General features: G+C 46.5%; 1 long non-coding RNA gene across 1 annotated transcript; it reads left to right on the top strand.

Annotated features, from left to right (window-relative positions):
- The first annotated feature begins 26,632 nt into the window (after positions 1–26,632).
- LOC116575479 lies at positions 26,633–29,257 on the top strand. The gene is made up of 3 exons (XR_004279799.1): positions 26,633–26,703; positions 27,409–27,478; positions 28,495–29,257. It is a non-coding gene; the product is annotated as an uncharacterized LOC116575479 (long non-coding RNA).
- Positions 29,258–72,089: the final 42,832 nt, after the last annotated feature.

Genomic DNA, 72,089 nt, shown 5'->3' on the forward strand with positions numbered 1-72,089 from the left:
TTTTATTTATTTATTTGACACAGAGAGATATCACAAGTAGGCAGAGAGAGGGGCAGAGAGAGAGGAAGGGAAGCAGGCTCCCTGCCTAGCAGAGAGCCCGATGTGGGGCTCGATCCCAGGACCTTGGGATCATGCCCTGAGCCGAAGGCAGAGGCCTTAACCCACTGAGCCACCCAGGTGCCCCCTGAATTCCTTTTTAGAAAACACTTCCCTATCTGGGAGACTATACATTAAGATGCCATCCCTCCCCCTGAGGAGGGTGGGCTCATATTTGAAACTATTCCCATGGAGTCATCACTCAGGGCTGCACCTTAAAGAACAAGACAGCTCAAAGGCAGCCAAGGAGACCATCCACAATGGCTGGTCTCGTTCAGTTGCAAAGCGTTTGCCTGCAACCCCTGAGCTGTCTGGGCTGCCTGAAACACAAAATGCACCTTCCATCTGGCCTTGAAAAATAAGAAGTGTATTGGGCTCAAATCACGGGAGAATCCAGGCATAGATCTTGATTCTTTGGGTTTGGCTTATGGAAGGCTTGAGTCACATTAATTAAGAATATGGGATTTTAATCTTTTACGCTAGAAACCACTATGTTTCATTCCTAGATCATCACTCATTCCTCGTGGTCCCTCCCACTGCTCCCTGTCTGCCCGACACACACCATCCCCAGCGCCCTGTCTCCCAGGACTCGGGTCATGGGAGGGGGGCCCAGTCAGCCTGCCTTTGTCAAACCTAGATAAAGTGGGGGGACCTCCACTTTACGGAGAGTGGTGCATCTCCTCTCCCACTCTGCAGCAACCATCTCCAACCTTGTCTGGCTCCTCTTCCCCATTGTGAGCTACACACTCTTGAGACCGTGTCTCTATTGTGATGTCTGGAATGGACAGGAGCTCTTCTTGTATTTGCTTCATGACTGTAAGTGAAGGATGAAAAGGCATCTGGGAAATATTCTCTGCAAAAGATCTTCTCAGGTGCGACTAGCTACAGTCTTTTCTGGGAAAGACCATGGCAGGATTGTCTCTGGGACTCTAGCCCTTGATTCAGAGCTTGGATTTAAATGGGAACTCAATATAGGATTTTGAATTATGGACTCAATGGGCAATCAATCAATCAATTAAAGAGGGATAAGTATGGGAATGAATCTTGTTGCCCAAACCTTCTCCACAGCTTCCACCCTCATTTTTGCAGAGGGCTGCCATGTACAGTCGTTCAGTCTGCCCACTGCATAAGGTTGCCAGTTCTAAAGGGGCACCATTTACATTATAGACATGTAATAACTTTTCTCAGAGTATGAGCAGGGGTAGAGCTTGTAGGTCTCACCACTTAGTCCTGGAGCAATGGAGAAGAGACTCTTTGTCCATATAGTTGTGTGCATGTTTGGATCACATCCTATTTTAACCATGTTCTGGGCTTCGCCTGAGGTCCCTGGTCTCACCAAGACCCAGATCTCGCCCTTGCTGGCAGGGCGGTCTCATCAGGGAGGCAGTGAGAGAAGCAGGAAGTGAGTGCTGCTGGTTTTGGAGTGGATATGATCTGATGGGCTTTCCTTAGCCTTGTCTGCTGCCTCCTGTGGCATTGGGGCCCCATCCAGCCCTCCCAGAGCTAGGCTGAGGCCAGAGAGGGTTTCTTCTACTGATAAGGACCCTGAGCAAACACTGCCCAGCCCCCGCCCCTTTCCACATGAGTTGTGTTTGGGCTATCCGCTCTGGCCAGAAAGGGTATCTGCTCACATTCCCACTTTGCCCCAGGCCTGCATGAACTTCCCAAATATGCTATGCTGATATGCTAACTTCCCAAAATGTACTTAAGAAACAGGTGCCTGGAAAAAACATTTCCCAAATGTTTACCCCCATCCAGTGCAGATCTATGTCAGTCTCAAGGAGCTGATCTGACTGTCTACAGTCCCTTTCTGGAATCCTGCATAGTGTTAAGAAAGATTACAGGGAGCACCTGTTTGGGCCAGCGACACGGCCAAGCTTCCCAGCTTTATCCCCCACAGCAGTTGCTGGGTGAGAGTGTGACTCCATTCTACACAAGACCACGTGGCTAGAAAGTGGTTCAGCGGGAACCAGGGGACAGCGGTGATGGCTGAGGTCGGTGAGATGCTGCCCGCCACAGTCATCCCCACAAGGCCAACGGTCACAGTTTAACCACAAAAAAACTCCCCGTTAACCCCCATGGGTTCCAGGAACAGCTGCGGCAGAATCCTGTGGTCTCTGACATCCAGCAAACCCACCCTGTTTGGAATTACCCCAACTGCTTGTTGCAGCTTGCAGCGAGGGACAGCCAAATCCCGGTATAGACGTGCCAGAAAGACTCCCACAGCCCAGACCCTGCAAGGCCAGAGAGCTTGCCGATCGGAGAGTGGCTCAGCATTTCCTCTGCTTATGAACCAATTTGCTTCTGGCACCTTAGCCCCAGTGAAACAGAAGTGCTGACACGTGGGCTCTCCACTGAAGGTTTATGAATAAGCAGCCTGCACTCCTTAGGATTTTATACGTATTTGTTGATTTCATTCACAAAAAAAGGTCTACGAAGTCAGCCTATGATGTAGGTGTTCTCGTCTTCATCATCACCCTCTTATACGTACGGGAGCTGAGACATGCGCTGGCTGATGAATTTGTTCCTCGTCATACCCCTGGTTAGCCATGGAGCTGGGAGGTGAACCCAGGCAGTCTGGCTCTGAATTCTATACTTTTCCTCCCCAAAAGACGTGCTTCTAATAGCAAGGAGGGGTCTTTGTTCACATTTCTGAGGGCAAGGAGGACTGGTGGCATTTTTTGAGGAGGCAAATGAGCGATGTGCTGGAAATGGAAGCTCTGATTGTTTGCTCAGGCAATCCTGAGGTGGTCAAGGTGGGGACTATGGGAAGGGGTGGTCTGGACACTGAACCCAGACGGGCATCCCTGGACCAGACAGGGGCGGCCGGAACGGAAGCAAGTGTTAGCTTCAAGAGACCTCATGGAACTTGCTGTCACCTCTTCAGGCTTGAGATTTTAATTCCAACCACAGACCCTGGAATGAGGTAAGGGAGACAGCCTTCTGTAGAAGATGAAGACACCAGGGGGAGGGAAGAAATGTTATTTCTGGAGTCCTCAGCAAGCCTGTGGCAGAACCGATTTCAAAAAGGCTGGATGGCATGCAATTGTGGACACAAAGGCGAGGTAGGCATCTGCAGCTCGAAGCCGGGATCCCAGGAGCACCCCTGCTCCCCCGCCTTTGAAGTGTTAGAACAGTGTATGTCTTGCCCCACCTGGGGCTCTTCCTGATAGACCCCGAAGGGGACACGCTCGTGTGAGTCTGAGAGGCACACCCTTGCACGGCGTCCCTTTGTCCTCGGGACAAATGTGAGTCCCAGTTGTTGTCTTCGTTTGCACCATGGTTCAGGAGGTCAGGTGATTCGTCCAAGGTGATGCAGTCGGTAGAAGGAGAAGCCCGCTAGTGGCCCCTAAGGGAACAGCGTGGACGCCAGCCCCAGCCGCCTCCCTCAGCCGAGCACCTCACAAGAACCGAAGCAAGACAGTGAAATCGACCCTAAGCATCTGTGTGTCATCTTTAAAAAGAAAGTAAGGGATCAGAGCGAAACAGCAGGACGTTCCGGGAAGTGGAGGGAGCTCTCACATGGCCTCTCCACGCTTCTGAGAGATGGCTCAGAGCTTGTCTGCCCTGCTTCCAGGCTCTTCCACTGAATCGCCGCCCTCAGGTGTATGCCGATGACAGTGGTATCAGGATCAAAGTCCATCATTGGCCGCTGCTGGCTAGACTGAAATCTGAAATGTGTGGAAAATGCCTTTTCTCTGGGGAGAAGGTGACATCTCCTCCGAGAGTCTCAGGGCCCTGGCGGACATCATCGTGGAGAAGAGAAGAAATCCCACACGCCAGGTTATCCGTCTTCAGCAGTTTTTTTCAAAGAGTTTCGCCACCTCCCCGATGACCTCTGGGTGGAGGGGGCAATGAACGACCCCCTCAGAGGGAAAGGCTGGAAAATCCGCTTTACCAAAGATAGCAGAAGTGCAGGGAAATGGACTGTTAAACTCGATGCACATTTGTGCCTTTGTACATCTGTGTGCCCGTCTTTGTGTGTATGCACGTGTGTATTTGCACGTGTGCATTGGTATACACACGTGTGTGTGTCCAGCGCCCCTGGGGCCTCAAGGAGAAGCTGATCAAGACAATACCTTAGAAACAGCCGCTTGTAACGACTGAGAGGAGCAGCCTTGCTCTGGGAAGCTCTAAGCACCTGATTGTGCCGTAAAATGTTATATGACCGTCGTAGAAACAGACAGGCAAGGAAGGATTTTAAGGAAGCAGGGAACTCAAACCTGGCTCTGTCCCCAGCCTGCTCTGTGAGATCAGAAAACCCACTGCCTTCTCGGACCTTATTTTCCCCACACATAAAGCTGTAAAACCCAAACTCCCCGCCAAGGTCCAAGCAGATGCTGTGCCATCTGCCCCTTTTTCGGAACCAAGCCACTCATCTTGCAGCTGCGAGAAGGGCCAGCATCTTGTCGCTCTCCAGAAATGAACGGAATCCCCTCAGCCATGGTCACACTCCCCTCTCTGGGACCAGCCGGCAGTGGGCCACTGGTCAAGGCAGGGTAACAGCTGTGGACCCTTGGCCTTGAGACAGGGTAACTCTGCAGGTGGACCCCAGCTCCAGAGCTCCCTGTGAGGCCAGCTGTGGCCTCTCCTGATCTGGGCTGTGCTCCTAAAATCCCGTTTCTCTTGCAAGCTGGGATCCCAGGAATCCTCCTGCTTGCTAATCCCCATCTCAGCACCTGTCTGTCAGAGAACTCAGACTAAGGTCCAGTGATCTGGCCCTCTGTGATGCCCCCCACCATGCCCTCCCTCCCCTTGCTTTCCACTCCAGACATGCAGGCCTTTTCCTCATTAAACTTACCAAGCCTGCCCCAGCCTTAGGACCTTTGCACATTCGTCTTCTATAGGAAAATGCTTTTACCATATAAATCTCAGCTAAATGGTCATCTTCTCAGCGAGGCCTCTGCCAACCACAAGTCTAGAGTATCTCCTGCCTTTACTCTTCATACATCGCTGTTTTATTTTCTTCAAGGCCCGTATCCTTGCTGACATCATGCTTATAAAATACCCAGTTCTGTATCCTCAGTCACCCACTCTGCTCCTCCTTTGGAAGACCAGCTCCCTGAGGGGCAGAGACTGGCATGTCTGCCCCGCATCTCCGGTGCCAACCGGGGGTCCAGAATCACGTATGTGTCCCACGGGTATGTGTTAAATGAATGCTTATCACAGCTGTCCTAGAGCAGGGGTTGTTCTAGAATTTGGCACGTCCGTGACCTTAGATGGTGTCTTAGTTTCCTAGAGCTGCCTTAACAAGTGACCAGACACTGGTGGGCTCAAAGCAACTTCTCTCACAGTCTTGGACGTGAGAAGCCTGGAATGAGGGTGCGGGCAGGCCTGCGCACTCTCTGAGCACCTGGCGGCCTTGGGTGTCCCTTGGCAAGTAGCTGTACCACTCACATCGCTATCACATTGCCTCTCTCTTCACATGGCCGCGCCCTTTCTCTGTGCCTTGTCCTCTTCTGTCTCTCAGGAGGACACGTGTCACCAGGTCTAGGCACCCTCCCCCTCCCCACTGAGATCCAGGACGGTCTCATCCGGAGATCCTTAGCTTAATTGGATCTGTAAAGGCTCTTCTTTCCAAATAAGCTCACTGGTATGAATTCCAGACATTAGGACTTGGATGTATCTGGTTTTGGGGTCACCAATCAACCCACTTCAGGTGGGAACAAAAACCTGTCTTTATTTTCATGAACTTCAAACTGGAATGTAGGATTTGTCTCAATTATGGAAGCAGGCAATGGCCACTGCATTGTGGACCATACCTGGGACTCAGTCACCAACTGATCCTGTCCTTCCAAGAGGTCAACTTTCCCAGACCCCCAGCTGCCCCTTGCTATAGAATGTGGGGAAACATGAGTCCATGTGTTAGCACTTTGCCAATTTATTATTCTGATAACTGTATTGAAGTATTATTGGCATCTCTCCAGTCCTGTACGGTTTATTTTGCGGGAGGGGGGTCCATGTCCCTTTGTCCATGTCACAAAAGAGGCTGCAAGCCCTTAAATGAATGGTTTCTGAGCTGTCTTTTATCTTTGGCCTTTACGGTGGACCATATATTTTGGTCATGTGTGTAATTTTCATCAGAAAATGAGCTCCTGAAATGCTCGTCTGAGGTTCTGAGACACAAGAATGGAGAGTGGGGCCTGGGAAAAGAAAATAGTCTGTATAGTGCTTTGCATTCTCTGTACGGCACGGTCTTGATGGAGGTGAGGGCAGCAGCTGGCATGGGAAGGGCTCAGGACTTTGGCATCCTCCCGAAGAGGACTGTTGAGTTCTACATTAGAGCCCTGACCACACAGCTGGCTGGCGAAGGTGCACAACAGGAATAGACACAAAAAGGACTGTCCGCTTGATGGGCTGACATTGGCAGATTCCAGCTCAAGAAAAACCCCAGAGCGGACAACTTAAATCTTTTCTAAAATCCTCTTCCCAGATTCCACATACAAGTTAAGGCCAAAGCAACTCTTCAGACACAGGTTTGCTCTTCTTGGAGTCAAATGACCTTGGGCCGCCCCAGGGTGGCCATGGGCTCACACTTGAATTCCCCACTGCCTGTATCTAGAATGGATCTCACCATTAAGGCATGAGTACTGACTATGCCAAGGCCACCTAGACCAAGCTGGCCACCAGGATTATCCTGTTGGGGAATGGATTAGATGACTTGAAAGACCTCTCTGCCCATCAACCCAGAGCTCACTACTCACCCTGACATAGTTTACAGACAAGGATACTTGCCTTAAAATGGAGCTGAACACAGTTTTGAATAAAAATCCATTGCTCTGAGGATGCCTGGGTGGCTCAGTCGATGAAGCATCTGCCTTTGGCTCAGGTCATGATCCCAGGGTCCTGGGATCGAGCCCCACATTGGACCCCTTACTCAGTAGGAAGCCTGCTTCTCCCTCTCCCCCTGTCTGCCACTCTTTCTGCTTATACTCACTCTCTCTCTGTCAAATAAATAAATAAAATCTTTTAAAAAATCCATTCTTTTTTGGGGTGCCCATGAGCCTGACTTACAAGGTTGTGTGTCTCCAGTGTGTACCTGCCTGCCAGAAGCCTCCCCCAGAAAAGCTTCCAGCATTGGGCTTGGAGCAAGCTGCTGTGGACCACTACAGCCTGCCAGGGTCTCAGCATCTTGTGTGAGACAGACCAAAAACACTCGTGGCTCTTCCCCCCCCTTTCAGGGTCCTGAGGGGCTGGGAGGAAACAGGGACTGGGAACTCCCATGTGAATCTAAAGAGCTATAGGGATGATTTCATCAGCGTCTGTCATGGATCTGAGCTTCTAAGCTATGTAACAAGAGAACGACATTGAGGTTTTCACAGCAGCTGCCCACCCTGCTGAGCGGGACCAGCCCGATGGGTTTGGGGGGTGGGGCTGGCCCTCCCAACACTGCCCCTCAGGGTTGTGACCATGTCCATTTCACAGGAAATGAGCCCAAGGTCCAGAGAATTAATTCAGGTGCCAAAGTCCCAGATTCTGATCAGAAATCGGCAAAGCCAGAGCATAACCTCTCGAGTTCTCCCTGATCTAACTGCTCTGAAGGGACTTGTGCAGATGGAAGCATCTATTTTGGGTTTGTCCCGGGTCTTGGGTTATTCTGGTGTAAGGAAGAAACATTAGCCTTGGTGTCAAGAGTCTGGGATCCTGGGATTGAATCCCAGTATTTCCCCCAAGGTGGAAGTGCGAGGGCTGTCGTGGCTTTGGATGATTTTATTCTCTGTCTGTTTTTGTTTGTTTGTTTGTCTGTTTTTTAGTAATCTCTAAAAGGGATAATAGTACTTGACCTTCATGCAATTAATTATCCAGGGAAATAACAAATGTGAACTTGTCCAGGTCATAAGAGATGCCAATTTCTTGTTTCTAGCTTGCTCATTCATTCATTCATTCATTCATTCACTATTCATTCCTCCTGTGAATTCTGGTCTGCAGGATGCAGTGGGTTAAATCCCTAGGGCTGCTGTTGAACAGAAACGCAGCTCCACTGCCTGCCGGCTGTGCAGAGCAGGCATGGCTATTAGCCTTTGTCAGCCTCGCCTTCCCGGTCGTCACAAGAACACGTCTGTGCCAGCTCACTTTAACCACTGGACGTGCAGGAACGCTCCAGGTCTTCTCAACAGTCTTCCGCGTGGGCATTTCAGGATTCCCTTACTACAGGTGAAGAGGCGGAGTTATGGGGCGGGGGGCAGGGGTGAAAGCCTTGGCCCAGTGGTGCCTGGCTGGTGAGCGCTGGAACTGGAAATTGATTCTGTTGAAATCACACTGCGTGCTCACGAAGCCGTTGCGCTATTTCCCCTCCTCGAGGAACCACAAGGCGGAAACCTGTGCAAGGTGTGGACAGTCGGGTGGCTGGCACGCATCCAGAGTTCCACGAACGTCAGTTTACCCTGTAGGGGGAGACTGCAGGGATCACAGAACAGGCCCGGGGGCGGGGTTCCCTGGGTCCTCCCTCTGCTCCATAGCTGCCATGTACAAAATCTTGGACAAGAGTCTCAGTTTCCTGAGCAGCAAAAGAAGGCAAGAGGAACATCCTCCATCTGAGGGCTTCTGCGAGCCGGTGCCAGGGAAAGTGTCAGAATGGGAACTGGATCGTTGTAAGCGCGTTACAAGCGTGGGCTTTTATTATAAAAACCCCTCGCCGCTTGCTACTTGTGTCCTACTTAGGAGTACACACGTTCCAGATCTTTGCCTAGCCTGTGGGATCCGGGAGGACTGCGGAGATGTTTTATTCACCGTTGCCTCCCTGCAGCCCGCAGCTACCACACAGCACACAGTCGGCTTGGGGTGTTCGTTAGAAATAGGTTGATTTGAATAAATGCATGGCCAGGGAGGCTTTGGGTCCTGTTATCTTTGTGGTGCAAGAGGTTCAGAGGACCTATGCATTAATAAAACTGTGTCTAAGCAACTCGCTCACACAACGGGCTCCAGGGCAAACGATAACTATGGAGCCACTGGGTACAAGCAGGCAAGGGGGCAAAGTGGGGAAGCCCAGGACGCAGTGCCCTTTTACACCTTTTCTAGCTCTGACACTGAAGCATTTGTCATTCGTCTGTCTCTCCATTCATTCCATCACCCACACCTGGGCCCGTCCGTTTCTATTTATTTCCTCAAGAGAGAGGCAAAGCTGTACATTTAATTCCTCCTTCCTCTCTTCCTTTCTGAAAGCAGAGAACCTCAGTCACATGGTCATGGAACACCGGGGCGTCTGCCTTGGGGAGAAGCCAGGCTGTGCCCTCAGTCCCCTCTTCCCTCTTCAGCAGCTTCCTGCACTTCAGCCTCCAATTCTCTCTCTAACTCAGTCCTACCCTCGGGCACACCCGCTGCCTAAGTCCCCGTGCACACCTGCTGCCTTCACGGAGGTGATTTCTCTGCCCGCCTCCCTTCCTGCACTCTGGCCTCTTGTAATCCATCCTCCCTCCTGCAGACAGAGCCCTTTCTGAATGTGACCAGTTCTCTTTCCTGCTGGAACTGCTTCGGGGGCTTCCACCCGCTGTGTGCCAGGCGTGGTAAGGAAGGCCCTGGGGACGTGACTGTGACTGTTTCCAGCAGACGTCTGTAAGACCTGGAGAGAGGACCCAGGGAGGCTGCCATGAATGTCCCCTTAGAAATGTTGTGAGGCTCAGAGATACTGCATTGAAAGCACCTGGCATCTAAGGTTCTGATAAGTTCCATTTCTGAGCTCACTTGCTGCAATTCTCAGGGGTCAGTCCCAGCCCGATGAAGGATGCTACAAGCCTCAGGGTCAGGCCCATCAGCTAGACACATCCAGGGACCTTTTGAGCCAACACAAGGGCAGACCAGAGCTAAGGTCTATTGATCCAGCAATATCCTAGCGAAGACAGAATGTCCATCCTGATGTCTTAACAAGCCTTAGGGAGGGCCTGGCAGAATTTTGCTTTAGTAGGAAGATACAATGGGTGGCTGAATCCACTTGTTTTCACTGGGTCCTGTGCCTGGAATTATCTGGTCCTAGGGCTGAGGCTTCCATAGCTGAAGGCATGAAGGAGCCCCCACTGGGCCCAGCAGGTCCTTTCTGTTTAAACACACACTTCCCTGTAGGCCCGGACTAGTGTCCTGGGGAAGGATAAAAGTCAAAATAACCTGCTTTCTGTTGTGTATCTGTCATGTCCCAGATGTTGGAGCAGACACTGGGTACTCGAGCATTTAATTCTCATAGTTGTGCTTTTGAGGCACTGGTTTTCAGCTGGGGGTGATTGCTGACCCCCCTTTCCCCGCCCCTGACATCTGTCAACATTGCAGAATTTTGATTGACAAGAACCACATAATTGGGGCACATGTGTGGCTCAATCAGTTAAGCATCTGCCTTTGGCTCAGGTCGTGATCCTGGGGTCCTGGGATCGAGTCTAACATCAGGCTCCCTGCTTAACAGGGATTCTGCATCTCCCTCTGCCTCTATCCCCACCCCAGCTCCTGCTCGCTCTCTCTCTCAAATAAATAAATAAAATATTTAAAAAAAAATCCAAAACCCCACATAATCATCTTAATGCATGCGGAAAAAGAAGTACTTGACAAAATCCCAAACCTGTTCATTATAAAAACATTCAGCATGCTAGAAATAGAATTTTCTCAACCTGATGGAAGATATTTACCAAAAACCTACAGCTGACATCATACTTAATGGTGAAAGACTGAAAGCTTTCCCTTTAAGATCAGAAACAAGAAAAGGGTGGCTATTGGCACCATTTCTATGCAACATAGTACTGACGGCTCTAGCCAGGATAATTAGGCAGAAGGGAAGGAAGAAAAGAAGGCAGGAAGGAGAGAAGGAGGAGGGAAGGAAAGCAAAAGGAGGAGGGAAGGAAGAGAGAAAGGAGGAGAAGGAGGAGTGCGAGAGGGAGGGAGGAAGTGAGGAAGTAAAGAGGTAGGGAGGGAGGGAGAAAGAAAAGATATTCAGATTGTGAAGGAAAATAGAAAGCCATCTCTATTGGCAGATGACATGATCTTGTAAAAAAAAAAAAGTCCTAATTAATCTACTAAAAGACTACAAGAACTAATAAATGACTTCAAATTTGCATAGTAGATTAATATAAAAATTGATTGCACAGGTGTCCCTTGTTGTTTGAAAATTCACATTACAGGACTTTGCTTTTATGGAAGACCTACGCTGGTACTGGTTTGGTAATGGAAAGAAATCTGAAGAGAATTTTCACCTTTGCAAAAAGGGAGCAAGCACTTATGGAGGCCATGTACCCCTAAAGTTGAGAGTGGTGCCCCCCCAGATCCTTCCCTGGGAACCACACCCAGACCCTCAGCATCAAGCCTCAGAGCTTCAACCTGTGCCTGTGAGCATCTATGCTTCATCTCCATTTATGTTATGTAGCCATTACCAAGATGTGTCCTAAGGGATCAGAAAAGTCCAAGAGAGGTTATTTTTTGGATCTGGGAATGCTTGAAAGGTTTTCCATATAAACTAATGATAATTGCTCCTTTGTTTTACACCATTTCAGCTTACTGAAGGTTTTCATAGGAACCGTCTGCTTTCATATAGCAGGAAAACCTGTATTTCTCTGCACTAGTGATGAGCATTCCAGAAATGAAATTAAGAAAGCACTTCCACTTGCAAAAGTACCAAAAAAGAATAAACTACCTAGGAATAAACTTGACAAAAGTAGTATAAAACTTATACTGTGGAAGCTACAAAACATGGGTGAAGGAATTAAATAAAATCTAAATAAATGGGAAGATGATCTATGTTCATGGATCAGAAGAGTTAATATTGGGAACATGGCAGTATACTTCATATTGGTCTATGTATTCAACAAAATCCCAGCTGGCTTTTCAGGAGAAATTGACAATCAGATTTATATTGAAATTCAAAGGGCCCAATATAGCCAAGACAAAATAGAAGTAAAGAGGAATGAAGTTAAATAACTCACATTTCTGAATTTCAAACGTTACTGCTGTTGAATGGTATACTGAGGTGCATTAACATTTTCAGGAGTTTCTTTGAGCAAGCATCGGTTTGAATTGGGCAGTATCAAAGCAAAAGTCACTGGATAGGAGCTAAGGGAGAGGTTCTTAACAAGGAGACAAGGAAGAAGAGGAAGCAAATTATTTGGCAATAGCTCGAGCGGTTGCCATATAGGGAAAGCCTAGCTGACTGGCTGTCCTTCAGTTGCATCATCTTGGTCTTGAGTACACTGGCTCTGGCATATGTTGTGGTTTGCATATGCCCGCTCCAATGCATTCAAGACACCTCAACCTACCGGGCTTCTTGTCTAATCAACATGACAAACTTGCAGAGATTAAGGCACTGCTGTACTGGCCCAAAGATAGATGTAGAAAACCAGGGATAGAAGAGAGAATCCACAAGTAAATCCTTACGTGTTTTGGTCAACTGACTTCCAACAAGGGTTCTAAGACCATTCGGTGAGGAAAGAATGTTCTTTTCCACAGCAGATGCTGGGGCAAGAGGATGTCCATATGCAAAGGTAGGAAGTTGTACCCCTTCTTCACATCCTACACAAGAACTTTCTCAAAATGGATGATAGACTTAAATGCAAGAGATGGAACTCTATAAGTCTTAGAAGAAAATATAGGAGTAAATCTTCACGACCTTAGTTTAGGCAAAGCTTCCTTAGATATGAAATCAAAAGCACTTTGACGTCTTCAAAATTGAAAACTTCGGTGATTGTAAAACATCATTAAGAAAATGAACACATCCAATGGAATGGGAAAATAGATCTGCAAACCCTGTATCTTAGAAAGTACATGCATTTAGAATATATAAAGAACTCTCACAAGTCAACAATAAAAAGACAACTACCTTTGGGAAATGGACAAAGGATCTGAATAGATATTTCTCCAAAGAAGATAAGCAAATGGCCAAGAAACACATGAAAAGATGTCAACATCCTTCATCACTAGAGAAGCAAAACAACACCTCAGTGTAATAATACTGCTTCACAAGCACTCAGATCATGACAATAGAGAATAAAGACAATAACAAATGTTGGCCAGAAGAAGGGGAAATTGGAATTGTTGTACAGAGCTGGTGTCAGAAGCCACTGTGGAAAGCACTGTAGTAGCTCCTCAAAAGGTGGAACAGAGCTACCATGGGACTCAGCAATCCCACTGTCAAGTATATACCCCAGAAAAATGAAATTTACATCCACATGAAAACTTGTACTTGCCCGTCTGTATGAGTATTCTTCATAATAGTCAACATGTCAAAGTAGCTTCAGTGTCCATCAACGGGTGATGGGTAAATAAAATGTGGTGCCTCCCTACTGTGGAATGATATCTGGTCATGAAAAGGAATGGGGTGCTGACCCACGCTACAGTGGTCTGCATGGTGCATACAGGGAGGAATCCTGAACACGTTCTGCTGCATGACAGAAGTCAGTCATCAAGGACCACGTATTCTATGAATCCATTTTTACAAAATGTCCAGAAAAGACATATCAATAGGGACCAACAATAGATTAGCCATTGCCTAGGGCAGGGGGAAGAGTAGGATGGGTGTGAAGTGGTAGCTAAAGCATGCCACGTTGCCTTTAGGGGTGACAACAATGTTCTAAATTTGATCATGGCGATGATTGCCCAAGTCCAAATACACTAAAATCTGTTGCATTGTATACTTTATAAGAGTGAAGTGTGTGGTGTAAAAAATATGTCTCAGTAAAGCTGTTAAAACTAAAATTCAGGGGGCACCTGGGTGGCTCAGTGCGTTAGGCCTCTGCCTTCAGCTCAGTTCATGATCTCAGGGTCCTGAGATCGAGCTCCGTATCGGGCTCTCTGCTTGGTGGGGAGCCTGCTTCCTCCTCTCTCTCTGCCTGCCTCTCTGCCTATTTGTGATCTCTATCAAATAAATAAATAAAATCTTAAAAAAAAAAAACTGAAATTCAGGCTCCAGATTCTAAAGCACATCCAGGTTGGGCATCTGGGGACAGGGACTCTGGGTAAGTGCCACTATGGCAATGACACCTCTGGGGTCCCCTCCTCGCATGAACTGCCTCCTGAATTTGTTTATGGTCAAGTTTAGGTTTCTCCTGAGGAACTGGGGCTCTAGTACTTACTCTGTGCACACAGCATGGTGTTCTGAAACCAGGGGTGGGCTTTGGAGCCAAATGAAATTGCAGTTACTCCAAACTGGCTTTGAGTTTGACTTAGCTCTGTGGAAGCTCTGAGGCACTGGCATGTCACTGGCTTCTGTGGGATATGATCACTTCCTCTGAACATGCGGGAGAAAAAAATTGCAGTTTCCAGACAATGTAAGAGGGCTCAGCAGGTGGGGTTTTGAAGGTAGAGTTCGTTGTTACTATAAATATTGGGGAGCAGGTGCCCCTTCAGATCACTATATTTATATCCTTTGGAGTAAATACCCAGGAATGCAATTGCTGAGTTGTAGGCTAGCTCTATTATTAACTTTTTGAGGAACCTCCATACTGTTTTCCAGAGTGGCTACACCAGCTTGCATTCCCACAAGCAGTGTAAAAGGGTTCTCCTTTCTCCCCATCGACATCAACAGTATCTATTTTTTCCTGACTTGTAAAACTCTGGGAAGAGCCTAGATGTCCATCAATAGATGAATGGATAAAGATGTGGTATATACACACAATGGAATATTACTCAGTCATCCAAAAATTGAAGTGTTACCATTTGCAACTATGTTGGTGCAACTATGATTCTAAGCAAAATAAGTCAAGCAGAAAAAGACAATTATCATACAATTTCACTCGTATGTGGAAATTAAGAGACAAAACAAAGGATCATAGAGGGAGGGAGAGAAAAATAAAATAAGATGAAACCAGAGAAGGAAAAAGTTAAGAGAAAAGTTAAGAGAATCTTAACTCTAGGAAACAAACTAAGGGATGCTGGAAGGGAGGCAGGTCAAAGGATGGGGTAACTGGGGGTTGGGCATGAAGGAGGGCACGTGATGGAATGAGCACTGGGCGTCATATGCAACTGATGAATCACTAAACTCTGCCTCTGAAACTAATAAGACATTATGGGTTAATTAGCTGAATTTAAATAAATTTTTAAAACAAATAAATAAATAAAGATGGAGTCCGGTGTCTGGTCCAGAGTGAGTGCCCAATACTTTTCTCTTCATCCTTCTCCAATATAGTGGAAATGCTGGCATGGATCTGCAGAGACCATGTTGAACCCTGAAACAAGCTCATCCATTCTCTTATAACAATGCTAATGATAAATGACAGTCTCTTTTTGAGATCTTTCCTGTTTTCAAGAAGCTTTGCACATCTAACTCACTCAGCACTGCCTTAGCCCCTTGCAAGGAACCTGGGACAAGGAAGCAGGAGGCAGCAGGGGCCTTTGGAGGGTTTTCCGGACAGCTGAGCCAGCCCGAGCTGGCTCAAGGCTTTGGTGCTGGCTGGACTTGGCCCAGGGAGGGCTCCATGTCCTCACTTTGATCTCCGACCTCCCGCTGGGTCCAGGCAGCTTCCCCATCTTCCTTGGCACATTGTGCTGGCTGGAATGTGCTGCTTTGATAAGTCCAGTTGATGCTCAGTGTCCTTGGGAGGTCAAGGAATCTGGGGCCCAAGTGTCATCTGTCCAGTGATGGAAACCAGATGCTACCGAGGAGACAGAGCCAAAGGGAAACAAGTTCAGTGGAAGGGTCAGGCACTCAGATCCATCCTCTTCCCCTGGGCAGCAGGCAGAGGAAATGCCGTCAGCCCTGTTTGGGCTAGATACATGTCCCTCACTTCCTTTAGATCTGCATTCCGAGGTGCACCCTCAGCCAGTGCTAAGCACCTACTGTATGCATCCCAGCTCTGCCCTAGAAGGGACCTGAGCGGGGTGGGTAGGCAGGCACAGGGAGAGGACTAGGGATCTACATCTGGTGCAAGCCCCTTATCTTGTCACAGACGGGAAACAGAGTTTGGGAGTTGGTGGCAGTCTGTGGACCCCACTGAGGAGCCCTCCTCTCAGCCACCATGGTTGCGAAAGAACATATCAGCACGTGATTGTGAAAGCTTATACCCCGTCTCGTGTACTAAGTTCTGTTACCTGCCAGATACTGACCTAGTGTTTTTTGTACATGATCTCTTTTCATCCTTAAGCCAAAATAATGGTTTTGCTATTGCTGTTGTTGTTTTAGAAAGAGGACCTTGAGCCTCTGTGGGGCTAGTGACCAGCTAGCTAGCCGCACAACAGGTCAGTGTAGCCACACAGCAGGAGCGGCTGCTCATTTTGACCCTTATTCTGCCTGTTGCCAACGGTAGCTATTAAGTGTCCCATGGCAACAGGGCCAGGTCCTCTTTGTGGAATGGAGCCAAGGCATCAGCTTAGTAGCTCAAGTCCCAGAAGCTGAGCTCAGGCCCCCAGGAGGTTAATCAGAGTAAAGTGAAATAAGTGAGGTTGGGAGGGGGCAGCGATGGGAGTTGTTGTAACTGGGGAGCTGGAGTCTGCTCTGGGAGGTCTGGGTCAGCCTTCCCTTTGTCCAGTATCCCGTGTGGCTGGAGCTGTGGGTCACTGAGGTTTGGGGGTGGATCCCAATTCCGCTCCTTATGAGGAGTGGTTACATCTGGGAAAAGTTCTTTCACTGCCTTGTGCTTTTTTGCTCATCTGTAAACTGGAGTCTAGTGCTCCAGGGTCCTCAGGGAGGCTGGGAAGTGTAGTTAGTTTATTTTCTCAAAATTCTCACTGGGAAGGTAGGGTTTACCTGGAAGAGAACAGTCGAGGCATTGAGAGGGTTTAGAGAAGATTTTGGACAGCTACAGAAGATAAAAATTTATGACTCCTTAAACTCAACACACACAAAACAGAAAATCATACCAAAAAATGGGCAGAAGATATGAACAGACACTTCTCCAATGAAGACATACAAATGGCTATCAGACACATGAAAAAATGTTCATCATCACTAGCCATCAGGGAGATTCAAATTAAAACCACATTGAGATATCACCTTACACCAGTTAGAATGGCCAAAATTAGCAAGACAGGAAACAACATATGTTGGAGAGGATGTGGAGAAAGGGGAACACTCTTACACTGTTGCAAGTTGGTGCAGCCAGTTTGGAGAACAGTGTGGAGATTCCTCAAGAAATTAAAAATAGAGCTTCCCTATGACCCTGAAATTGCACTACTGGGTATTTCCCCAAAGATACAGATGGAGTGAAAAGAAGGGCCATCTGTACCCCAATGTTTATAGCAGCAATGGCCACGGTCACCAAACTGTGGAAAGAACCAAGATGCCCTTCAACGGACGAATGGATAAGGAAGATGTGGTCCATATACACTATGGAGTATTATGCCTCCATCAGAAAGGATGAATACCCAACTTTCGTAGCAACATGGATGGGACTGGAAGAGATTATGCTGAGTGAAATAAGTCAAGTAGAGAGAGTCAATTATCATATGATTTCACTTATTTGTGGAGCATAAAAAATAGCATGGAGGACAAGGGGAGTTAGAGAGGAGAAGGGAGTTGAGGGAAATTGGAAGGGGAGATGAACCATAAGGGACTATGGACTCTGAAAAACAATCTGAGGGTTTTGAAGGGGCGGGGGGCGGGGGGTTGGAGGTTGGGGGAACCAGGTGGTGAGTATTGGAGAGGGCATGGATTGCATGGAGCACTGGGTGTGGTGCAAAAACAATGAATACTGTTATGCTGAAAATAAATTAAAAAAAATTGATGGCTCAGAAGTGACAAAGCAGGGTCAAGACCCACCATCCTCTCCTTCTAGGAGAAAGGATGTGTCCTTGACCTTGACCTTGAGTGGCTGAGGAAGCAAGGATAAGCAATTGGCTGCTGGGGGTTATAGTGACAAGTGACAACTAGGGGATGTCTTTGGAGTTGCCAGATAGGTGAGGGGAAGCTCAGTTGGCTCCAGAACCTCTGAAGCCCTCACACTTCTTCCTCTGTTTCCATCCTACCCCTAAGACTTTGGGGTACCTAGGCCCGGCAAGCCTAGCTGGGGACACACTTACCTAAACATTTTTTCCTTTGCTGTGGAGACACAGGGCTCCTCCCCTTCTCCAGGCACTGTGCTAGTCCTACAAAGATGTGCCCCAGAGGAATGCTTGATTTGATGAAAAAAAATGAGACTGAGCAAACCAGAGCAAGTATAGTGCTGTTCATGGTGGAAGTATGAATAAGGAAGGCTTCCTGGAGGAGAAGGCATGTTAGAGGAATCTAAATATGCATGTTTGCTTACCAGGCAGCCAGAGATAAGCAAGGTGTGGAAATTATTATAGTTGTTCATTCAAATATTGCTGGTTCTCTGCTGTCTGGCTGCATTCCCAGACCCTTCACTTGCTTTGGCCAGTGAGATGTGAGCTTCATGGAAAGTTCCAAGAGATAATGCATGGTCTTCTCATGCTCTCTTCTTCCTGTTGTTTGTGATCTGTACTAATGGAGAGGAAGCTTCTATAGAGGCCTGGGTTGAGGACTAAGGACAACGAACACATGTCCCCCTCCCCTCCAACTTTGATTATGCAGAGTGTGATTTAGGGGATGCTTGTTGCTGCAGCAAAAACTTACTTGCCTTGACTGATGCAAATAAGCCTCAGTTTCCACCAGCAGTGAAAACAATACAATAAAATACCTTGGGGGAGAAATAGCATCTCTTATCAGGTGAACCCTAAGAGTTCAGTATGGCTATTGTATAAAGTATGATATGGAATGTAGGAGAGGTGGGCAGGCTGAATACTGAAGGCTTTCCTGAATTTACCCAGGAGCTCCATTTTTCCCTTTCTTGCAAGCCAAGGGGAGCCATTAAGAGTTGCTTAAAAAAAAAAAAAAAAAAAGAGTGGAGGCTATAATGTGGAGAATGGGTTGGAGGTGGACCCACCTTGATGCTGGAACACCAGGGGAGGAGTCTGTTCGAATAGTACAGGTGAAAGGTGAGGTGGACCCTAGTGAAGCCATGGCATGGGGTTGGGAAAGAGAATTCATCCAGCAGAATCTTTAAGACATGATGGTGGCTGAGGGAGGAGAGGGCAATCTCCTCCCAGACCTCTGCTCATCCGTCTTCTTGGCTCACTGTCTTCTGATCAATGCTTTTGTATTTGTTGTCTGTTTTGATGCTCAAGATTGCCCTCAAAATTCAGCTGGTCAAATAATATTTCCGCTTGACATATGAAGAAACTAAGTCTCAGAGAAGTGCATGAGCTGCTTAAAGATCCAAGGGCCTGAACTCAGGTCTCCTGCTAGCCAAGCTGGTCTCCTTTCTCCAAGTCTCTCTGACCTCACTTACTCAGATGTTTCAAGGGTAGAAGTAGGTATTTTGGGGAGCAGGGTGGGGAGCACCTAGGTAAGAGGAAGCTTGTAGGAGGTGGAGCTGTTGCTTTCTAGCCATACTTACCAGGCTGATTTATCTGTGAGTGTTCAAGCATATGCTACATACATAAAAGGCAATATGCTCGAAGGAAACTCCATATACCACAGTCTAGATTTATAAGACTCAAATGAGTGATTTTTATTCCATTGTTAAAGGCTTTTTTTCCCCCTTCTTGCTCTACCAAACTATTCCTTATAGGGTTTCTTAAAAGAGCAATCTCTGTCTCCCACGATGCTTTTAAAATGCAATTTATTGCACACATTTTATTAGCATTCTGCTGCTTAGGAATGCAGCCCATGATCAAAATGACACACATCCTCTCATAGAGTTATGGCCTCTCAGGATGTCATTAGTTTAGTATTTCCAGTTGTGGTCATGGTTGTTTTAGACAGGAATAAAGTGAGACCAGTCCATTGTATGTTTTAAAATGGCTTAATTTCTCCAAGTCAAACTCAAGGTAAAATATTCTGTAACTTCACCGGCACAGAGGCCGGTAGGACTTGGAGAGATAGCAGCTGGGAGCCCTGGCTCCTCATTCTGTCCTTGACACCAAGCACCAAACACCACTGAGACCCAGGCCAGGCTTTGCCTTCTCTGAGTCTCACTCTCCTTTTCTGTGAGGCAAGAAAAATGGGAGAGGCCTTGGGTGGCACTTCTGTATTTACTCTTTCAATTATTCGTATCCTTACTTAATCTTTTTCAGCTGCTACACCATTCTCCCCCAAACAAAATATTATGCGGAAGTCCAAGACGTAAAGCAAATAAAAGCAAGCAGCTCTTGAAATCCTGTGTTCCGGGCCATTGTATTTCCATGGGAGACCTTGGGAAAGAAGGCTATGGGGGATTTTTAGGCTTAGATGACCACTCATGTGGATTCTAGCTTGGGGTATGCGTGGAAGTTTCTCCAATCTCCTTCAGTTACTGAGTAGCTCTGAGAACTCAGGTAGGTCACACAGCTGCTTCTCCTTATCTGTAACAATTCATGTTGCACTTGAAGGGTTCTGACATTGGAAAAATCCAGCACATCCTTCCAATGCACACGTGTTTCATGTGCATCACATTATATACGTGAATGCTGTTTCTTCCTGAGCACTAAATCCATGCTGGGACTAACAAAAGCATTTTCATGTATTAGTGCATTGACTTCTTACAACACTACCCACAAGGTACTTGCATTCCCCTCAGTTTTCAGATGCAGAAACTGAATCTCAGATTGAGATTGAGGAAATTGTTCAAGGTAAAAAAGCTATCTGAGGGGTCTGAAGAGGCGAGGGGTGGGAGGTGATGGGTTTGGAGAGGGCATGTATTGCATGGAGCACTGGGTGTGGTGCAAAAACAATGAATACTGTTATGCTGAAAATAAATTAAAAAAAAAAAGCTAGTAAGTGGTAGATAAAGATCTGGCAGTTTTATACATAATTGGTATAGATCTTGTCTGAACACCCAGCCCAATCTTTTAAAAATGTGGAAGCTCAATCTTGCACTTGCTCTTTGTATAGTCTGACACAGTAGGGCTGGATAATGTGGTGGATGGATTCTAGAATGGTCCCCATGACCCCTGCCTGCTGGTGTTCATTCCCTAGGGTGGCCAGGACCTATGGCTTGCCTCAAATGATAGAGTACAGCAAAGGAGACAGGATGCATGTGATTACATTACAGAAGATTGTAGCACCCTGTTCTGCTGGAGTCTCCCTCTCGCTGGCCTGATGAAGCAAGTGGTTCTGTGGGGTGCCCACGTGACCAGGAACTGAGGGCAGCTGAGGGTGGCCTTAGGCTTCAGCTGATGGCTAACAAGAAACTGTCCCACAGTTGCCAGGAACCTAGAGCGTCACTAGCCAAGTAAGCTTGGAAGCAAGTCCTTGTCCTGTTTAGTCTCCGGATGAGAACACAGTCCTGACCCTGACAGGGGTTGACAGGGGATCCAGGTAAGCTGTGTCTGAACTCCTGATCATAGATACTGTGAAAGAATAAGCATGTACTGTGTTAAGCTGATCAGTTGGGGGTAATCTGATGACACAGCAATAGATAACCAACAGTCGAACTTTCGATGTTTTTCCTTTTTGTTTTCATAATCATCACTATTATCCAAAATAGCCTTCTATCAAAAGAAAAAAATTAGAGACAGTGGATTTTCAGACAGCAGAAGGGAGATGATTTGATGTCCAGAATCCAGGTCTGGCATGATCAGTGCCTTCAGACCTAACTTGCAAGCACTGGCCTCATGTTTTCTTGTGGGCACAGCCCCTTCACCCAGCCCCACACTGCCTGCTGATGTCCTGCTGAAAATGCTGTGGCAGAGAATAATGCATACTCTCCAAAGTGTTTTCCTGTTGGGCCATATCCATCCCACTCCTGTGGGAGGTAGCACTAATTTCTTTGAGGACCGCCCCCGCTCTCTGCTCCTGTAAATTACGTGGGATCTAGGAGGAGTCAGCACAAAATACTCATCATGCTGCATGTCCTATTTCCCCAGCCCCAGAATGGGTTCAGGGATAAACACAAGACCCGAGCAGGCCAATGGGATTTATCTCTGGAACTCCCATGAGGCCTGCTGGGACAGTGACACCTGCTCTTTCCACAAGGACTGCTGTCCTCTATGAGGTTCATGCCAGCATAGGTGGGGTGTTGGCATTTTTCCCACTTTGCAGATAAGGAAATTGAAGCATACAGAGAAATGTAGTCATTTATCTCAAGTTTTCTACAAGTGACCATGGAACTGACCTTGGAGCTCAGGTCTCTTTGGTTCTAAAGCCAGCTTGGAGCTACTGATGGCAAAGCTAACAGTAACAAAGCTGTCCACTCATCACTGGGATTACTCAGCAGGAGGCATAAATAGTACCTACTGGGCACTGCTCCATGTTCATGATGGCGGAGGTGGAGGGGTGAGCCAATCCTGATCAGGCTTCCTGGGAACCTTCTGTCTAGTTAGTGGCAAAGATGCAGAATCACAACAGTGTCAAATAGGGTTCTTTGCACTTATCTTGAGGCCCACCTCCCCATTTTATAGGTCAGGAAATTGAGGCCCAGAAGGAGCTGCCTAAGACCTGCAGATGGTGGGTTCCAGAAAGTTTACATGATAACCAGGGCTGGGATAAGATCCCACGATCCTGGGATCCAGCCCGACACCAGGACCCTTGCTCAGCAGGGAGTCTGCCTCTGCCTCTCCCTCTCCCTCTGCCCCTTCCTCCTGCTTGTGCCATTTCTCTCACTCTCTCAAATAAATAAATAAAATTTAAAAAGATAAATTAAATTAAATTAAAATAAATGAATATGAAATGAAATGAAATGAAAAAATTAAATTAAATTTAAAAATTAAATTAAATTTAAAAATTAATTAAGTTAAAAAATAAAAAAATGAATGAATGAATGAATGAATGTGGCTTTCAAACTCAGATGCGGCTGTGCACTTTGCCTACTCCTTACCTATTCCTTACCTATGCCTCTCACTCCTACCTCACACCAGTCCTGACCTGACTACCAGCCATGCCTCTGACCTCAGGATTCCCCCAGAAAGCCTGTCTTGGTGCATTCCTACAGCATGTCAGATTCATCAACTGTTTATTCTTTTTTTTTTTAATTTTTTAATTTTTTATAAACATAGAATCTATTTTTATCCCCAGGGGTACAGGTCTGTGAATCGCCAGGTTTACACACTTCACAGCACTCACCAAAGCACATACCCTCCTCAATGTCCATAACCCCACTCCCCTTCTGCCAACCGTCCTCCCCCCAGCAACCCTCAGTTTGTTTTGTGAGATTAAGAGTCACCTCTTCAACCTCAGCTGCAGCAACATCTTCCTAGGAACATCACCAAAGGCAAGGGAAGCAAAGGCAAAAATGAACTATTGGGATTTTATCAAGATCAAAAGTTTTTGCACAGCAAAGGAAACAGTTAACAAAATCAAAAGACAACTGACAGAATGGGAGAAGATATTTGCAAATGACATATCAGATAAAGGGCTAGTGTCCAAAATCTATAAAGAACTTAGCAAACTCAACACCCAAAGAACAAATAATCCAATCAAGAAATGGGCAGAGGACATGAACAGACATTTCTGCAAAGAAGACATCCAGATGGCCAACAGACACATGAAAAAGTGCTCCATATCACTCAGCATCAGGGAAATACAAATCAAAACCACAATGAGATATCACCTCACACCAGTCAGAATGGCTAAAATTAACAAGTCAGGAAATGACAGATGCTGGCGAGGATGCAGAGAAAGGGGAACCCTCCTATACTGTTGGTGGGAATGCAAGCTGGTGCAGCCACTCTGGAAAACAGCATGGAGTTTCCTCAAAATGTTGAAAATAGAACTGCCCTATGACCCAGCAATTGCACTACTGGGTATTTACCCTAAAGATGCAAATGTAGTGATCCGAAGGGGCACATGCACACTAATGTTTATAGCAGCAATGTCCACAATAGCCAAACTATGGAAAGAACCTAGATGTCCATCAACAGATGAATGGATCAAGAAGATGTGGTGTATATACACAATGGAATACTATGCAGCCATCAAAAGAAATGAAATCTTGCCATTTGCAACAACGTGGATGGAACTAGAGTGTATCATGCTTAGCGAAATAAGTCAAGCGGAGAAAGACAACTATCATATGATCTCCCTGATATGAGGAAGTGGTTATGCAACATGGGGGCTTAAGGGGGTAGGAGAAGAATAAATGAAACAAGATGGGATTGGGAGGGAGACAAACCATAAGTGACTCTTAATCTGTTTATTCTTTTTTATAACATGTTCCCAACAGACATTTACAGGAATATTACCAAGTGAGCTATCTTACACCTCTTGAGGTTTTAAAATCAGTCATCCGCCAGCTCAGAGACTCTAGGACAGGGGGTTCTGCTCACCTAATTGTCCTGGGCATTGCTTCCTTCGTATCATATTTTAATCAATCTGAGACCAGGGTTTTTAAGACTCCTCCTATTTGCAGAGACATTAATCTGTCTGTGTTTTTTTTTAAATTCTGCCATAGACTCCGTGAATTAGAGTAAGAATGAGGGGCTGAATGCCCCCAAATGGGTCCCTTTTGCAGGTGTAACAACTAAGTCTCAGTGAGTCTGTGTCATTCGTGGTCAGACCTCTGATGAACAGCATCAGCTCTGAAACCCAGCCTCTCGGATCCTCCGTAACCCTAGAATCATGGCCCTTCCTGCTGTGCTTTACACTGTAAATAAATCCCTTTCTGTGGGGCCAATCAGGAATCCTCTGTGATGTAGGATTGGAGTCGGGCCAGCAAGGATGGATTTATTCTGCACACAGTCACTTCTATGAGGCAAAAGTTTAGGCTCCCCTTTATTTTGACAACCTTGGGGTTTTGTAAGAAAGGAGAGGCACAGAAATACATAAATGACTCTATTTTTTTTTTTAACTCAGTCTTACTTGCATTGTCTCCCTTCCCTTAGAGACTGTGTGGCTGTGTGTCACTGGGAGGATGGAGACTGCAGAAGAAAACCCAGCCAGGCCTCTTTCAGAGCCTCAGGCCACGCCGCTCTGCTCTTGGCCATGCCTCAGTGGCCCCATGTTACAGTTGCGGGATGAACTCTAAAAGGAAAACAAAGGGAAGCTTTGCATGTGTCCTTGGGAGATACATTTTCATCAGTCAGCAAAAATCAAATAATTTGTACAAATATTTGGGGAAGGACTCATCCCTGCCTTTAGAAGGGGGAGAAGTCAAAGACCGGAGATGTTCGGTGATGTTTACTCTAAACTATCCAAATATTAGCACTGTGCTCCAGCTGAGGAGGGCAGAGGGGTAAATAAACGCCCAATCCTACAGCCTCGTCATTGCCATGCAGAGTGCAGCGGGTGTTAGCAGTAGGAACAGACTCTCCCGATGGAATGTTCTGGTTGATGTGGTGTGGGGGAGACAATGTGACGTGTGGAGTTGGGCAGAGGGCACTTTGAATCCTACCTGAATCATTAGGAATCTGCAACCCAAATGAGGTGTTCCAGTTCCTGTGGACTTCGTTTCTTCCCCTATAAAACAGGGATGCGAAATTTAGCCAGAAGCCCTCTGGGATCGAACGTGCTGGCCTGTGTAATTGTTCCTAATACACCACAGGTCCTCAACATATAGGATTCCCCTTTCTACCTGCTTCCTCTAGCTGAAACCAGGCTCCCACCCCCCCCATCCCCCCCACCCCCCCGTGCTGTATGCTTTTGGGCCCTGGACGGTCAGGCCCCCAGACACAATACCTGAGGGAAGCGCTGGGTAATAGCAGTTTATTTTAGAAGCAGCCCCGGGAAACAGGAAGAAAGAACATGGGGAACAGAAAACCCATGGGAATGTGTGTCATGGAGGTGATCTTGATTTTGTTGGACCATCTGAGATGTGTCCAGAATGCTTTCCAGAAGTCTCCCTCTGAGAACAGAGGGCCAGTGCCCTGATCCACTGATGGAGGGTTACTCCTGGGACGTAACCTTCACCCCCCAAGTTCTTCTGGACTCTGCACAGAAAATAGGAAATACAGAAGCTCTTCTGAGTTCAGGCATTTCTACCATGGTCCACCACCACTGTGGTCAAAATCAGATGTGAGTCAAGGGGTTTTGACACCAGGACCCAAATCAGCTGCTCCATGAGACTTAGGACAGACTTTGCATGGCACATCTCTTGTCCCTTGGCTGTAGAAACTTGAGATTTGACTCTGGCTGCAGTACTTAGCGGCTGAAATGTCTCTTTTAACATTTCAAGCTTCAGTTTCATCCCCAAACTGGGAGGCATCAGTGGGCATTGAAAGGGTTAACAACTATTCAAGAAGCAGGAGAGTGCCAGGGAGGAGAGAGAACCCTTGTGGGCTGTACTGTATGTCCTTGTGGACGTGAAGGGCAGTGGCAAAGTGATAGTAGTGGTCTAGGTGGTGGTGATATCAGGAGATTGGAATTTGCTGGAGCCTGGAGATTTACCCACAATCCAGCCCACTCTAGAGCCCCATTCTGCAAAATGAGGTCTGCAGATCAGCAGAAGCAGCCTTACCTGGAACCTGCTAAGAATTCAGACTCCCCACTCCCTCCTCCCAGAGGGAGGGATCAGAATCTACCCAGTAGTGAGATCCCCTGGCCATCTGCATGCAGCTAACTGAGAAGCTGTTAGCTGTCTAGGCTAGTGGGAGATCTCTAGGCTGGTGAGGATAGAAATGAGGGCTTGGGCACTCTTTAACTGGGGTGGTAGAGAGAGAGGAGGGAAAGGTAGGAGTTTCTAGGTTGTCATCATCTTTCCTTTTTCCTTCCAGGATCTGTGGGGCAGAGATTTGAAGCTATCCCAGAAGCAGGAGACTCATTGCGCCTGGAACTCTGATTAGGCAAGAAGCTTTAGATTGGTGAGTCATTAGCACACGGTAAGAACAACTAGGATTTATTGGACGCCTTTGATGTAGAGGTAATGGGCAGGCCTTTTCCATGTACTGTCTCCTTTGATCTACACAACACTGGCAAGTGTGGTATGGTTATTGCTCCATTTTACAGATGAGAAGGCTGTGATGTGCACAAGTTATTTTTTGACCTTGATCATTCAGGTAGCAAGCGGAGGAGAGAGAATTCAAAGCCAAGTAGGCAGAGATGAGAGCATTTGCTCTGCCCAATGATGCTGTTTTCCACATAGAGAGACATGCAATTTCTAGAACATTCATGTCAATTAATTGTTTACCAATAAATGTCACCTTGTATCACCTTGGTATCCTTAAGTAGAAACTAGCATTGTTGTTTTCCTTTTTTGCAGATAAGACACCTGAGACTCAGAAAGCTCATGTGAGTGTGGGAGCCCAATAGACAGCAAGTTGTAGAGCGAAACTGCAGACCTGACCTGAACACTACTGCAGACCTGAACATGGCTCAACCCTCCAAATATTGTGATGTGAGCTGCCTATTCGATACCCATTTCCTTCCTCTTAGCTTACAAAACCCTGATTTTGTTCAGCATGGCAAAATACCCAGCCTCAGGCATTGAATCATGATTGATTAAAACTAATTATGACAATTCTATTAATCATAGCACGGAATTCTTTTTTTTCTAACCTCCCTTTCAGATAGAAGTGCTTTGGTAACGGATGTGATAGTTGGACTGACAACAGCCATTTTGTAACCATGAAGCAACTGGTAAGAATGGCAAGAAAACGATTAGCAGGAGATTTGGTCTCTCCTATCCTGACCAAGCTGTGCAACCAGTACTAGGAGCTCTCTACCCCTAGGCCTCTCATGTCTCCCCTACAAAAAAAAAAAAAAGAAAAAAAACTATTTTATTTCAGATTTATTATTTATTTTAGAGAGAGAAAGAGAGGGAGCAAGAGAGCACACATGGGAGGTAGAAGGGCAGGGGGAGAGGGATAGAGAATGTCCAGCAGGCTCTGCACTGAGCATGGGGCTCTATATGGGGCTCAATCTCACAACCCTGAGATCACAGTCTTAGCCAAAACCAAGAACTGGACACTCAAGTGACTACACCATCCAGGTACCCCAAAACTCCTATTTTTAAGCCAATATTAGTCTCATTTCCTACATATGTCTGTGAACATATTCCTAACTAACAAACATATCCTTCTAAAAATGAGGTTAGTGGTTGTATTGATTCAATGATGCCTATGTGAGAAGAGTGGAGAAAACACATTCAACACTCAGTTATGGTGGCCATTATTATCTTACTCTGTGGCTCTGCCTGAAGGCTGAGAAGCTTTTCCCATTTCCCGGCCTTATGGCATTCTATATGGGTCTCCTCCATTCAGAGCTTATCCCAAGCCAATTAGTCCTCAGGTTTGTTTTGTTTTGTTTTTCCTAGAGAAAGAGGGCACCTGTGCATTTGAGTTGGGGTGGGAAGTAGAAAGGGAAAGGGAGAGGGAGAGAGAGAATCCCAGGCAGACTCCATGCCCAGTATAGAGCCCAAGGCAGGCCTACATCCCACGACCCTGAGATCATGATCTGAGCCGAAATTAAAAGTCAGATGTTTAACCAACAGAGCCACCCAGACATCCCAACCCTCAGCATTTGAACTCATCTCCTTGCTGTCATCTGACATGCATCATTTTGTCAGCCTCTCCCTAAGACTTTGCCAGATGAGGGTGGGAATGCTCTAGAGAGTCTCACAGAGAACACATAATGGATGTCTTCTTCTCTTCCAGCTGTTCCTGGTGTCTCTGAATGGGCTGTTCCTGGTGAATCTCAGACCCAGGATCCATTTGCAGAGTGATGTCAACCCAGGCTTTGTCCTTTGGGTGTGGAGGGGCCTGGGGAGCAAGGGTCTCACACAGGTAGAGTTAGACAGTGTTCTCCACTTTGGTACCACCTGCTAGAATGCTGAGTGGTAATTTGTTCCTCCAAATATCTGGTAGCTGCTTGCTTTTGAAACCTCATTTGTACTCCAGACATGTCTACTATATGATTGAGGAAATGAAGGAATGAATCTTCAACTGCTTTTTCAATTATCTGTAAAAATCTCCCCATAGAGCCCTCAGAATCTTTTTATACACACCATGCCCAGGTTCCTCCTCATTATCCTCTTCCTTAAATGGCAGATATTGGAAGAGAACATTCTTCCTTGGGCTATAACATCGCACAGGTTAGTATAGTGGCCAATTAGGAACAGTAGTGGTAACCAAAATATAGCAGCTTGATTAATGGGTGCGCCATTAATTGAGCCATTGTGAATGGATGGAAATAGCTTTCTCTGAAACAACTCTATTGCCCCTTGTATAAGGAAATCAGCTAGCCCTTCAAAGATCACTGAGAGGTGTAAAAGCACAAAAAATAGCATAAAATCAGAAAGGTGGAAAGAGAAGACAAAGCCAGAATGGAGAGAGATTGGACGGTTTCTCTAGTGGCACCTGACCGATGGTGTCACCAGCTCCCTAATGAGAAGAGATTTGAGTGAAGACAAATAAAACTGCAAAAGATATTACATGCTAAATACACTATACAATTCAATTTAATGATGTACGCTTTATTTTTTGATACCATTCATCCAATCTCAGGTCATCTTTTGGTGTCTTTACAAAACCCTAAGTAAAAGGAGACTTTAGAGTGTAGATAATATGAATTGATCAACCTGACACTGAATGATGCCTTCAATGTTCTCATTCGGTGTTGGAAGAACCAGCGAATAAATTCATGCTCCCAAAGGGTGTTTGGGCAAGGGGTCTTCAGGGAAAGGATATAGTGCACTATACCGATGGCCTCCACTCCTTCTGTTGGGCCATATGACAAGCATGGTGAATGGGAAGTGGGATAAAACTCAATCTTTCCCCTCAGATAGATGATATTCTGGGAGGGTAAGGCAGACATAACACCAGCATTAGCCCAATGACATAAATTTCATGGAAGCTTTGTGCCTGACTCTTTGGGTGGGGGTGGGGAAGATGAGAGTTTGGAAAATGCCCACAGAGTTGGGGCCTCTACAATGGAATCTGGGAAGGAATGTTGGTGGTGTGACAATAGAGCATGGTGGGGGCCACTCTGCAGCCTTTGAAGGAGAGTGAGCCTGTTGCATTAGTCATTGGACAGGCTGTCAAATGCACAGGACATCATAGGAGGGACAGTAGAGGTTGTGCCCTTGGAGAGCTGAGTTTTCTTGGCATGCAGGAGAGAATGATAAAAGATGGCAGTTGATGAGGCTTAGGAGGGGGATTATACCTACTCCTGAAAGGTCTTGTATACCTCACCAAGGGGACCTTGTGTTGCTTCTACAGGCTTTTAGTCATGACATCAACATGGCAAGATTTATAGTTGGACCTCCCAGCAGTTGCCCTCCTGGGGGACAGAGTGGAATAAGAGAACCAGGGAGGCAGTGATTCTTTGACTGCCTCGAGTTTGAAGAGCTTGTGGTCCCCAGAGTGGGGCTCTGATTCTCTAGGATTGCCAGTCTGGTAGGTGGGATCAAGAAGACCTTCTTGGCTGTAACCTTTTAGAAAACGTTGAGCATCAGCCTCTACTGCAGGATGCTGTTCAGCTGATCCTTCTCCAACCACGTTGGCAATGTGCGAGCTGCTCTGGGCCAGGATCTTCAATATGGATACTTGAGAAAGGGCAAGACAAAACTGAATCTCATGGGTCACAGGAGGAATAAATCAGGTCTTCTGACCTTGATGTTGCATGCTCTGTCCATAGATAGACATTGCCTGATAAGTTTTTCTTCCCTTGTTTCTTTCTTTCTCTCTTCCTCCATCTCTCCCTCCCTTCCTCCTTCCCTCTCTCACTCCCTCCATATTTTTCCATTCATCCATCATACATTGACTGAACAGCATGAGCCCCACTGTAGTCCCCCAGGGTATCAACTACCTGATGTAACTCCTCCAGCCTCTGAGTTGAGTTCAGCAAATATTTCTTGGGCAGCTTCTATATACCTGGCACTGTATAAGCCCTGGGGATCCCATGATTGATGAGATATGGGTTCTGTTCCCCAGATCTCTGTCTAATGCAAGAAACAGATGTACAAACCAGAAATTATAGTACACTGAGATATGGGTTAAAACGAGCTATGCACATACCCCCTGGGGACTTCGTTTTCCCCCATATAGTAAAGTAGATCATTTATTTCCACACTCTTTCCAATTCTGACAGCCCTGTGCACCATGCTCTCCGAGGGAAGGATCAGCACACACAGAGCTAGTTCTGTTAGCCTGCATTAATGCCCAGGTCAAGCACTCCTGTTCTTCACTGTCTGCATTTCAGAATTCCTCATTAAATAAGGCAGAAAAAACTGCGAAAAGTTTATATTTTAAGTCTGAATGCCGTATGAAATAGTAATAGACCCCACACAGAACATTTCATTTGGAATTACGGGGTTCTCTTTGTCAGTCTATCAAAAGATGCTTCCTGGATGTGCTCAGTGCCTCAGAGGAGTGAATAATGAAACATTTCCAGAGAGGTGGTGAATTTTTACATGAGGTAGTAAAAGTTTGATTCACTCATAAAAGAATTCGAGGAAGAGGAAATTTAAAAGTATTGACATATGCATAGGACAAAATAAAATAAACATTAAGGAGATCAGATGAAATGTTATAGTGATTATCTCTGGGAGGGGGGGCGTCACCTGATACTTATTTCCTTTTCTATATTTTTAAATATCTTCCAAAAGTTCTGCAATGAACATGCACTTTTAGAAGATACAAATTACTTTTTTACAAAACTCTTGATGATTTGAAGATTGAATCCTGTTAATGAGCTTCCATCTGTCCAGACCTTTCCTCGAGGGGATTGTGAATTACCTAGTGTGAAGCTCTTTTGTTCCTATAGTGAAACTTCAATAGGTTTGAAATGAATTTATGAGCCGGCGTCCTAAGGAGGCAGAGATGTTATCCTCTGTGCCAGGTGAGAGGAGGGGAGGAAATGCCAGGTTTCTGCAGAAACCACCGCACCCAGGACCTGAGGTTCACCAGCCGCATGAGCCTTGAAGGGCACTCTGCACACGCTTGAACAAAATAGGTCAGAAGTCCAGCCACGCTTGCTATCACAGATAATAATAATGAGCAAAGACAAACGTCTATTCCTTCCCTGTGCTTTCTCCATGGCTCTCTCTCCTCTACATCCCTTATGTGTTAAGTTAGTTTGATGATGGTTAGCAGAACGAACAGAGGGGACAGGTTCAGAAACATTTGGGGTTGGGGGTTTCAATTCTCCGGGCTTCGTTCTTTATCCCGTACAAGATTCATACTGCTGTGCTCTGCGAGGAGCTCGTCAGAGGCTGAAGCTTACTCGAGTGAACCAAACTCCCTCACTGACTCATTTGTTCATCCACAAAAGTTTCCATATATTTAGTTTCATTCTCATGTTAAAGAGCATCTGATGCTCTTTTTGGGGGATGGTGACCTACAGTTCCCCTATTTCATGGTGATCCTGCAAAGATCCCAAGCCTGATCCATTGGGGACTTCTGAAAAGGCCTGCGGATGAGGGTCTCTTCAACTGAAATCACAGATGTGTGTACCCATGTTCTTTGTCAAGCCTACATCCAAGAAGGAGGCACGGCAGGCTGGGAAAGAGGGGCGGGGCCTGGCCCATCCGAGGGGCGGGGTGAGGGCGGGACTTGCACTTCCTCCACTGGAGCCCTGGGGCCTTTTTTTTTACCCCGACCACTGTGACTGCAAAAGACTATTTTATGTGACAGGAAAGCTGGAAGGAAAGACATCAACACAGTAGCACTGAAGACAAGGTGATCTTTATTTCCTGCTTCATTTTGCCCTGCATTTTAGAAAGGGTTTTATAAAGATCATGTTTGAGCCACTCTCTCCTGAAAGCTCTCAGGGTCCCCAGCGCAGGAGCCTGGGGCCATCGGAGGGCATGAGTCCCCGATTTGTTGAATGTAGGAGGTGCAGATCCCACGGTCTGGCTCACATCCCACCATTCCAACTCCTTTCTCATTTGCCTTCTCTTGTAGACGAGCTGGAAAATTTACAATTTTTGTTTCCCAACTTCCTGTGATTAGCCACTCTGCTCTGTCCTGTCTCCCAGCTAGTGTGGCTGTCATCTGCCCACAGTGCCCCATTGGCAGTCATCTTGCATCCATGAGGCACCAAGGACAAGGAGGAGAGTCAGCACACGGGAATGGCAGTCTTCCTGGAGGAGACTGGGTCCCTGCCGGCCTCACTGAGAGCTCACACTGGCCTCAGCCATCTACCACTGGGTTTCTGGTATTAGGAGAGATAGAAATCCTGTTTGTTTCCATCACTGTAATCAGATTTCTGTTAACAGACAGCAGATCTCCTATCCGATGCTGTAAATGGTGAGGAACCCTAAACGAGCCACTGGGGACACAGACAGGACATCGGGAGGGCATCAGTGCTGAGTCTGGTCCCAGGCCCAAGCTCAAAGTCAATATTCCTGGTGTCCCTGGACCTACTCCATGACACGACCAACTGGGGTTTCTGGTCAAACCAGTGTCTGGCCTTTTGTCTACAAGAAGCTTTTGTTTCCAGGTCAACAAAAAGGATGCTAAGGGTAAATGTTGATATCACCCTCACAGGTGAATGAAATGTTGGTACCTGGAATTGCAGAAATGAATCACATCCACTTGAACAAAACCATCCCACTGTCCCAGTGAAGAACACCGACTCGGGATCACATAGCAACTCATTGTGGAGGGAAGCAGGGGTCCTGATACTCTGACACCAAATGCCCTCTGTCCCTATCTCTGCTGGAATGGTCCACTGGTAGTCAAGAGGGGTAGAGAATGAACTAAATAAGCAAATAACTTACCAAAAAAGACAATTTTTCCCCTGACCAAGAAGAGTCTTTATACCTCTGTCAGTAGGAGGTAGGAGGAAAGAAAACCAGCCATTTGGGTTGCAAATAATCAAATAATCAAAATAATTCCTCTCGCATGGCTAGATCTTGAAGTTTTCCCAAGCACTGCTAACGTCACATTTCACGTGGTCCTCATGCAACCACATGCGGTGAGGAGATTTAGCTGTCCTTTACCGGTGGAGAAACCAGTCCTCCAAGCACCCCTGGTCCAGTATCCCTTGTCATGGAGCCATCACCCTGGGAAGAGTCTGAGAATGTGTGATGAGTCTTAGGATCCGACACAGGAATGACCAACAGACCAAGGGACTTCTGGATGAGAGGATATTCTGAAAAGTATGTGATTCAAGGTGCCTCGATGGCCCATTCAATTAAGTGTCCAACTCTTTTTTTTAAATTTTTTTTAAATTTTCTTTTTCAGCGTAATAGTATTCCTTGTTTTTTCACCACACCCAGTGCTCCATGCAATCCGTACCCTCTCCAATACCCACCACCTGGTTCACCCAACCTCCCACCCCCCGCCCCTTCAAAACCCTCAGATTGTTTTTCAGAGTCCATAGTCTCTCATGGTTGAGGGAAATTGGAAGGGGAGGTGAACTATGAGAGACTATGGACTCTGAAAAAAGTGTCCAACTCTTGATTCTGGCTCTGGTCATGATCTCAGGGTGGGATCGAGCCCCACATCAGCCTCTGTGCTGGGTGCAGAGTCTGCTTGAGATTCTTACATCAATCAATCAATCGATCAATAATAAATGTGAGTGATTAGATTTTTCAAATCACATTCTTCTTACCCTCTTCAGTCATGGTTTAATTTCAGAGTGGCTCTGTCTTCGTTTTCAATTGAGCTTGAAAGAGTTGAGCTCTGCATTTTTATTGTTCTCACTGGTATTTGCCCATCCCCTCCTTCCTTCCCTCTCTTACCAAGGATAATATACTAACATCCACTGTTAGTATTGTCTATGGGAAACTACAAAAATCTGAATTCTTTTTGTAAAATGCAAAGAACATTTTGTGAACTCTTCAACGGCTGGGCCAAGGGGTGTCTTTGTCTGAATCGGAGGCTACAGAGGCTGACGAGGGAGAAACAGAGGACATCAGTGGGACACTGGTGATGCCCACAGGGGCTCAGTATGCTCCGCAACATCTCTTTAATGAACTCGCTGGATGCACCAGGCACTTAGAACCTCTTCACATCCTTGTCTGCTTAAATAATTAGGGCATAAATAAAATAGGCACTGCTTTATTGGGGAGTTGCTTTTCTTTTTCTGCAGGAAGCCATCATGTGATCTAATACAGCCTGTGACATTTGATACAAATGCAACATATTCCCTTTCTCGTCTATCTAATCCTGGCATTTCCTGGACATCACCAAGGTTATTGATTCTTGGACCAGTGCAAATGTTGATGGGATGTGTTACACTCTAAGGAAATGTCATTTGGAAGAAACAGATCAATACAGTTGATTAATCACATTATAGAGAAATCTGGGATAGAGAGCTGGGATATTTGGGTGTGGAGAGTGGACGACAATAGGGAGGCAATGTGGTGGGGACAGCACCAAGGCTCTGTCCCACTGTCTAAAGGGACCCCTGCACTCTTTTCAGGTGATAGAAAAGGTAGTAGCAGGTGTGGGAGCAGGACTAGCAACAATGATGACGATGAGGAGGGTGTCCTCCTCAGATAGAGGAGACAGATAGTGGAAACAGAGCTGTTTCCACTACATCTGTATCTTTGGGGTAAATACCCAGTAGTGCAATTGCAGGGTCATAGGAATCTCCACACTGTCCTCCAAAGTGGCTGCACCAACTTGCATACCCACCAACAGTGTGAGAGGGTTCCCCTTTCTCCACATCCTCTCCAGCACACATTGTTTCCTGTCTTGCTAATTTTGGCCATTCTAACTGATGTAATGTGGTATCTCAATGTGGTTTTAATTTGAATCTCCCTGATGGCTAGTGATGATGAACATTTTTTCATGTGTCTGTTAGCCATTTGTATGTCTTCATTGGAGAAGTGTTTGTTCATGTCTTCTGCCCATTTTTTGACATGATTATCTGTTTAGTGTGTGTTGAGTTTGAGAAGTTCTTTATAGATCCTGGATATCAGCCTCTTGTCTGTACTATCATTTGCAAATATCTTCTTCGATTCTGTGGGTTGTCTCTTTGTTTTGTTGAATGTTTCCTTTGCTGTGCAGAAACTTTTGATCTTGATGAAGTCCCAAAAGTTCAATGGCCACGGTCACCAAACTGTGGAAAGAACCAAGATGCCCTTCAGTGGATGAATGGATAAGGAAGATGTGGTCCATATACACTATGGAGTATTATGCCTCCATCAGAAAGGATGAATACCCAACTTTTGTAGCAACATGGACAGGACTGGAAGAGATTATGCTGAGTGAAATAAGTCAAGCAGAGAGAGTCAATTATCATATGGTTTCACTTATTTGTGGAGCATAACAAGTAACATGGAGGACATAGGGAGATGGAGAGGAGAAGGGACTTGAGGGAAATTGGAAGGGGAGATGAACCATGAAAGACTATGGACTCTGAAAAACAATCTGAGGGTTTTGAAGGGGTAGGAGGTGGGAGGTTGGGGGAGCCAGGTGGTGGGTATTATGAAGGACATGTATGGCATGGAGCACTGGGAGTGGTGCATAAATAATGAATTCTGTTACACTGAAAATAAATTAAATAAAAAAATAAAAATTAAAAAAAAAAACTCATAGAGCTGTTTTGTGAACTATTTGAAATAAAAACTAGTTATTTGTGAACTATTGGAAATAAAAACTATTTGAAATTAAAAACCCTAGGTTTAGGGCACTGCTAGACCATTCTTATTACAGAAATAAATGTTAGCTATTATGGTTCTGGTTATGGGAAACTCTCAAATGAGAAGAAAGAACAAGTGCTTTGAAGAAGAGTTAGACAGGGGAGACCTCTGTCCCTGGAGCATGAGCAAGGCGACCCTCAGCAAAGACTGCTGGGCTTGGAAGCTTCTCCTCTCTAAAGCCAGACTGAGGCTCCATTCACCTCTGCTCCCTTGGATGCCATTCCCTTACTCTTGGGGCACTGACTTTGACTCATGCTGTTATGGTCAGAGGTGGCTCTTCCCTTCTCCAAGGACATAACTGTTGTCTAAAGGTCTGGGAGACAAATAGTATTTTGCATCCAATGGACAGCATTCAAACATTCCCTTCATTCCTCCTTTGGTCAAGAGGCCACTGAGAATAACAACAGTTTAACTGTCATTATCATGGGGACTGAGACCAAGCCTGCAACCCCAGCACAGTCAGTAACATATAGGAAATGCTCCAGAAACATTTATGGAAGAAATGAAGGGAGGAAGGAGGCATGGAGGGAAGAAATGTCAGGTAGTTGGGACAAGAGATGACTGAGACTGCCAGACCCATGAACTATGTGACCTTGGCCACAATTTCTCTCTGCTCAGAATGCTGCCATTTTGGAATTGACTCTAAGCCATAAAAAGAAAAACAGATGTGATAAATAAGCTCATTTTCTGTTCCAGGTACGGTTGTCTCATAGTGTGATCTCATGATGATATCAACATGTTCTCTTATGCGGCCTCTGAAATTGACAAAAGTTGATTGCTTCCCTCCAAGAAACATTCAGGTGCTAAACCTATAGGTCTTTCCATCTTCCCTGATTATCTCTCTGTAAGGAACATCAATGAAAGACCTCGACCCAAAGCTATTCCAGTTCGGGGAAGTAGAAGTAAAGAAGATGCAAGTGTGGGGTCCCTGAAGCTGAGCGCACCCTGGGAATGTGAGGAAATCCCTCTTTGTCTAAGGATCTGAGTGTAGAGCATGAGAAGTCGGGGCCTGGTCTGATACAGATCCTTTTGCCTCTGGGGCCCACAGTGTGTGGCCTGGTCTAGAAACCCCAAAGGCAGATGCACTTTCGGAGAGGGGAGGGGGGATGGCCTCCAACAGCCAGAGAGAGGTTGCAGGATGGAGGGGAAGCCGCCTGGGCTCTGGCTGGAGCATATCCGGGCTATAGTCCTAGCTCAGCCCCTTAATGACTCTGAGCCCCGCATGTGGCCAGTCTGAGCCTCTGCTGTCTCCTCAGTGAAGTGGGATGGAAACAGCGCTCCCCCAGAGCAAATGTAGGCTTGAGCAGGATGAAGTGGGTAAAGTTCCTTGTAAGGCACCTCCAAAGAGCCAGAACTAGCTGCCCTTCAGCTCGTGGCCTGAGCTAGCAGTCCTGGACAGGCAGCAGGACACCAGAGAAGTTAGGCAGGGGCTGGCTGTAGCCTGGTCTGTTAGCAGAGGAGAGGACAGAAGTTCGGGGAGGAGTGCCACTCGCTCTACTCGCTCTAGTTCGCTCTGCACCTTACTCCCTGAGTCTGGACGGGCCTGACTCACTGTCTGGTCAGCCTTCTGCCTCTCCTGCCCCTTCTGCTAGCATTGCCCAGTGTCCCCACCTGCTCCTCAGCCCCACCTATGCCTTCTAGAAGGACTCAGCCCCCTCCCGGACCGGTGATGTTCTTCTAGTTAATGTTTTCCTCTCCCACCTGAGTACAAACCCTGCGGGGTCAGGGTACATGCCTGGTGATGTCTGCTGAACCCCACAGCCCAGCACAGTGCCTGGTGCTTAGTGGGGGCTCCATGCCATTTTTTGTTTGTTTGTTTGTTTGCATAAAAGATATCAGTGTGTGCACCTGCATGCACATAAAGGCATGTGTGAATGAATAAATCACTCTTGGGGGCATGCTTCAGGTTTGGGGAAAAGGTAAGATTAGAAAGCAGGGAAGATCAGGAAATAAGAGAAGAATGGAGGAAGCTTCCTCTCGATGGGCGTGTCAGGCTGTGGAGATTGCCATTGGCACTGAAGAGGGCAGTGTCCCCAGGTGGAGTGGCCAGCCAAAGAAGGTGTAGCTTCTTGGTAATGTCTGTGCCTCCCTGTTGAGAAACCCTTTGCCATTCATGGAGCATGATGTCTGTGGACCAGAGTCCAGGAACTGGTGAGTGGGACTGAGCGGAACATTCCAGTTGTGAGAGGATTTGCAGGAAGATGGAGGGAAGCCCACAGTGCCATCAGACCCGCCATGGGGCACCTGACCCATTGGCGCAAAGGCCAGGGAAGCATGGCAGAAGCGGGTCCCTGGACTGAGTCTTAGGGTGTGTCGGAGTCCTTCTTACACAGAAGATGGGACCCAGGCTCAGGCTGGCTCAGGGCACAGACGGCCCACTCGATGGCAACTCCGGCAGCCCCAAGGCACCCAGAAGCTTTGCAGACACTCGCTCTGGCCATGGGCTGGAGGACCTGGGTTCTGCGACTGGAAGAAGAGGGGCTGAGGAATGGGGGGGTCTCTGAAGTGGGGAGCTTGCGAACTTGGGTGGTATCTGTGGAAAGGCAACAAGCAAGGAGTGCTGAAAACCTGTGGAGTTTTCTCTCACACACTTTACTGGACACGAAGTTCCCACTGCCTGGATGCAAAGCTGGGTGGTTTCTGCTTCTGCCCCAAGTCATGGCTTTTTGTTGCGATGGACATACTTGCAGAGGAGGCACAGGACTGCAGCTGGAGAGCTCCCAAACCAAACACAAAGAGGGCGAGCTGGGAAGGCGGTGATGCTCATTGTTTCCCATCTCAGTCTCGTGAACCCATCCAGGGGAAGATAACTGCAGGGCAACCATTCTCTGTGCCTCGGCTTATCCATGTTTGAAGTGAAGGGAATGACGTCCTCTTCTACAGGTGCTGGGGCAACAGCACACACAATCCTTCTAGCACATTCTCCACCCGAAAGGGGCTTAGTTGCTGCTTCTCTTTCTGCATCCCTGAGCCTTGGTTTTCTTCATTTGTCAAATAGTGAGGTTAAATTATAAGGTAAGAAGAATAAATAAAGTCACCTTTTCTTAGACGATTTGATCAAGATGGTAAAGTCCAGGAGAGCTCCCATTTGGCCTCTGCTAGGTTCCCCGGGGGGCTGGTCTGTAATGGGTATTGGAATGATGTGATGATAGCTAACACTTCTGGAGCACCTTCCAGAATCCAGGCCTCATGTGTTCAATGTGATATTCAACTTCCTCCTATAAAGGTAAGGCAAGCAGGTGTTCGATCATTCCATTTTTCAGATGAGGAAAGTGAGATGGAGAGGTTCACATTGCTAGGAAGTGACTTGGTTGAGATCCAAGATTTGGATCTGGATTTGGACTGGAACCATGGTCCTTGAGTCCTTCCATGGGAAGCTTTTAGGATGTAGGGACTCCTGAGGGACGACTCTAGCCAGCAGTCTCCCGAGCACACACTCCCTTAGGATACTCAGGGACATTCACAGGCATCAAGCACTGAAAGAAGCTGCCTCCACCTTCCCGAAGTCTCCATTGCTCTTGGAAAAGTGGCCCACCTGAAAATGTGTCTGGGTTCTGTCTCCTTTCCTTTCCCAATTGACCTTTCCAGCTTTTCTGTTCCCACTTCATGAAAGAAAGTCATCTTCCTCCTTCATCCTGAATCTAGTCTCTGGGGCATCAGACAAAGAGAGGAATTCTGTAAATGCCAAGCAAAGCAGCTTCTGTGAGAAATGTTGGAGGTGGCATGTGAAACCTTATTTCATCGAGGTAGCAAACGTGTGCAAAGACAAGATTCAGTTCTCATTCTTCTTGTCTATTTATCTTCTATCTCTCTATCCATCTATCTTCTATCCATTCACACGTCCACATATCCAATCGCCCATCTCTCTTAAAACTTGATTTCAGGAAAGAGAAAGTTAACAGAACTTGTACATCTATTTGAATTTTAAAATAAAGTCAGACTTTCCTGTCAGATAGAAGTTGGATGTGGCTGAGGAGTTTGACAATGAGCACTAGCTTTGACAATTAGGCTACATGGCAGGTATTTTCCATAAATTAAACAAGTTGAATCAGAGCCTCCAAGGTTTTGACAGATTAGATTTAAAGCACTCATACAAGATTCCGGAATCATGCTGTCCAACTGGGCAGCCGCTAGCCACGTGTAGCTACTGAGCCCTTGAAATGTGGCTAGTACAGGTACTTGAGTATAAAGTATACACTGAAGTTCAAAGACTTAGTATAGGAAAAAGAATGCAAAGTATTTCATTAATATTTTTCATGTTGATTACATATTTAAATGATAATATTTTGAAAATATTGAGTAAAATAAAATATATTGTTAAAATTAATTTCACCAGCTTCTCTTTTAATTGTAGAGTCAAGAAAATCTTCAATGGCCTCTGAGGTTTTCATTGCATTTCTACTGGACAGTGTGATGTGCCTTGGAATTATTGTAATATAAAACAAAATTTTTATATGTCTATCAAAAGTGTTAAAATAGTACATGATTTTCAGAATTCTTTTAGAATGTACACAAGCAAAAACTCCTTTTTTTTTTTTTTAAACAGGTGGGGACATATTGACCTAGAGAAAGAGCATGACTTACACAATTTGGAGGCTGTGTAAAAATTCTATAATGGCCATGGAAGATTCACTTGCAACCTGTAGAGTTGGACAGAGTTCTCATTTCTTCACACCCCCATCACATTTATTCACAGGCTCCTTTCTAAACTCAGCCAAGAGCCTATCCATGGGTTGCAGAATTGAAGCTCAACAAACCGGATTCCCAATGAGTCATGGAACGTTATGGCCACCACAAGAGTCCATCAGCCCCTGTGGTGGCCCTTCCAGGCCATTGGGATGCCTGTAATGCACATGTAACCATCAAGACAGCCAAGTTTGGACTCTCCAGACCCATTTATAAGGTAAAGTAAAATATCTGCCTCTTTGGTTCACATATATAGGCTTTGGTCCTTCCTCTGTAAAGCCCTAGGAGCAGAGAATCATAGCTTCAAGGCAACTCGGAAATTCCCCAAAGCCTCCCATTGCTGAGCCTTCTCCTTGGGGGTGTGGCATCTTTACTCATCCAGGAGATCAGAGCAAAAGTCTTAGAGTCTCCTTGACTTGTCTATTTTGCTCGCCTTCTGCACCCAACCCATTGACAACTTATCGGTTCCACCTTAAGTGTCTAGCAAGGACACCATGGCTTCTTACTTCCTCTGCCTGGTGGCCTGACCCAGGACACCTTCAGTCCTCAGCAACTTTTATCAACCACTCATAACTGTCTCTCTAATTCAGCCCTTCCCATTCCAGGCTAATGGGATACGCCACCTACACTTTGGGGCGGCTTATAGTGTCTATGTGCTCAGACCCTCCTCAGCTGCATACGGCACTGAGGTAAATGTCAGAGGAAGACCTTCCCATGGTCCGCAGGCATAAAGGGTCTCATCCTGGCCTGGAGACTTCTCATAACTCAGCTTAATTACAATGGTGGCTCCCCTCTCAGGAATGCCCTTTTCCAGCCTGGTTCTTCCAACAACTCTGCTTGAAAGCAGCTGGTGGTGAGGACTTCCCCACCTCCTTCCATAAACTAGCACCTCCCCCTCCCCTGCTCTCCAGTTCCAGTCACCTTACTCTTGAGCTCGGTTCCTGGGACTTCCTGGAGCCACTTACCACATGCTTGGTGACTTAAGAGAAAAGATGTTTATTCTTTCAGAGTTCTGGAGGCTAGAAGTCCAAAATCAGAGCATCATCAGGGGATTTTCCTGCAAAGGGGAGGACACTTGCTCTCCTCTTCTAGCCTCTGGTGGCTCCTGACATTCCTTGGCTTGTGATCGTGTCCCTGCGGACTGTACTTCCACATCCGTGTGGACTCTTCTGTCTCCTATAAGGAAGCTCTCCTCAAAACTGGAGTTCCCCTTAATTGAGGAAGACCTCATCTTGACTCTTACCTTAATCACATCTCTAAAGACCCTATTTCCAAATAAGGTTACACTCTCCAGTTCTAGGTGGACATGAACTTTGGGGGTACATTTTCAACCACCACATCCTTCTTCTTTATTGTGTGTTAGTGTTCTAACTCCCATTATGAGCATGCAAGCTCCCCAACTGTGGAGATGGGAGTCTGGTTGTCACTGCGATGGCTCCTGTGGGTCCTGCCCCATCACAGGGGCTTGGTAATAATGTGTGGGCTGGACGAGGCATACCAGGGCCCCTCAGAGGCTGCCTCTATGGCCCTGAGGGTCTCACTGATATCAACAGCACCCAAGCAGCTTGAGGATTCCCTCCCTCCCCAGAGCCCCTGTACCCAGGGGGCACTGTCCTTGGGGAGAAGCTGAAAGAGAACCCCCTGGGGCCACTCCCCGAGCCAGCCCAGCCCAGTGGCACAGCTTCAAGTGCACTCCTTCTGCATGGCCATTTTTAAATGAATTACCTTCTCTACATTTGTTTGTTCTGATTAAAAAGGGAAAGCATGGGTTGGCTTGACCAGGTGGGTGGAAGATTATCAATGTCTTAGCTGTAGTTTTGGATTTGTTACTTGTTTTCCCATCATTTTTGGAGTTGAGAGGAGGGAAAGAAATTGCACGAAAAGGTACTGCAAGCTCACTGAGAAGAAGCCAAAGACTGAGCAGTCGAAATATGAAGAAGGGGGGAAAAAGCCTCTACTATCCCACGACCCACAGACAACTGTCCTTGGCTTATTCTCAGTCAGTTTTCTATACGGTATGAATCCCGGTGAAAATCCGACCCTCTAGGCAATTTTAAATTGTGCTCTCTTTCCCTTAAATTAGACCATAAGCGATTTTCATCTCATCAGAAACTAGTAACAATTACAGGGTGTTACAGAGGGGTTATGCCGCAGTGGGGCCAAGCTCTCTACCTGATTCACTCCCCTTATCACAGCCACTGCACAGTGGGACAGAGTCAGAGACAGAGGGTTGGATGGGCTCTGGGGTGGGAGGACCTGGGCGTCCATTCAGCTTTGTGGCACCCAAGCTGTGCAACTTTGGGCAAGGTGGCTGTGTTCCTGGGGCTGCTGTGTGGCTTAAGACAACAGGCATTTATTCTCCCAGCTCTGGCTAGGGGTCTGACATCAAGGTGTAGTCAGGGTCATGCTGTCTTCGCAGACTCTCCGGGAAGAATCCTTCCTCCCCCGGTTCCAGCTTCTGGCGGCTGCTGGCAACGCCTGGTTTATACACTCAGCATCCAACTGGCTGCCCCCATCTTCACACGAGCTTCTCCCCTGTGTGTTTTTGACGCTGTGTCTTCACCTGGCCTTGTAAGGACACCAGACACTGGACATAGGGCTCACCTAAGACAATCATATTAATCAGGGCAAGTGAATCATTTCAACTAATCATATCTGCAAGCGCTGTATTTCTATATATAGTCCCATTCTGAGGTTCTGGCTGGACATGGATTCTGGGGGACATGATTCACCCCAGGACAGTGAGTCACCTCTCTGTGGTTCTCCCCTCATCATCTGTCAGATGCACAGACTAGTGCAATATCAGGTGAGGACTGACACGAGCACAAGAGGCTTAGAATAGCAGCAGTGCATTGCAACCTCTAGGGCCATGTTTGCCATCACAATGAAGCACTTTCTCCATCATTCCCCCAGTCCAATGAGGAAGTAGTGCCACAGAAGTACTACAGGATGCTTGGCACCCTTCAACCCAGGATGACCCAGCTGGCAAAGTTGGAGTTGCTGTGGAAATTCTGGGAAAACTGTAGTGGGTTGGGCCCCTGGAAGCCGCCAACAGAGTTACTCTGTGGGAGAGGCACATTGCCCAGATTGAAGATTACTGGAGAAAACCCCAGGAGGGAAATCAGGATAAGATGATGAAAACGTAGTCTAGGGAACAAGAAATGAAACAGCCTATCTGGTCTTCATAGTCACAAAGTGTGGGGCCTCTGCTCTTGTGAACGAAGATAGCATCGGTACACACATTGCTGAGATACTCTGCAGACCCGGACCTGTGAAGGGAATGACCACCTGACCACAGTCTGGGTGAAACCAGACACACCGGCGCCAGAAACAGGTCAGTCTTGAAGTTTTCCCAATCCCTGACCAATCAGAACTCATGACTTTGAGACTTTTACCCTTGATTTTTGCCCTTAAAAACTCTCCCTCACAAGCCATCCGGGAGTTTTGGAGTTGAGCATTAGCTTGCTATTCTTCTGGGGTGACACCACACCAGTAAATAGCCTTTCTTCACCACAAAAGCCCAAAGTCAGCTTTTTATGACCTTGGCATCCACCGGGTGGACGAATGTTTGATTACACCCCACAAACTCCTACGTTGAAATCTAACTCTCAGAGTGATGATGCTAGAAGAGGGGACCTTTGAGAGGTGATTAAGACAAGAAGGTAGAGGCCTTTTCCATGGGATTGGAGCCCTTACATAAGAGAACCCAGAGAGCTCCCTGTCCTTTCTGTCCCGTGAGGACACAGTGAGGAAACAGCTGTCTCTGCTCCAGGAAGCAGGCCTCCTAGACAGAACCTAGACAGGCTGGCACAGTGTGCTTGGACTTCCAGGCTCCATGGCGGTGAAAAACAAATTTCTGTTGTTTATGAGCCACAGGGTCTCTGGTATTCTGTTACAGCAGCCCAGACCGACTAAGACAGACACATTGCCTTTTTAGGAAATAGTATCAGAGAGCAATCAAGAGAAGAGGCTTTCACGCCAGCCAGCGCTGAGGACACTCAACTGTAGCCCCAGCTGTGTGGCCCAGAGTGAGTTGCTCCAACCCTCTCAGGCTCCCTTTTTGAGCTCCGACGCTGGACCCAGACTTGCCCATCTCACAGGACAGTTGTGATGCCAACACAGAGCGAAGCAGAGTTCTTAGCCCGCAGGAAGCCCCCAAAAGACACACAGAAGATGAGAGCTGTCCCTCTGCTCCATTTAAATCCCGTCTTCTGATTTGACATGTCCATTTCTCTGCTTCAGAAATACCCCTCATTGTTTCTCTTTTTGCGGAAGTCATATATGTTCATTATAGAACAGTTAGAACACAGAGATAAGCAAGGAAGGGGTATTAGTCATGTGTAATGTCATCATCCAGAAATAAAACCTACTAACTTCCTTTTTAGTGTTGCATATGTATATATGTAAACATATACACATAGAACATGCATTTTAATGGGATATTGCCATCTTATATTCTCATATATTTTCATGTAAATATATATCCTTCACCACATCAGGCAGCTATATGGTGGTTTTTTCCTGTCTTATCCATGGTTCATTTCTGGAATGTGCCCCTCTCCACCCTGGTGGCCTGAGTCTGTGGTACGGTGTGATGAGGCTGCTTCCACATCCGACCTGGTGACCACACAGGAGAATTGAAATGTTATCAAGGATACGGCGGTAAAGGTTGTGATGTTTCCTGGACCATCTCCATGGCCTTATCTCAGTGGGTCATTGCTCGGTCCATTTGGGGTTCCCTTTCATAGGCCAGGGACCTGGAGGTTCTGAGAAGCCAAGAAAGTACCCAAGAAAGTTGACGTCAATGCCTGGATCTGAATTCAGAACTCAGTTTCCCAGAAGGGGCTCTGCTGTACCACATAGGCACGGGGCCAAGTGACAGGACACCTCTTGTAACTCTCTGAACTGCAGCCTGCTCCTCTGCCACTCCTCCCACCCAGGAGAATAAACAGATGAACCCTCACTGTGTTTGGGGGATCCTACCATCTTGCCCTCACAGGACAAAGTGAATGTTCAGAGCAACATCTAGAGAAGATGCTTCTTATCCCTCCTGGATGCCACAACCATGTCGATTTCAATTACAACAGTTCTTTCCCATCTGCCCCCTTTGTTAGTTAGCTTCTGAGCCTCCGACGCGGGGCTTTGGTTTTCTCCCACCCCAAATCTACCACAGAGGGTTACAGTAAAATCCAGGCTTGTTAGATCAAGTGCACAGGGAACGATGAATGCTGGGATCTCAGGCAAGAGCTGTCTGCCTCGCTAGTGCCTTGTGGCCATTGTATACCAAAGATGTCTGATGCTTATGTGACATTCTACAGATTACAAAGGGTTTTGCTCATATCCATCACCCCGTAAGTCAGGCAGAGTTCCAAATCTAAAGATGCAGTCTCGCAATGAGAATGATTTTTTCCCTCGGTATTCACTTTTCTCCTCAACTTCATACATTATTGGTGGCATCCTAGGTCATACTGTAAATTCTTATTTTTAGATATGAATTTGATGAGAGCAACTTAGTGCTTCTTTATGTTAGTTGACTTTTGGCAAGTTTCAATGGTTTTGGAAAGTGTTCATTTCTGCTCTGTGCTCGTTTGTATTTTGTGGTCTCAGTATACTATTTTTCTTCTTTTCTTTTTAATTTTTATTTATTTTTAAAATAAATAAATAAATTCAGTGTTCCAGAATTCATTGTTTATGCACCACACCCAGTGCTCCATGTAATATGTGCCCTCCATAACACCCACCACCAGGCTCACCCAACCTCCCACCCTGCCCCCCAAAACCCTCATTTAGTTCCTCAGAGTTGTTTTCACCAGTACAGTGCACAGTAAAGAATGAAATCACTGGAGGTCATCACTGTGACAATTTTTCCTCCAAACCTTTTGCTGTCTTAATTTTAAGTTCAGGGTTTATTTTCATAAATCATAGAATTTTTCATGGCCTTTCCCACTCAGATCTCTTGCATATTTTCATTTGAGAGATGTCTTCACTCTAAAGTTTAAGGGGTCTTCCCTGTTAAAGAGACTTGGTAAGAAGCTCATCTAATTAATTACGTTATGTTTTAAATTCTCACAGTTCACTTTTTATGTGGAGGTTATTTTGATACTGGCTATGAAGTGAGACTCCAAGCTCATTTTTCTCCCAAATATTATAATCCATTTTTTTAATTCCACCTACAGGAATGTATGTGATCTTCGTGTATACACATGCGTACACACACACACACACACACACACACACACACACACACACTCCTTTGCTTTATTTTACAAATAAGAACATTGAGACAGAGAGAGGTAAATTTATAATTTTGAACTCGACAAAGTAGTTAGTAGACGATCTAGAGGCAAGCTCATTTCTGTGGATTTCCAATTCAGAGCTGTTACATCAATTTTATAAAATATATGCTTATTTTGTTAGACACCACAATTTATGAGATCACTTATTTCTACCATCTTTCCCATTAGAGCTACACTATCCAGTTTGGTAACTACCAGTTACATGTAGCTGTTGTGGCTAGTCCCAAATGAGATACATTGCAAGCACCAAACACACTGGATTTTGTTTATATTTCATTTTATTTTTGAATGCACAGGCTTATAAAGACAATGCAAAAAAAAACCCACAAAAACAAACCCATAATGTAAATATCTCAACAATTTTTATATTGGGTACACACTGAAATGGTATTAGATATTTTGGATTGAATAAAATGTAGCATTGACATGAATTCATCAATTTTTTTTTTCATTAAGTTTAATGTGACTGTTAAACGAATAAAAATCACATATGTAGCTTGTATTATCTTCCTACTAGACAGTGTTGGAAACTAGAATCTCAGTTCTAGGTGGGACTGGGGTTGTTTTGTTTTGTTTTCTCATCATTTGATCCTAGCCATTAATGTTCTTCCCGGTACGTAATAGATGCTTACTAAACGTTGGTGAAACGAATGAATGTGCAACTACCTGAACACAACCTCAACCACACCCCCTTTTGAAAGGATCTGGTTTCCAAAGGGCATGCTGGCCAAGTTGCTTTTTCTCCTTCTAGCTTAAAGGGATGGGTAAGGCCACATGATGATGATCTAAAAGTGTCCCTTTGTCACTAGGGATCAATAGGGAATAATCCAGAAGGGTACATGAACTCAAGCCACATGGGCTGTCTGTTTGAGAACCCTGAATTTTCAACAGGGGTATAGACCTGTATTTCTGATGGCACCTTGGCTGAGCACAGACAGATCTATAAGTTTCCACTTACATCAGTGCTTCTCCTTCTCACTCTCTCTCTCCAAAGCAGATGCCACCCCACATTCCAGTCCCTTTTCTCAGCTCCTCCTTAAGCAAGTCCTGTGCAATCACATGTCCTTCCTCAGTCCCTAACCACACCTGTAGGTAGACAGCACAGCACTGGGGTGCAGGCTCAGGAGCTGGAGGGCCCAGCTTTGAATCTTATCCTTTCTACTTATCAGCTTTTCAGTCTTAGGGAAGTTGCTCTACCTCCCTCTGCCTCCTCTTCATTTATGGAATCAGCACTGTATGTGATAATTCTATGGTGTTGAGGATACTCTTGGACATAGCTATTACTTAATAGATATTAATTAACCCTCCCTATTAGAAGAAAGCTATGAACATTGGGGTGCATATGGCCCTTCATTTTACTACATCTGTATCTTTGGAGTAAATTTCTGGGTCCTAGGGCAGCTCTATTTTTAACTTTTTGAGGAACCTCCACACTGTTTTCCAAAGTGACTGCACCAACTTGCATTCCTACCAACAGTGTTAGAGGGTTCCCCTTTCCCCAAACCTCTCCAACATTTGTTGTTTCTTGTCAATTTTTGCCATTCTAACTGGTATAAAGTGGTATCTCAATGTGGTTTTTGATTTGTGTTTCCCTGATGGCCAGTGATGATGAATGTCTTTTCATGTATCTGTTAGCCATTTGTCCGTCTTCTTTGGAGAAAAGTCTGTTCACGTTTTCTGTCCATTTTTTGACCTGGTTATTTGTGTTTTGGGTGTTGAGTTTGAGAAGTTCTTTTTTTTTTTTTTTTTTTTTTAAAGATTGTATTTATTTGACAGAGAAATCACAAGTAGGCAGAGAGGCAGGCCGAGGGAGAAGAGGAAGCAAGTTCCCTGCTGAGCAGAGATTCCCAATGAGGGGCTCGATCCCAGGACCCTGAGATCATGACCTGAGCTGAAGGCAGAGGCTTAACCCAGTGAGCCAAATAGGCACCCAAGAAGTTCTTTATAGGTCTTGGATATTAGCCCTTTGTCTATAGTGTCATTTGCAAATATCTTCTCCCATTCTGTGGGTTGTCTCTTTGTTTTGTTGACTGTTTTCTTGGCTGTGCAGAAACTTTTTATCTTGATGAAATCCCAAAAGTTTCTTTTTGCTTTTGTTTCCCATGCCGTCAGAGACGTGTTTTAAAAGAATTTGCTGTGGCCGATGTTGAAGAAGTTACTGCCCATGTTCTCCTCTAGGATTTTGACGGATTCCTGTCTCACATTGAGGTCTTTCATCTATTTAGAGTTTATCTTTGTGTATGGTATAAGAGAGTGGTCAAGTTTCATTCTTCTGTATATAGCTGTCTAATGTCCACAATAGCCGAACTGTGGAAGGAGGCAAGATACCTTCCAACAGAAGATTGGATAAAGAAGATGTGGTCCATATATACAGAATATAACTCAGCCATCAGAAAGGATGAATACCCAACATTTGCACTGACATGGATGGGACTGGAGGAGATTGTGCTTAGTGAAATAAGTCAAGCAGAGAAAGATAATTATCTTACGGTTCCAGCTATTTGTGGAAATAAAGAATAGCATAGAAGACATTAGGAGAAGGAAGGGAAAAATGAAGGGGGGGACATCAGAAGGGAAGATGAACCATGAGAGACAATTGACTCAGGGAAAATTGAAGGTTTTGTGGGGGGATGGGTGAGCTAGGTGATGGGTATTAAGGAAGGCACGTATTGCATGGAGCACTGGGTATTATAGGCAAACAATGAATCATGGAACACTACATCAAAAACTAATGACGTACTGTATGGTGACTAACATAGCATAATAAAAAATTTTAAAAAAAGAAGATATCAGGGCAACCAACTCATTCTAACACTCACCTTTTTTTGTTTACCTTTGATCTTCTCTGGATCCCGTAAGACACAGGCTAGGAGTTCAAGCATTCCATTTTCTGTACACCCCCTTAAATTCCTGATCAGCATGGGGGAGTCGAGTGAAGACAAGAAGCAGATGACCATGTCTGGTCAGACAGGAAGCAAAGTTTGGCTGTGTGGGGTGATTTAAAGGGTCAGGTGGAGGGTGGGGAGGAGGCTTGAGATGTTGTTAAGGCTCCACTTGACATTTCCTCTCTCTGGAAATCAGTTTCCTTATCTATAAAAAATAAAGTGTTGAAACTGGTAAGTGTTTCCCAAAGTGTTTTCTGCAAAACTCGGGTTCAATCAGACAGTCATTGAAAAATGACCTGTTTTCATTTGGGTTTCCCTGCAAAGCTCTGAGAAAAGATTTGCAGTGACAAGTGGATTAATCAGGAATTGATCCTAGGAAGCACAATGAGGGTGGAGAAATTGGACAGGGAAGACGGGAAAGCCGCAGAGGGTGGATTTAGGGAGCAAGCTGTCCGGGTAGGGAAGAGGGTTCCCATATTCCTGGGATCCTTTAAGAGGCCAGAGACAACATTGTTGTCATGCGAAGGGATGACGAATCTGGATATTTAACACCCAACTCTTGTGCCTCATTCTTTGAGGATGGTTCTGGAAGTGTTGACTCCACCTGGGCTGAGAAAGTCTCAAGCAAAGAGAAAGAAGCTTCTTGAGGTCAGACTGTCCATTGAGGCCCAAGTAAGTCCAGAAGGACAAAGGGGACATGCTCTTTCCATGTCCCTCCTGGAGAGATGGATATGCAGCTGCGGGAAGCAGTCAAAGAGAGGGATAAAATCTTGAGGTTGGTTGAAACCTTGTCACTCTGTGGCCATGTGACTCAGAGCAAGTGTCTCAATTGTTGTTAAACGTTAGCTCCATAAGCATAAGAGGGTTGAAGTGGGGAGTAAAAAAGACTAAAATGTACAGAGCCCTCTTCTCAGTACCCCACCTCTAGCTTAACACTCAGTAAATACTGCATATTTTATTTTATCATCATTATGCCAAAGGTTACGCATCATCCTACAGGAAAGAAATTGCTAGAACTGGGTTGAGCACAGCACCCCCACGGTGCTTATCTGCAGATCCTTTGTTGATGCTACGTGAGATGAAGCCTCAATTTTCTCCTGGCTTCACGATGGTCTGTGAGATGTAGAGAGGGTCTCCCTGCCCTCAACAGGACACTGACTCAGCAATAAGCCCAGAAATGTTGTTGGCTGAAAGTTTGCTGATTTCTGAGGAATCTCTCTGATGCCTTGTCATGAAAACACAGCTGTGCAGAGAACCCTAAGTGGACAGGCTCCTCTGACCACGCCAGAGATTTATGTGGTTTGGCCAAACCACACTGGGCCACCACCGTGCCATTGCTGAGACAGGAGCCTATCATTCCACTTTCACTTCTCTGTCTTATTGTTGTTGTTGTTGTTGTTTTTCTTTTCAAAGTGGGTAGATGAAAATCAAGCGGTTTGGGTCTGTTTCTTTATTGATGGTTATAATTAGAGAGCACCCACTTGTAACGGGATCCACTCAAATGCGTATCAGTAAAGGCGCGTATACATAAACATCGAATCTTGGAACATTCCATCAAAAACTAATGAGGTATTGTATGGTGACTAACATAACACAATAAAAAAATAAAATAAAATAAAATAAAGGCTCTAAGTCACTCAATATGGCAGACACTTAGTAATTGCTGGACCTAAGGTTAAGTCTTCTAATTTTGTGAGTTCTTCTAAATGAGAACAATGCTAAGTACCTCTCTGAAGTCATTTGAGAGCCAAATAGGAAAACACTTCAATCTTCCTTTGTAAACTCTAGAGTCCTGAAATAAATAAATAATTAAAATACTGGATCCGTGAACACGTGTCCAAAAGAACACGAGAAAGGCTGGCAGGAGTATGTGAGAGAGAGACCTTCAAAGCCTTTCAGGTATAGTGTTAGTTTTATTTATTTATTTATTTATTTTAGATTTATTTATTTGAGAGAGAGTGGGGGGAGAGGCACAGAGGGAGAGGGAGAGAAGAGAGGGAATCGCAAGCAGACTCCCTGCTGAGTGCGGAGCCCAATGCAGGGCTCAACTTCACCACCCTGAGATCATGACCTGGGCTGAAACCAAAAGTCAGACTCTTTTTTTTTTTTTTAATTATTTTATTTTATTTTTTATTTCTTTTCAGCATAACAGTATTCATTGTTTTTGCACCACACCCAGTGCTCCATGCAATCCGTGCCCTCCCTAATACCCACCACCTGGTACCCTGACCTCCCACCCCCCCACCCCTTCAATCCCTAAGATTGTTTTTCAGAGTCCATAGTCTCTCATGGTTCACCTCCCCTTCCAATTTCCCCCAACTCCCTTCTCCTCTCTAACTCCCCTTGTCCTCCATGCTATTTGTTATGCTCCACAAATAAGTGTCAGACTCTTAACTGACTGAGCCACCCAGGTGCCCCATATTGTTACTTTATAAATGTATAGTGTGACATGGGGGTTACCAGAGGCGGGAAACGCGGAGTTAGGGTTTAAGGGGTACAGAGTATCAGGGGTTTCCGTTTGGGAGCATGAGCAAGTTCTGGAGATGGATGGTGGCGATTTGCAGCAACGTTGAATGTACTTGGTGCCGCTGAACTACATGCACTTAAAAGTGGTCCAGATGGTATGTCATGTTATGTACGTTTTACCACCATTTTAAAGAGAAAATTTAAATTTCCAAAAAGAAGGGAAAGCACCTATAGCATAAAATATCTGTTATGTACCTCCAGAGGGTAGGGTGGCAATAAAGGACCCAGATGCATAGGACCCTGGGCAGGCCGAGACCACCCTTCTAGTGGGGAAGATAGGCCCATGAAGAGAGTTTTATGATCCACAAAGAGAGGTGTTCAAATGGCAGACTCCCGGGGCTGTGGATGCACAGAGAACAGATTCTGGGAATGCTGGTTGCCTGGACATGCTTCCGAGGCAGCAGCAGGGTCAGGGGGCAGATCTGGTTCTGGCGGAGGACAAAGAAGGTCTGGACACCAGAGGCAGGAGAGAGCCCAAAGCAGGTGCCTCGGCCAGACAGAGACAGGCTCAAGGTGGCAGGGGAGGAGACAGCGAGAGGTGAGGACCTGGAGGACGGGGCCAGAAAGTGAGAAGCTGCCAGATCAGGAACCCCGTGAATCATTTCCCCCAGGGGCACCGGAAGATTTAGGAAGGGGAATGACACATTCAAGTGAGCCTTTCTGACAGCTCACTGTAGCAGAGGCAAGAAAAGACAGGTGAGAGTGACAGGGAGGGAGATGGGCCACCGAGAAAGTGGGCAAGAGGCATTCCAATGCAGTAGAGGTGGGCTCTGCAGGATGGCAGTGTCCTTGGATTCAAGTGTGCAGATGGAGGCGGTTGTGCAGGTCAGGGAGGGAAGAGTCACTATGGGGACACAGATTCCTAGGTTAGGCCAGCTGAGCAGACAGGGAGCTCAACAAATATTTGCTGCTTGGCTACTCGGGCAGGTGGACGGATGGATACTGGGCTGCTTCCGAGTCTTGGTGCCTTTGAACGCACTGTTCACCTCAAGATGTTCTAATTCCCCTCAGTCTCTGAAAACGCATCTTGAGCCTCCTCTGACCCTCTCCTTCCAAGCTCGCTCATTCGGGTTCCCTTGGCATCCCGCCATTTACTCTTTCTAAGCGCCGTTAACTTGTCGGCTCAGTCCTCCACCCCTGCAGGCTTTAATGAAAGGAGGGACTGTCCTTCCTCTGTGCTCCCAGCGTCCGCCGAACGGAGGACGGTAAATTAGTGCTTGTTGAATGGACCAGCCTGTTCACCTGGACTTCCAATTCACCAGATTCTAAACCCCACGAGAGCAAGAGCCACACCTGCCTCACTCACCCTCCTGTTCACCGTAGGCAGTGTCTGATGGGGGGGGGCTGGTCTGGTTTAACTAGCAGGACTGCCTTCATGCAGGGCTACAGTAGGCCTTTTCCTAAAGGGTCCTATATGAAAAATATATCTGAACAGATCTTTGCTCCTACCAGACTCCCATAGTCCTGCGGGACAGCAAAGTATAGTGTTCTCTCTACACCTCTCTTCCACGCACCTGCGAGAGGGAACTTGACCTCTCAAGGCTTTGGGACTCAGCACAGGCACTTGTGGACTTCCTCGCACTCTCATTCATTCAGTTCCTCAGGCATTTAGCCTTTCAACCATATCTTTCAACCAGCTGTGGTCACGGAAGGCCAGGTATTGGTTTGCTGGTTCTGGGCACCGTCATCCACCCATGAAGAGGGTGGAGGGCAAAGAAGGTAGTTGTCCTGAGGACGTGGTCCTCTCCAGGACGTTCAGGCAAAAGAACACATAGGAGATGCGGATCTTTTTCTTCAGACTTCTAAAGACCCGTGTGAGCAGGAATAGTCTCTGGGAATTATGGGAAGCAGATGTCAGCTTCCCAAGGAGGACTAACCCAGCCAAGGGGAGGCTTCTCGGTGAACTGTCACTCTGCCCCCTCCTGGCTCCCCAAGTGGGAAGAGCTTCCTCGTGGCTGGTGTGGATGTGGCTGAAGTCTCGCCTGGGTACAAGCTGGGATGGGTGAACTCTGAGCTCCGTTCTAAATTCCTGGAATTCTCAAGCCAAGTCTTTCCTAGGGTTACTTTCCTTCAACCTATGCTTTGTGTTTTTGTCAATGAATTTGTCGGCATCTCAAATGGAGGAACCACATCTCATCAAGTTGGGGCCATGTTCCAAACATGTGAGATCTGAATCTTGGCTTGGCTTCTCATTAGCTGTGTGACCATAGGATAGTGACACAACCTTGCTGAGTCTCATTTCCCCTTCTAGATGGATCAGTCCCTCATCTGTCCAGGTTGCCATGAAAATTATCCAAGACAGTCTACGTGAAGACCCCAGGACCACCTCTGGTCCAGCATGCTAGGGGAGTGTAACCATTTATCATCTCGGGTCGACTCCCTGCTCTGACTTCTTTGTCCAGTGACTTTGGAGAAAATAATAGAACCCACTTTAATTGATACAAACAAAGCTCTTAGGACAATGTCTGCCACAGGTAAAGCATTAACATATAAATGTTGGTAATAATTACTACTTGCAGAGTACCCTTCGGACACCCTGCACACTCCCCTCTCCCACCTAGGGCTCCTTAGTGTCTTATAATTACTAATCCTCACCTGCCTCATCCCCACCCACAGTCCTGCCTCCCTCGCCTTCCTCTCCCCCCCTCCCAGGCCCCTGCTGCTGTACCCATACAGAGCCTGGGTCATAGCAAAAGTCCATGTCATCCACGGAGGTTAATGAAAGCTGTGGCTGCTGTCACCAGATGCTCTGCTTTGCAACATCATGCCCAGCTCACTGATTGGGATTTGTGATTGGGTTGGGATTTTCCAGAAGCACTGTGTAAAGAGTCCTGCCTCAGGCCAGAGCCCCCACACAGCTCTGGGGTGGGGTGTTCCCAGGCACTCTGGGGGTCTCTGCAGACACCCCCACTGGGCAACCCATCCTCTGTGTGCCTGCTCTCTCTCGGTATTGTGGAGAACTCAGAGCCCAGCCTGCGGTGCAGGAAGCTCCGGCCCCAAGGAACTCCCAGGCATGGCAGACAGTGCCAGACTAACTAGCGTGTCTCTGGGATAAGGGAGGCATTCCTGGGAAGCCGTACTGACTATCTAAATAAGTTTCTTTGGCAATAAAATATTCCAGGAAAATGTAAAGTGCTGGCACGAACCTCTCATTTCTGACTCTGCATCTGGGGAGAGGCTGGTGCTGGCACAGATAAGGAGAGGCAATGCTGGGGGAGTCTCTGGAATTCCGATTAGTTCTGGGTTTCTCCCAGGCTGGACTTCACCGACTCAGGACTGACCCTGTTTTGAAACATTTGGGCAAAGGGTGTTGACACAAAGCTATTTGTACACAGTTTTCCTGTGGGAACCAAGTCCCTACCATGGGTCTCAGGGGCGCTTATGCTCTACCCCTGGCAAGGAGTCCCGGGTGGGAAATGGTGGCGGGGCTCCTCTCCCAGGGGGATTCAGTAACATACACCCAGAAGTGGGTTCGAGGAGCTGGAGGTGGGGTGCGGGGGAGAGAGTCATGTGTTCTGAAAGTATTCGGATTGTGTGCAACATAAACAGACTCCCCTTTGCTTAATTAAGCCTGAAAGATTTACTGATCGGAAGGATCCTGGCTAGCTCAGGGACTGAAGCAAGAGCAGAACAGCAAAGATGGCCAAAGGCAGGGGACAAGAGCGGTTTGGGAAACCCTGTGCAGCCGCGTCTGGGGCTGTCTCAGAGCAGGCGCTGCCAGTGTTCTCCGTGAGGTGATCCCGGGTAAACATCTTCTGCTCCAGGGCCACGTTCAGCTCTGACCTGAGGGTACAAAAACAGCCGTGGACCACAGTATACACGAAGGAGCATGCCTGTAGCACATTATTTACCAAAGCAGACAGTTGGCCGGTTTGGTCGTCAAGCAGGTGAGGCTGCCCCTCGCTCCAGCCGAAGATGTGCAGCGCAGTGTCCCTCCCCCGCAACCGTCCTTCCCTTCCTCCACGAGGAACTCCACCCCCAGCTCCTTCGAACGGGGTCCTGATTGGTAAATGCTGGGCTGTGATTGGGTCCCTAGCCCAGATCTAAGCCAATCAATTCACTGACACCCTACTGTCCGCAGTGATTGGCTCAGGTTGGTCCAGTCAGAGTAAAGACGGGATTTTTGCTTATGGAAAAGAGGCAAAGGCCTCTCCTCTTTCTTGGGCTCTCCCTCCACTATCCTTGAACCCTCCTTCTATGTTTCCCCCTCTGTCTCTTAACTCTTTGTCTCTTTGGCTCTCCCTCCTCCCCTGTCTCCCTCCCTCCTCCGCCCCTCCCTCCCCTACACAGGTGTAGTTGATACCTGTGAAGGAGCTCCTAGAATTGGGGGTTTTCATCAACCGGGATCCAGGGCTTTGTCCACATCCTTTTCCACTTCACATTAGGCCGGACTGAGGCAAATCTGTGTTCTGAGCCTTTACTATATGTCAGGTGACAGGGAGTCCTAGGCCCTGGGGGTAGAGCGATGAGCAAGCCGCTCCCCGTGTTCCCAGCAAGCGCATGGCTGATGAGGAAGACAGACACACAATCCGGAAAATCACAATACCGCGCGGCACAGCGAACGTTAAGCCTGAGGGGCAGGCCTCGTCCTTGTGCAGAGAGGGTGGCTCGGGGCTGCGGAAAGGAGGTGGCCCCAGACCAGCAGACAGCAGGGAAGAGACTGAAGAGAGTCTGGAGGGACCTGGAGTGTGACAGGAGCGCACGCAGGGACACGTCAATGTGGTCACAGTGGGTGGGACACTCCAGTGTGTTCAGAGTTTGCTCGTCGCATTTTCCATACCCCACCTGCTCCTGACGCCTGGCCTTCTTCAGAGTGACTGATCAAGAGCAGGACCTTGACAATGTCACTCGGCAGCTTCTGGAAGCCACAGCCAGCAGGTGCTAGGAGCAGCCCATCTGGGCAGAGCTCCGTGATGGCAGCGAAAGGAGCTGGCCCTCCAGGACAGACGTCTCCAGACCCCATGGACCGTCTTCGGAACTTTGCCTGAGCCGCTACCATGCATCTCTGCAGCCCCCTGGTCTCTTTTAATGGGCGGTCTGAGGCTAGAATGACGTCAGTCGAACAGACCTCCTTGCAGTTCTGACTCAGAGATGTCCCTCCGGGTCACCCTGGGCACGTGACTTTACCCATCCACACTCCATGAGCTCACTTGGCCAATGGTGCGGATCTCCAGGAGGGGCACGCGGGTCTGAAAAGCATGGATACCTAGTGTCTGGCATACAGGAGGTGCTCAGTGCACATAAGATGGTGATGTTATCAGCTCAACAAAGCAGGTGCCGGGGAGAGAAGGGGCCCATGGAAGGTGTGGGACAGGTGGGTGGGCAGCCAAGGTGGAAACACGTGGAGACTCCTGTCTACTCCCCTGGGCTGCTCGAGTCACTGGCTGACACAGACGCGCCCTCTATTTTGTGATTTTTCTCAGGACCAACCCACGTACCACCACCCTTGGAAGAGGATGTGCCCTTTGACCCTTGGGGTCCTGTCCAGGTCGTTCTGGCCACCAAAATACCTGAACACTGGAGCTCCCACCGCTCACCATGTAGATTGTTTAAAAAGTATATCTGTTTACAATAATTGATTACTAATATATTAGTGGACATGTTTGTTTTAAAATATTAAGCTCAATATTATTTTTAAAACAGTTTTGCAGACACAGAATGTCCTGCGCTTTGAAAGAAGACACTGCTCTGCTGGGCTTAGTCGGCAGGTTTTACAAAACCTTCATTTCCTTTTCTCCTCCTGCCTCCAAATCTTCTGTGAATGGCCCTTGAGAGAAAGCCTTGTCTCGTGCATCTTGAGGCCCTGGAGGTTTTAAGATCAAGAGCCTATTTGATGTTTGGGAGCAGAGCCCCCAGGGGGTGATTTGTTTTTATGGCCGGGTCTGTCTCTAGCACTTGTGTGTGATATGTTTTCATAAGCCTGGAGCGACCCTGGTTGGCTTCAGCCTCTGCAAGTGCAGCCTCTAATGAGCCCCGAAAGGGAGCAGAGCCTCAGCTGCCCTGGACCCAAGCGGAGAGCAATGTCTCCAACCAGACTGTCCGCTTGTGCCAGACGCATGGAAGGGGGGGGGACTCAGTGCAGTGGGGGCGCAGGGTCCAGCATGTTTGGATCTGGGGCTCCCAAGGGGCAGCTTCTTGGAGCAGTTGCCTCTGTCCTCACGTCATGGTGGTGTGAAGAGCACAAGGCTCGCAGCAAGGAGCCCCTGGGACGGGTACACACATCCTGACATCGGGGTCGTGATTGGAGAAGCGGGGGTCAGAGCCGCCATCCTCAGGACTCTCCCAGGGAGAACCACTGAGTGTGACTTGGGAACAGGGACGTAGGTCAAACCAAATGCCCTTCTGTCTAAGGTGGCTTTGAGATAGCAGTGACTGAGCGCGGCATTCTAAGTGATGACATCCTGGCTGTTTCCAGGATAGTGAGCAACAGGGCCTCCATGGCAACAAAGTGTCTTCTTCTGTGTCCCGTTGACAGCAGGAGCCCTGAGCAAGAGTTGTGGCCTTGCTGGGGGACACGGGTGGCTTCAGGGCCTCCCATTCAGAGGAGAACTGGCTCAGGGCTCAGGGGCCGTGGAGGGCCTCCGTGGGGAAGCACCGAGGGACTGCCTTAGGTGACCTCATAAGCAGCCTCCCTCCCCTGTATTTACTCCATATGTAGATTCCTGGGCAAGGCCTGGGAGCTGAGAGACCCCGAGAGAGTAGCGACAGGCATGGCCCTTCCTACAGACATCTCGGTCCAGTGGTTGCCTTACTTTAGCTCTCTGGGCATCTGAGAAGTGGGGAGGGATGTTTCTTTGTTCTAAATTGATAAGCTGTAAGTTAAAGACCCCCTGTGCCATGGAATCTGCTTTAGGCACTAGGGACACAGTAAATAAAGCCCATTCCTTGGCCAGAGGTGCTCCTGTTCGTCGGGGCGGCTGAGCAAGAGGCCTTGTCAAAAAGGAACTCTAAACCCTTTGGCAGGATGTTCAAGATCTTTAACTCTCTGGCTCAGTCTGCCTTTCCCCATCTTCCCTCATGCAGCCTACTCCTGATCTCGCGGATAGGGCCCCGCCCCTCTCCAGGGCCTGCGATGTTCAGGCCTCAGAGCTCTGTCCCGCCGCTCTCTCTACAGGCAGACTGCTTTGCCCCCCACTCCATCCGCTCCTGCCGTCCGTGTTCTCGATGGTCCACAGCTGACATCAGGAGGTTATTACCCATGTTGAACAGTGGGACTCAGTCTTTTAGGCATGGGATCATTCACAGGATTATGGAGTTCCATCAACGCAGGGGAATGGAGGCAGTCAGCTCTCTCCAGCTGAGGGGTTGGCACACACCTGCCTTCTAGATTTAAAATTAGTCTGGAATTCTCCATGGGGCGTTGGAGGTGCGGGGGTGGGAGAAAGAAGGAACACACTTTTACTGAGCACAGACTTTCTGCCAGACTGGGAAGGGTCTCCTTCCCTTTCTCTTTGTCCTAGCCTGTCCAGGTCAAAATTCAGGCTTTCCCCGTCTTCCAGCTCTGTCACCTCAGGCAATACTATGAATCTCTGCTCTTTGCTCTTCACGTCTATAAAATGGGAAGCCTTACACCCTAGGCCTTGCTGCAAAGTTTAAATTAGTTCATGCACGTTTACAATTCTTAGATGCAAAATAGCTGCTGGTTGTTCGGTCACGATCCCCAACGCCACGGTCACGACATCCTTATTTTTCACTCCTCAAAGGATGTTTCTTCTCATCTCTGCCAGCAGGTGGTAGGAGGCTCACGGAGGCCGGTCACGTGTTTGGAGCCATGGGGGGAGCACGGCAGGGTCAGGTCTCCCCCACCGGAGCTCTCTGGGCACTGTGATGCCTACCACTTGGGCTGTCTGTTCCCACTGATCCCGAGTCCCGCGCCCCCAGGCTCTGTCAGTTCAAGCTCCCGGTTCGCTGGGCGGCTCCTCGCTTCTGTAATGAGTTCTCTGTCAATTACCCGCTCCGGCCCAGGCCGTCTCCAGGGCAGGGCTGGCCAATTGTGCTGTCAGACCCAGGTCTGGGAAGGCATCTCAATTTGGGCAGCTCTTCAGTGGTCAATCACAATCTAAAACAGAGACAGCAGGGCAGCCTGATGCCCCGTGATTTCTGGAGACCAGCCAGCCGTAGCTCCCAATAAAGACACTCAATCTCTCAGCATGGAGTTTTCCTGCAGACATTTCATGCTAAGCCAGGCTAGTGCTAATTATAATTGGTTCTGGCTAGTTCCCGCAGGAGCTGTTCAGTTCTTTATTTGCCCACTTTCTGGGGTTGTTTTCTACCTTGGAGAAAGAGCTCCTTGCCTCCCTGAAAAAATAAAATAAAATAAAATAAAATAAAGTCTCCCCTGATCCGGGCTAGAACATAATCTTGCCTCTGCCATATCTCATCCCAGCCATTAGTGGTCTCTAACTGGACAGGTTTTTCATCCACTGGAATATGAGTGGTGGTCATCAGCATAGTGGATAGATGGTGTGGCCTCTGATTTCTTTGAGACACCTCAGGCTTGGGGTCCCAGACATCAGATTCTCTGTAGGGAATACGTATTGGCAAACCAACCTTCTCTTCAGTAAGGACCAGCCGCCAGTGGCATCCCTGCCAAATTATCCTTGTAGTTTGTGCAGATTTAATCAGAAGTTTATGGGGTTCAACACGTGCCATCGCTAAGCTGAAAAAAGTCGTATTTATTTAAGATTTGCTTTTTAGCTGGTTATGGCTTCTCATTGGCCCAGGATCTTGGTAACTATATGGGCAGCTGGGTTCTCCTCGCCAGTTATAAAACACTGGCCACATCCATTATCCTATTTTGTCCCGGGAGTAAGTTTCGGAAGCAAGGATTATTATTTTCTCTCGTAACCAGATGAAGAAGTGAGGTTCAGAGTGGTTAAGTAATTTGCCCGAGGTTACACAGTTGCAACAGACTGAGGATTAAAACCTGGTATTAATTGGAAGTCAAGCCTCTTGTCCTTTTCTTCCTCTTTATTTTCACTTGTTTATTCATTTATCCCAATCCTACTTATTGGGACCTTACCAGATACTAATCTTGCAGCCATGAACTGGTTTCTTCCATGGCAGGAGATAGCCACCAACAACGTCTCCTGGAAATGTGTCTGCAGAGGCTGGTGGAGACAGAAATCAAGACAGCGTCCATGGAAGTCAGCTGGGCAGCAAACAGCTCTCAAAATATAAAATGCAGTCTCACTTAGATCCAGCCCTTTGGCTCCTAGGTGATTTATCCCGCAGTCATATTAGCAAAGATGCAAAGCCACTGATCAACGTACGAGCATATTCATGGCATCGCTGAACTAGCAGGAGAGTGGAAACAGCTGGAATGCCCATCGCAGAGGCTGATAGATAGGACATGGCGTGTCTCTGCAGTTCAGGATGTCGCAGCCATTTAAAAGAGGAGAGCAATCCATAAACAGAGGATGGGGCGCTAGCTAGCTAGTTTGATAAATAGAGGAAAGGACATCTAAGATATTTTGTCTAGTGAAGGAAGCGACTGGTAGGAGAGTGCATGTAGGGTGTTACTGTTTAATGATGGGAGAGCTCAAAAGAACAGGTGCGCATTGCATAAAGCACATCGGGAAAGACTCTATCAGAAAGTGGGACCCACAGTTCCCTCGGAGACAACTAAGATGGCTGGAGAAAGACAGAGGAAGAACCTTCCTTCTTTTTCCTGTACATGGCCTCTGGTATCACTTGAATGCCCATGCTGTGTGTGTTCCAGAATATTCCAGAATATTCTGGAATGTAAATGAAAGACATGAAATGAAAGAAAGAACCATGTGAGAGTGACTGGTCACAGGCCGCTGAATGTCTCCATGTGGAGTTGACATTTAAGTGGGTGATGTGGATAAGAGAGGGGGCCGGGGCTGATGACAGACTTTCAAGCTGAGGGAGCAGCTGGCTGAAGGCCTGACAGAGGGAGACTGACAGAAGGCCAGTGAGGGGCTGGGGAGCTGAGGGAAGATGATGGGCAGGATGGTAAGTCTAGAGATGTAGGCATACGCCAGAGTAGGCAGACATTTTGTCAACCTGCGTGAGGAGCTGGGATTTCTCTGCAGATGACGAGAAGTCGCTGGACTTGAAACAGGCAGTGGCCAGGCAGATGATTACTCTGCTGGGAGAGGAATAGTGGAAAGGGCTAGAACACAAGCAAGAAAACAGAAGGAGGCCACCCAGGTCCATTGTGAGAGAGATAATAGTGGCTTGACTGGAGCCGTGAGGGTGAAGGTGAGCACATGCACAGATTTGGGACGGGTTTTGGGGTGAGGTCCACTGGACTTGTTGGTCATTGAGTGTGGCATCAGGATACAAGTAAATCTCAAAGACAATTTCTAACATTATAAATTCAACGGGAAGACCCTGTACCATATGCTGCCATGAAGAGGAATCCTGGGAAAGAGAACAGACTTGGCGGGGAATCCACTGTGACCACATGACCCTTGACATCCGTACTGAGATCATGTCAGGACGTCCGGTAGACGTTTGAGTATAAGTGGCTGTGGAATTTGGAAGCGGTGAGTGCTGCAAACAGGGTCTCAAGTATCATGAGTAATTAGAGACATTTAGAGCTATACATCCAGATAAGAGAGGGTTTAACGAAGAAGGAAGGACCCTAGGGCTCTCAATCCTCCCCAAGTGAAGCAGAAGAAAAGGGGAGAAGATGAATAGGATGGAGGGAAATTTTTGTTTTATTTTGTTTTAAATTATGGGACATGCTAGAACACTTGGTATGTCCATGGGAATGATCCACGTGGTGGGGGGGGGGGGGCAATTGAGGAAGACAGAAAACGGAGGATGTAATTGCAGAAACAAAGTCCTTGAGTGGGTGAGGGTGAATGAGGTCTAGAAGACAAGTGGAAGGCTCATCTGGAAGGACCAGAGACACTCTTTTTTTTTTTTTTCATGACAATATTGATAGAGCATGCGGGCTAGTATTTGGTATGGGTAAAGGGAAGATGAATGAGACCTCCTACAATTCTTTCCCTATTCTCCATGAATAAAATATATATTTTGAAGTATCAGATGAAGTCATAATCTGAGAATGCCATGGAATAGGAGATGGAAGAGGGGTTCAATAAGAGGGAAAACGTGGTCTTGTCACTTTGGAAAGTAGGAAGAGTGGTAGAAAAGCAGGCATGGTTTACAGGTTGGTTTGAAATAGGTTGCCCTGAATTTAAAGTGACATAGGTCAGTGAGGTGATGTGTTTTCCTTCAGCAATATTCAGCTTCTCTGGTGTAGGCCACTGATGGGTGAAGAAGTGAGTTAATGAGGTTTGGGCCTTAACTGAGTAAGAATGATGGGGAGGTGGGGAGGTGGTGGCAAACAAGCTAAGGGTGTTTTCCAGCAAGTGGTTCCAGTAATGAACCACGGTCTCTGGCCAGGTAACATTTTAAAGTGTAAAATGATAAACTGGTAAGGTTAATGAATTCTTCAATAGTTGTTTCGGTGGATATACTCCTGGAACTAGTATGTGATAGGGAGCATGCAAGGCACCTTGGAATGGATGTCAGGTGGGTGCAGCTGTGGGTAAGACAAAGTCAATAGTATGACCATAGGACTGTGTAGAGAAGACCACAGAGAAAGACCACAGAAGTGGGGAAGGAGAGAGGAACTGATTATTGAAGGTGAAGTCAAAGTTATTAGTGGATCATACACATGGATATTCCCATCTTCACGAATAATGATAAAATTGAAGAAAAGGAAGACAGTGATCCAGGACCTAAAATTACTAATGAATAAACAGAATAACAGAGAGTAGCAAGGTGATGTGTTTCCCTAAGCAATATTTGGCCACTCAGGTGCGGGCCCAAGCATACAGGAAATAATCAGTTGATGAGGTCTGGGGCTTGCTTGGGTCAAAATGGTGGGGTGGAGGCAAGGGGGTTCAGATTATTTGCAAGCAAGAAACTCCAGCAACAGGCCATAGTCTCTGGGGACAGGTAGGGAAGAAAGAAGGCATGTGTGACGAAAGTTGAGGACCAGAAGATGATGGTTACGGACTTTGAAGGAACTGAGGTTTTTGCAGATGGGGTTTAAAGATACGGAGGAAATAATAGGGTAGGGAGTGGACACCCACCCTCACCTCTCAGGTCTATGCTAAGTGCTCAAGAGTGTGGCAACAGATCACCTGCCTGCTTGGGGCTTACGGTCTAACCGGTAGGACTCCCGTAGATTAGTCAACAATAGAGCACAGGGCACAGAGCACCATAACAGTTTGGAAGGGTCAGCTTGGCTCTGGCCTTCCATGTCTGTTACATGGATGACTTCTCAGCTTTTTATCTCACTCTCTCCCTCTCTCTCTCTCCCCTCTCTCCCCTACCACCGCCTCCTCATTGATCCATTCATCTTTTTCTTCTTTCTCCAATAGAATAGAAAGTTCTTCAAGGGGAGGGAATGCGTGGACCATATTTTGCTTTCACTACAGATTCTCTAATTTCCCTTTCTGTATTTTCATTGTTAGTGTATAAGAAAGCCACTGATTTCTGTACATTGACTTTGTATCCTGCCACGTTGCTTAATTGCTGTATGAGTTCTAGTAGTTTGGGGGTGGAGTCTTTTGGGTTTTCCATATAAAGAATCATGTCATCTGCGAAGAGAGAGAGTGTGACTTCTTCATTACCAATTTGGATACCTTTTATTTCTCTTTGTTGTCTGATTGCTGTTCCTAAGACTTCTAATACTATGTTGAACAAGAGTGGTGAAAGTGGGCATCCTTGTCTTGTTCCTGATCTCAACGGGAAGGTTGTAAGCTTTTTCCCATTGAGGATGATATTTGCTGTGGGTCTTTCATAGATAGATTTGATGAGGTTCAGGAATGTTCCCTCTATCCCTATACTTTGAAGCATTTTGATCAGGAACGGATGCTGGATTTTGTCAAATGCTTTTTCTGCATCAATTGAGAGGACCATGTGGTTCTTCTCTCTTCTCATATTAATTTGTTGTATCACATTGATTGATTTGCGAATGTTGAGCCATCCTTGTAGCCCAGGGATGAATCCCACCTGATCATGGGAGCCAAACCCCATAAGGTCAGGGATGAAGGCATATTTTAAATTGGTTTATTAGCCATGATGTTAGTTACAAATGACAGAAAGCCAACTCCGTCTGCCTCGGGGGAGAAGTGGAATAATGGCCTCAGAAGACTGGGAATTTTGTGGGGTGGGTCTGGCTTCAGGCACACTGGCTCTTTCCCGGGAGCCAGTCTGGCTGTCACTGGCCATTTGTCTCTGCTCCTCCGTTGGCCCTGGCTCAGTGTCACATAGTCTCTCCTGCACGGGGCGGAGAGGGCGCCCAGCAGCCTCAAGCTTCTGTGCCAGTAAATGGCCGTCGTCTCCTCCCATAGCATTCCTGTGGCTGATGTGGTGGGTCTTCCTTGGGTCTTACACCCTGTGTGCAAACCCAGGCTGGAGGGATGGCGTCTCTGATGGACAGGGTTGTGAGCTCACTTCCGAGCCACAGAAGGGGTCAGCCCTATCAAGCCTCACAAACAGAGCCTGAAGGATGCTTTTCTTGATCAGCTGAGGCATGGTGACTTTGTGTGTTTCCTGGAGACTCGGTGGCTCTTTTAAGGTGGATGCATTTTCCTTCCACTGTTTTTTATCTAGTTCTCATCTGCGCTTTTAAAGTTTTGCTCTTTTGCACCTTCATTTTCAGTGCATTGCCTGATGAGTTTTGTTTGGAGTTGGACTTCAGAGGACACTGGCTATGTTCCCTTGAGCAGGTCCATCCCCGAGTGTCCCTCATCTGCCACGTTAGAGACCGTCAGTGTTGACCTTTCAGTTCTCAGAAAGGATGAAATGAAACCAAATGCCAGAAGGTGTTAGCACAGTGCCTGACATATAGAAGGAGGTCTGTGCCGGCGCCTTTCCTTCCAAACTATTGTTACCTTTGTGAACCTCCTGCCATGTGACAGGTCCTGTGAGGCTCGCTGGGTCTGCAGAGATAAAGAAGCATCAAGGAGGTGATGTAGTAATTAGGATTTTTTTTTTCACACTATAATACTGAGTCCAGAGGATCAATGAACCCTCAGGGAGACGCATGCTCTCATCTACAATGAAATCATGGAATGGCCATGGTGGAAAGATCATGGAATGGCCATGGTGGAAAGATCTGCCTGTTGAGTGATGGTTAAGGATCAGGGATTGAGGTCAGGCATGCTTGGTTTCAAACCCTATTCTTCGATGTTTAAACCCATGACAACTACATCAACTGTGTGAAGGTTCAGATTCCTCATCCTCCAGTTTCCAAACAAAATTCCCTTTCTTCTTGTTTTAAAATAGAATTGGTTTTCTGAATTTAAAAGAGTGATGGCAGGGCACCTGGGTGGCTCATCGGTTTGCCTTCAGCTCAGGTTTTGATCTCAGGGTCCTGGGATCAAGCCCCATGTTGGGCTCTCTGCTCAGCAGAGTTCTCCCTCTGCCTCCGTGTGTTCTCTTGCTCTTGTGCTCTCTCTCAAATAAAGAAAGAAATTCTTAAAAAAGAAAAAAAAAAGAATGATGGTTGACAAATGAAGCAATTAAGCTATGAAGGCAACCAATGGATTTGGTCCCAGTGAGGGGCCTGCTGTCCTGGTGCACCAGGGGCAGTTGGAGAAGAGGCATTGCAGACAGGTGGAGAAAGCAAGTCTGTGAAGGGTCCCCAGTCCACAGAGAAGATTGTCAGCCCAAAGCTGCAAATGGCGTGGTCTGAGACAGACCATAAGAATTATTGGTGAAGAGAGAGCAAGTTGTATGTCCCAAGAAACTTCCACTGAAAGCCCATCAGCCTCGTGGTGGTCAGTCCTGGAAAGGCCAGGCTGAATTAGCAGAAAGTGAGAATTCTGGAACATTGTTTTAGAGCCATGTTGAATTCATCACTTCTAAAGTAAACACTAAAACGCAGACTGGACTTGGTTTACCGATAAGGAGAAGTTTCCTGTTTAACTTTAAAGTTTTCGGAAGGAATATTTAATTGGTGGATTGCTGTTCTGCTAGACACAGGAGGCCAAGCTGTCATCCCTGCTCACCAATCCATCATTCTAGTGGGAAACAGTCATGGACACAGAACATAGCGGAGGGCTGCCTTGGAGACAGAGGTGCACACTGGCAGGTTGGGGGTGGGGCAGCCAGGAAAGGGAGCTGAGCACATGTTGTTAGGAAGGGAAAAGGATGCTCATGTGAAAGGCCTGGAGGGTGCAGCGCTGCCAGGTGTGAGAAGGTCAGGTTGTGTGTGGGTCGGGTTGGTCCCAGAGAAGGGAGAGAACTGCGCATGTGCTGTTGGACGAGCTTATCTAATCGTTCAAAGAGACTGCGTATTATTTGCTTCTGTATCTTTCAAAAACCCCATCACAATTCCTCCTCCATATTAAGATATTATAGCTTTGGTAAGAATGGATGAACGAACGAATCATGCCAACATCTGGAGTAGCATGGCTGGTAGAAGTAGAAGGAAGAGGATTTACATGGAAGAAGGGATCCCGAGTTTCATGTCTCCAGTAGCAGAGCAGAGATAGATGGCCCTCGCTGAGGCCACAGGGAGCTTTGAATGCAGGTTGCTATGGATTCAGGTGAACCAGAGACTGATCCCGGCCATGCCAAGAATGCTGTGTGTGCTTCTGGCCAACTCATGGAGCCTCTCAGAGCCTGACTGCCTGCCTGCCTGCCTTCCTTCCTTCCTTCCTTCCCTCCTTCCAACACAAGAATGTTAATACCAACGTGATTAGTCAGCACTCCCATCACCCGCAAGGGACAGAACACCCAATTTGAGATCAGTTTGGGAAAAGAGGAGATATTGGTTCACGCAACTGAGACATTTGCGTGCTTTGGTCCAAGGACACAAAGACAGGTGTTAAGACCCCATTTTTCTGCCATTCGTTAGCTCTGCTCTCCTCCAGGCTGGCTCTGTTCTCACAAGCAGCATGTGGGCAGGTGAGCCCTTCAGACTCTATCAAAAAAGGAGCCTCATCCCATATTCTAAAAGTTCAAACACCAGCTACAAAACAATCATTACGTTTTACTTTTCAAGGCAAGCACTGTGACCCCTCTCCAGATCGTCAAGCTTTCTGCCCCCAGACAAATTGTGTGATACCTTTGTAGATCCTCCATTTTTTAGCAGGGAAATATGGTGACGTCCTTCAAGGGTATGTAAGCAGCACACCTCTTAAGTAGTCTTTTCTGAACATTGTTCCTTTACGTTTTCTTTACAGCATCTCTAGTTCTTTCCTTTTTCACCGAGCTCCATGAGAACCCCTTCTCTTCTACTAATCTGAAGGTGATTATTCAAGGGGCTGTCTCAGATTTCACTGATTAGTAACATAAAGCCAGGGATTGCAGTACATGAAGGAACAATGTTTTCCCCTCCTTCCTTCCTACAATACAGTTCTCAGAATGGCAACGTTTTATTTTTACATGTCATTTCTGAGTCTTAGTTTCCACAGCACAAAATTGGGCGCGCAGCTCCAGTCTGCCGTTCCTAGATTCAGGTCTGGTACAAAAAAGATCTGCTATCTTTCCTTCAGTTAGGTCTTGTGCCCATCCTGGACTGAAGCCTTGGGGCTGGTGGGAAGGGCTTTAAGAATTGGCATATGCCGGATCACACGTGCTTCAGCAGTGGGAGTGAGGTCAGCCACACCAAATGACGCAGATCAAGAGGGATGGTAGAGGGATTTGCCCAAAAGCAATTCAGGGTACTGTTACTATAAAAAAGGAATGACTGCTGGACCATGGCCAACAGTATCCAACATACTCTACTCCTTGATGATTATGCGAGGATGGACTAAGATGGACTATGGAAAGGTCCTGGAATGTGGTAGGTACCCAGTCTACACACGTGACCTCCTGTTTCAGGTAGTTTAGTAGAGGAGAAAAGGGCGCTACTTCTAAGGGCAGCCAATCCCAGCATTTCCTCTCATTTTTAGTTTCATTGAGGTATAATTGAGCTACAAAAATTGTACATATTTAACGTATACATTTTAATGAGTTTGGACATCTGCTTACACCTGTGATACCATTCACTATAATCAAGTACTAAAATATCCATTGCCTCCAAAAATCCCTCTGTGTGTGTGTGTGTGTGTGTGTGTGTGTGTTTTGAAGGAAGAATGCCTAACATGGTATCTATCCTCCTAACACTTTTTTTTTTTTTTTTTGAACAGGCTTCACTTAGCACAGACTCTAATGTGGGGCTTGAACTCACAACCCTAAGATCAAGACCTGAGCTGAGATCAAAAGAAAGGCGCTTAATAGAGGGAGCTACCCAGACGCCCCTATCCTCCTAACATTCAAAAATGCCCAGTGTTGGGCACCTGGGTGGCTCAGTTGGTTAAGCAACCACCTTTGGCTCAGGTCATGGTCCCGGAGTCCCGGAATTGAGTCCCGCATCAGGCTCCCAGCTCCATGGGGAGTCTGCTTCTCCCTCTGACCTTCTCGCCTCTCATGCTCTCTCTCACTGTCTCTCAAATAAATAAATAAAAATATTTTAAAAATGCCCAGTGTTTTACTGTTAACTATAAGTACTAAGTGGAACAGCAGATCTCCTGAACTTACTTATCTTGCATAACTGAAATTTTATACCCATTGAGCCATGATTCCCCTTGCCTCTTTCCCCACTTTCTGGCAGCCACTATTCTAATCTCGGATTGTATGACTGTGACTAATTTAGATATCTCCATATGAGTGGAATCATACAATATTTGTCCTTCAGTGACTGGCTTATTTCACTTAGCCTCATGTCCTCCAGGTTCATCCATGTTGTGACAAATGGTAGGAACCTCCCCTTTTCAAGGGTGAATATTATTCTTTTGTAATATATGCCAAGTTTTCTTCATCCATTCACCTGTTGATGGACATCTGTGTTGTTTCTGTATCTTGACTATTGCGAATAATGTTACAATGAACCCAGAAGTGCCAATATCTCTATAAGATCCCGATTTTAATTCTTTTGGATAAATACGCAGAAGTGAGACTGCCAGGCCATAGGGTAGTTCTAGCTCGAATTTTTTGAGGAACCTCCATACCTTTTTTCCATGGTGACTGCCCCATTCTGTATTCCCACCAACAGTGTGTAAAGGTTTTAATTTCCACATGCTTGCCAACTCTTGTTATCTTTTATTTTCTCTCTCTTTCTTTCTTTCATTCATTCATTCATTCTTTCTTTCTTTCTTGTTATTAGATATCATAAGGTTTGAGGTGGTATCTCATTGAGGATTTGCTGTGCATTTCCCTGATGATTAATGATTCTGAGCATCTTTTCCTATATCTGCATGTCTCTTTTGGAAAAATGTCCATTCAAGTGCTTTGCCCATTTTTAATTTTTTAAAAATTTTTTTGTGATTAAATTATATAGGTTCTTACATGCTCTGAATATTAATCTCCCCTTCAGATATATGGCTTGCAAATATTTTTCTCCCATTCCGTAGGTTGCCTTTTCACTTTGTTGACCAAGAACAAGAAAAGTGTGGCTACTCTCGCCACTTCTATCCAACATAGTACTGAAATTCCAGATTAAGTGATCAGTCAAGAAAAAGAAATAAAAGACATCCGAATTGGAAAGGAAGCAGTAAAATTGTTTCTGTTCATAGGTAGCATGATCTTATGTATAGGAAACCCAAAATATTCCACAAAAGAATGAACAAACAGAAATCAAATTGTATTTCTATACACGAATAACAAACTAACTGCAAAAAAAAAAAAAAAGCAAAGAAAATAATCCCATTACAATAGTATCAGAAAGAATAAAATGCTTAGGAATAAATGTAAACAGGGAGAAGAATTTGCATACCTGAAACCACTAAAACATTGATGAAAGAAATTAAATCAGACATGATAAATGGAAAGCCATCCCATGTCCATGGATTGGAAGAATTACTGTTGTTAAAATGTCCATACTACCCAAAATGATTTATAGATCAATGTAATCCCTATTGAAAGCCCAATGATTGGGAAGACTTGGTGGCTCAGTCAGTTAAGCATCTGGCTTTGGCTTAGGTCATGATCCTAGGGTCCTGGGATCAAGTACCACATCAGGCTTCTTGCTTAGCGGGAAGCCTGCTTCTCCCTCTGCAGGCTGCTCCCCTTGCTTGTGCTCTTTCTCTCTCTCTGACAAATAAATAAATAACATCTTAAAAGAAAAAAAAAAAAACCAATGATTTTTTTTTAACAGAAACAGAAAAAAATTCTAAAATGTATGTGGAAACACAGAAGACTTCAAATAGACAAAGCGATCATGCGTAAGAACAAAGCTAGAGGCATCACACTTTTTGATTTCAAAATATGCTGCCAAGCTA

The sequence above is a fragment of the Mustela erminea genome, chromosome 16 (genome assembly GCF_009829155.1).
Source record: "Mustela erminea isolate mMusErm1 chromosome 16, mMusErm1.Pri, whole genome shotgun sequence".
Lineage (NCBI taxonomy): Eukaryota > Metazoa > Chordata > Mammalia > Carnivora > Mustelidae > Mustela > Mustela erminea.